Here is a 72,089-nt window from a genome sequence, read left to right as displayed (position 1 = left end):
TCCTGTTTACGAACTGTTTTCGATAAAATTGTGAGACATAGACCGAAATTTGTAAAACATAGAATTGATCCCTATAACTTGATATATTAGTTGTTTGCTTTAAATTATTCTAAAAAACGTTTTTACGAATTTTTAAAGTGTCGTATGTAGATCGAACGATTTTTAAAATCCCATTTTTGAAATAACGCTGTTTTAGCTAAATCATAAACTGATTTTGGTGTAAAATTATGTTTAGAATATTATAACCAAAGTAATAAGTTTTCGTTGGACCACCAGGTGACCGAGAAAACGTAAATGAAAATCGAAAATATCGAAGATTCAATTACTTGCTTATGAACTGCTTTCGAGATATTTGTGAGACATAGGTCGAAACTTATAAAAAATTAAATCGATTTTCAAACTTGCTTCATAGGTTTTTTGTTATAGAATTTTTGAAAAAATGATTTTAAGGATTTTTAAATTGTCGTACTTAGATCGAACTTCTTTGAAAATCCAAAATTAGAAAAAATTAAATTTTTGCAAAATGAAAAACTTATTTTGGTATGGAATTTCGTGTAGAATATTATAACTACTGTGATAAGTTTTGGTGGACCAACGGGTAACCGAGAAAACGCGAATGAAAATTGAAAAATTCGAAATTTAAAGTCCTTGGCTACGAACTGTTTTCGATTTAATTTTGAGAGATAGACCGAAAGTTGTAAAACATAGATTTGATCCCCATACAAGTTACATTATTTGTTTGCATTTGGTTGATCTTAAACACGGTATTAAGAATTTCTAAAACGTCGTATATACATCGAACATATTTGAAAATTAGAAATTTAAAAAAAACCAGGTTTTGGCTAAATGAAATACTGATTCTAATGACATTAATGAGTAGAATATTATAAGCAATGTGATAAATTTTCGTTTGATCAGCAGGTGACCGAGAAAACGCGAATGAAAATTCAAAAATGTCCAAAATTTAATTTCCTGTTTACGAACTGTTTTCGATAAAATTGTGAGACATAGACCGAAATTTGTAAAACATAGAATTGATCCCTATAACTTGATATATTAGTTGTTTGCTTTAAATTATTCTAAAAAACGTTTTTACGAATTTTTAAAGTGTCGTATGTAGATCGAACGATTTTTAAAATCCCATTTTTGAAATAACGCTGTTTTAGCTAAATCATAAACTGATTTTGGTGTAAAATTAATTTAAAATATTATAACCAAACTAATAAGTTTTCGTTGGACCACCAGGTGACCGAGAAAACGTAAATGAAAATCGAAAATATCGAAGATTCAATTACTTGCTTATGAACTGCTTTCGAGATATTTGTGAGACATAGGTCGAAACTTATAAAAAATTAAATCGATTTTCAAACTTGCTTCATAGGTTTTTTTTTATAGAATTTTTGAAAAAATGATTTTAAGGATTTTTAAATTGTCGTACTTAGATCGAACTTCTTTGAAAATCCAAAATTAGAAAAAATTAAATTTTTGCAAAATGAAAAACTTATTTTGGTATGGAATTTCGTGTAGAATATTATAACTACTGTGATAAGTTTTGGTGGACCAACGGGTAACCGAGAAAACGCGAATGAAAATTGAAAAATTCGAAATTTAAATTCCTTGGCTACGAACTGTTTTTGATTTAATTTTGAGAGATAGACCGAAAGTTGTAAAACATAGATTTGATCCCCATACAAGTTACATTATTTGTTTGCATTTGGTTGATCTTAAACACGGTATTAAGAATTTCTAAAACGTCGTATATACATCGTACATATTTGAAAATTAGAAATTTAAAAAAAACCAGGTTTTGGCTAAATGAAATACTGATTCTAATGACATTAATGAGTAGAATATTATAAGCAATGTGATAAATTTTCGTTTGATCAGCAGGTGACCGAGAAAACGCGAATGAAAATTCAAAAATGTCCAAAATTTAATTTCCTGTTTACGAACTGTTTTCGATAAAATTGTGAGACATAGACCGAAATTTGTAAAACATAGAATTGATCCCTATAACTTGATATATTAGTTGTTTGCTTTAAATTATTCTAAAAAACGTTTTTACGAATTTTTAAAGTGTCGTATGTAGATCGAACGATTTTTAAAATCCCATTTTTGAAATAACGCTGTTTTAGCTAAATGATAAACTGATTTTGGTGTAAAATTAATGTTAGAATATTATAACCAAAGTAATAAGTTTTCGTTGGACCACCAGGTGACCGAGAAAACGTAAATGAAAATCGAAAATATCGAAGATTCAATTACTTGCTTATGAACTGCTTTCGAGATATTTGTGAGACATAGGTCGAAACTTATAAAAAATTAAATCGATTTTCAAACTTGCTTCATAGGTTTTTTTTTATAGAATTTTTGAAAAAATGATTTTAAGGATTTTTAAATTGTCGTACTTAGATCGAACTTCTTTGAAAATCCAAAATTAGAAAAAATTAAATTTTTGCAAAATGAAAAACTTATTTTGGTATGGAATTTCGTGTAGAATATTATAACTACTGTGATAAGTTTTGGTGGACCAACGGGTAACCGAGAAAACGCGAATGAAAATTGAAAAATTCGAAATTTAAATTCCTTGGCTACGAACTGTTTTTGATTTAATTTTGAGAGATAGACCGAAAGTTGTAAAACATAGATTTGATCCCCATACAAGTTACATTATTTGTTTGCATTTGGTTGATCTTAAACACGGTATTAAGAATTTCTAAAACGTCGTATATACATCGTACATATTTGAAAATTAGAAATTTAAAAAAAACCAGGTTTTGGCTAAATGAAATACTGATTCTAATGACATTAATGAGTAGAATATTATAAGCAATGTGATAAATTTTCGTTTGATCAGCAGGTGACCGAGAAAACGCGAATGAAAATTCAAAAATGTCCAAAATTTAATTTCCTGTTTACGAACTGTTTTCGATAAAATTGTGAGACATAGACCGAAATTTGTAAAACATAGAATTGATCCCTATAACTTGATATATTAGTTGTTTGCTTTAAATTATTCTAAAAAACGTTTTTACGAATTTTTAAAGTGTCGTATGTAGATCGAACGATTTTTAAAATCCCATTTTTGAAATAACGCTGTTTTAGCTAAATGATAAACTGATTTTGGTGTAAAATTATGTTTAGAATATTATAACCAAAGTAATAAGTTTTCGTTGGACCACCAGGTGACCGAGAAAACGTAAATGAAAATCGAAAATATCGAAGATTCAATTACTTGCTTATGAACTGCTTTCGAGATATTTGTGAGACATAGGTCGAAACTTATAAAAAATTAAATCGATTTTCAAACTTGCTTCATAGGTTTTTTGTTATAGAATTTTTGAAAAAATGATTTTAAGGATTTTTAAATTGTCGTACTTAGATCGAACTTCTTTGAAAATCCAAAATTAGAAAAAATTAAATTTTTGCAAAATGAAAAACTTATTTTGGTATGGAATTTCGTGTAGAATATTATAACTACTGTGATAAGTTTTGGTGGACCAACGGGTAACCGAGAAAACGCGAATGAAAATTGAAAAATTCGAAATTTAAATTCCTTGGCTACGAACTGTTTTTGATTTAATTTTGAGAGATAGACCGAAAGTTGTAAAACATAGATTTGATCCCCATACAAGTTACATTATTTGTTTGCATTTGGTTGATCTTAAACACGGTATTAAGAATTTCTAAAACGTCGTATATACATCGTACATATTTGAAAATTAGAAATTTAAAAAAAACCAGGTTTTGGCTAAATGAAATACTGATTCTAATGACATTAATGAGTAGAATATTATAAGCAATGTGATAAATTTTCGTTTGATCAGCAGGTGACCGAGAAAACGCGAATGAAAATTCAAAAATGTCCAAAATTTAATTTCCTGTTTACGAACTGTTTTCGATAAAATTGTGAGACATAGACCGAAATTTGTAAAACATAGAATTGATCCCTATAACTTGATATATTAGTTGTTTGCTTTAAATTATTCTAAAAAACGTTTTTACGAATTTTTAAAGTGTCGTATGTAGATCGAACGATTTTTAAAATCCCATTTTTGAAATAACGCTGTTTTAGCTAAATGATAAACTGATTTTGGTGTAAAATTATGTTTAGAATATTATAACCAAAGTAATAAGTTTTCGTTGGACCACCAGGTGACCGAGAAAACGTAAATGAAAATCGAAAATTTCGAAGATTCAATTACTTGCTTATGAACTGCTTTCGAGATATTTGTGAGACATAGGTCGAAACTTATAAAAAATTAAATCGATTTTCAAACTTGCTTCATAGGTTTTTTGTTATAGAATTTTTGAAAAAATGATTTTAAGGATTTTTAAATTGTCGTACTTAGATCGAACTTCTTTGAAAATCCAAAATTAGAAAAAATTAAATTTTTGCAAAATGAAAAACTTATTTTGGTATGGAATTTCGTGTAGAATATTATAACTACTGTGATAAGTTTTGGTGGACCAACGGGTAACCGAGAAAACGCGAATGAAAATTGAAAAATTCGAAATTTAAATTCCTTGGCTACGAACTGTTTTTGATTTAATTTTGAGAGATAGACCGAAAGTTGTAAAACATAGATTTGATCCCCATACAAGTTACATTATTTGTTTGCATTTGGTTGATCTTAAACACGGTATTAAGAATTTCTAAAACGTCGTATATACATCGTACATATTTGAAAATTAGAAATTTAAAAAAAACCAGGTTTTGGCTAAATGAAATACTGATTCTAATGACATTAATGAGTAGAATATTATAAGCAATGTGATAAATTTTCGTTTGATCAGCAGGTGACCGAGAAAACGCGAATGAAAATTCAAAAATGTCCAAAATTTAATTTCCTGTTTACGAACTGTTTTCGATAAAATTGTGAGACATAGACCGAAATTTGTAAAACATAGAATTGATCCCTATAACTTGATATATTAGTTGTTTGCTTTAAATTATTCTAAAAAACGTTTTTACGAATTTTTAAAGTGTCGTATGTAGATCGAACGATTTTTAAAATCCCATTTTTGAAATAACGCTGTTTTAGCTAAATGATAAACTGATTTTGGTGTAAAATTATGTTTAGAATATTATAACCAAAGTAATAAGTTTTCGTTGGACCACCAGGTGACCGAGAAAACGTAAATGAAAATCGAAAATTTCGAAGATTCAATTACTTGCTTATGAACTGCTTTCGAGATATTTGTGAGACATAGGTCGAAACTTATAAAAAATTAAATCGATTTTCAAACTAGCTTCATAGGTTTTTTTTTATAGAATTTTTGAAAAAATGATTTTAAGGATTTTTAAATTGTACGTACTTAGATCGAACTTCTTTGAAAATCCAAAATTAGAAAAAATTAAATTTTTGCAAAATGAAAAACTTATTTTGGTATGGAATTTCGTGTAGAATATTATAACTACTGTGATAAGTTTTGGTGGACCAACGGGTAACCGAGAAAACGCGAATGAAAATTGAAAAATTCGAAATTTAAATTCCTTGGCTACGAACTGTTTTTGATTTAATTTTGAGAGATAGACCGAAAGTTGTAAAACATAGATTTGATCCCCATACAAGTTACATTATTTGTTTGCATTTGGTTGATCTTAAACACGGTATTAAGAATTTCTAAAACGTCGTATATACATCGTACATATTTGAAAATTAGAAATTTAAAAAAAACCAGGTTTTGGCTAAATGAAATACTGATTCTAATGACATTAATGAGTAGAATATTATAAGCAATGTGATAAATTTTCGTTTGATCAGCAGGTGACCGAGAAAACGCGAATGAAAATTCAAAAATGTCCAAAATTTAATTTCCTGTTTACGAACTGTTTTCGATAAAATTGTGAGACATAGACCGAAATTTGTAAAACATAGAATTGATCCCTATAACTTGATATATTAGTTGTTTGCTTTAAATTATTCTAAAAAACGTTTTTACGAATTTTTAAAGTGTCGTATGTAGATCGAACGATTTTTAAAATCCCATTTTTGAAATAACGCTGTTTTAGCTAAATGATAAACTGATTTTGGTGTAAAATTATGTTTAGAATATTATAACCAAAGTAATAAGTTTTCGTTGGACCACCAGGTGACCGAGAAAACGTAAATGAAAATCGAAAATTTCGAAGATTCAATTACTTGCTTATGAACTGCTTTCGAGATATTTGTGAGACATAGGTCGAAACTTATAAAAAATTAAATCGATTTTCAAACTTGCTTCATAGGTTTTTTGTTATAGAATTTTTGAAAAAATGATTTTAAGGATTTTTAAATTGTCGTACTTAGATCGAACTTCTTTGAAAATCCAAAATTAGAAAAAATTAAATTTTTGCAAAATGAAAAACTTATTTTGGTATGGAATTTCGTGTAGAATATTATAACTACTGTGATAAGTTTTGGTGGACCAACGGGTAACCGAGAAAACGCGAATGAAAATTGAAAAATTCGAAATTTAAATTCCTTGGCTACGAACTGTTTTTGATTTAATTTTGAGAGATAGACCGAAAGTTGTAAAACATAGATTTGATCCCCATACAAGTTACATTATTTGTTTGCATTTGGTTGATCTTAAACACGGTATTAAGAATTTCTAAAACGTCGTATATACATCGTACATATTTGAAAATTAGAAATTTAAAAAAAACCAGGTTTTGGCTAAATGAAATACTGATTCTAATGACATTAATGAGTAGAATATTATAAGCAATGTGATAAATTTTCGTTTGATCAGCAGGTGACCGAGAAAACGCGAATGAAAATTCAAAAATGTCCAAAATTTAATTTCCTGTTTACGAACTGTTTTCGATAAAATTGTGAGACATAGACCGAAATTTGTAAAACATAGAATTGATCCCTATAACTTGATATATTAGTTGTTTGCTTTAAATTATTCTAAAAAACGTTTTTACGAATTTTTAAAGTGTCGTATGTAGATCGAACGATTTTTAAAATCCCATTTTTGAAATAACGCTGTTTTAGCTAAATGATAAACTGATTTTGGTGTAAAATTATGTTTAGAATATTATAACCAAAGTAATAAGTTTTCGTTGGACCACCAGGTGACCGAGAAAACGTAAATGAAAATCGAAAATTTCGAAGATTCAATTACTTGCTTATGAACTGCTTTCGAGATATTTGTGAGACATAGGTCGAAACTTATAAAAAATTAAATCGATTTTCAAACTAGCTTCATAGGTTTTTTGTTATAGAATTTTTGAAAAAATGATTTTAAGGATTTTTAAATTGTCGTACTTAGATCGAACTTCTTTGAAAATCCAAAATTAGAAAAAATTAAATTTTTGCAAAATGAAAAACTTATTTTGGTATGGAATTTCGTGTAGAATATTATAACTACTGTGATAAGTTTTGGTGGACCAACGGGTAACCGAGAAAACGCGAATGAAAATTGAAAAATTCGAAATTTAAATTCCTTGGCTACGAACTGTTTTTGATTTAATTTTGAGAGATAGACCGAAAGTTGTAAAACATAGATTTGATCCCCATACAAGTTACATTATTTGTTTGCATTTGGTTGATCTTAAACACGGTATTAAGAATTTCTAAAACGTCGTATATACATCGTACATATTTGAAAATTAGAAATTTAAAAAAAACCAGGTTTTGGCTAAATGAAATACTGATTCTAATGACATTAATGAGTAGAATATTATAAGCAATGTGATAAATTTTCGTTTGATCAGCAGGTGACCGAGAAAACGCGAATGAAAATTCAAAAATGTCCAAAATTTAATTTCCTGTTTACGAACTGTTTTCGATAAAATTGTGAGACATAGACCGAAATTTGTAAAACATAGAATTGATCCCTATAACTTGATATATTAGTTGTTTGCTTTAAATTATTCTAAAAAACGTTTTTACGAATTTTTAAAGTGTCGTATGTAGATCGAACGATTTTTAAAATCCCATTTTTGAAATAACGCTGTTTTAGCTAAATGATAAACTGATTTTGGTGTAAAATTATGTTTAGAATATTATAACCAAAGTAATAAGTTTTCGTTGGACCACCAGGTGACCGAGAAAACGTAAATGAAAATCGAAAATTTCGAAGATTCAATTACTTGCTTATGAACTGCTTTCGAGATATTTGTGAGACATAGGTCGAAACTTATAAAAAATTAAATCGATTTTCAAACTAGCTTCATAGGTTTTTTTTATAGAATTTTTGAAAAAATGATTTTAAGGATTTTTAAATTGACGTACTTAGATCGAACTTCTTTGAAAATCCAAAATTAGAAAAAATTAAATTTTTGCAAAATGAAAAACTTATTTTGGTATGGAATTTCGTAGTAGAATATTATAACTACTGTGATAAGTTTTGGTGGACCAACGGGTAACCGAGAAAACGCGAATGAAAATTGAAAAATTCGAAATTTAAATTCCTTGGCTACGAACTGTTTTCGATTTAATTTTGAGAGATAGACCGAAAGTTGTAAAACATAGATTTGATCCCCATACAAGTTACATTATTTGTTTGCATTTGGTTGATCTTAAACACGGTATTAAGAATTTCTAAAACGTCGTATATACATCGTACATATTTGAAAATTAGAAATTTAAAAAAAACCAGGTTTTGGCTAAATGAAATACTGATTCTAATGACATTAATGAGTAGAATATTATAAGCAATGTGATAAATTTTCGTTTGATCAGCAGGTGACCGAGAAAACGCGAATGAAAATTCAAAAATGTCCAAAATTTAATTTCCTGTTTACGAACTGTTTTCGATAAAATTGTGAGACATAGACCGAAATTTGTAAAACATAGAATTGATCCCTATAACTTGATATATTAGTTGTTTGCTTTAAATTATTCTAAAAAACGTTTTTACGAATTTTTAAAGTGTCGTATGTAGATCGAACGATTTTTAAAATCCCATTTTTGAAATAACGCTGTTTTAGCTAAATGATAAACTGATTTTGGTGTAAAATTATGTTTAGAATATTATAACCAAAGTAATAAGTTTTCGTTGGACCACCAGGTGACCGAGAAAACGTAAATGAAAATCGAAAATTTCGAAGATTCAATTACTTGCTTATGAACTGCTTTCGAGATATTTGTGAGACATAGGTCGAAACTTATAAAAAATTAAATCGATTTTCAAACTAGCTTCATAGGTTTTTTGTTATAGAATTTTTGAAAAAATGATTTTAAGGATTTTTAAATTGTACGTACTTAGATCGAACTTCTTTGAAAATCCAAAATTAGAAAAAATTAAATTTTTGCAAAATGAAAAACTTATTTTGGTATGGAATTTCGTGTAGAATATTATAACTACTGTGATAAGTTTTGGTGGACCAACGGGTAACCGAGAAAACGCGAATGAAAATTGAAAAATTCGAAATTTAAATTCCTTGGCTACGAACTGTTTTTGATTTAATTTTGAGAGATAGACCGAAAGTTGTAAAACATAGATTTGATCCCCATACAAGTTACATTATTTGTTTGCATTTGGTTGATCTTAAACACGGTATTAAGAATTTCTAAAACGTCGTATATACATCGTACATATTTGAAAATTAGAAATTTAAAAAAAACCAGGTTTTGGCTAAATGAAATACTGATTCTAATGACATTAATGAGTAGAATATTATAAGCAATGTGATAAATTTTCGTTTGATCAGCAGGTGACCGAGAAAACGCGAATGAAAATTCAAAAATGTCCAAAATTTAATTTCCTGTTTACGAACTGTTTTCGATAAAATTGTGAGACATAGACCGAAATTTGTAAAACATAGAATTGATCCCTATAACTTGATATATTAGTTGTTTGCTTTAAATTATTCTAAAAAACGTTTTTACGAATTTTTAAAGTGTCGTATGTAGATCGAACGATTTTTAAAATCCCATTTTTGAAATAACGCTGTTTTAGCTAAATGATAAACTGATTTTGGTGTAAAATTATGTTTAGAATATTATAACCAAAGTAATAAGTTTTCGTTGGACCACCAGGTGACCGAGAAAACGTAAATGAAAATCGAAAATTTCGAAGATTCAATTACTTGCTTATGAACTGCTTTCGAGATATTTGTGAGACATAGGTCGAAACTTATAAAAAATTAAATCGATTTTCAAACTAGCTTCATAGGTTTTTTTTTATAGAATTTTTGAAAAAATGATTTTAAGGATTTTTAAATTGTCGTACTTAGATCGAACTTCTTTGAAAATCCAAAATTAGAAAAAATTAAATTTTTGCAAAATGAAAAACTTATTTTGGTATGGAATTTCGTGTAGAATATTATAACTACTGTGATAAGTTTTGGTGGACCAACGGGTAACCGAGAAAACGCGAATGAAAATTGAAAAATTCGAAATTTAAATTCCTTGGCTACGAACTGTTTTTGATTTAATTTTGAGAGATAGACCGAAAGTTGTAAAACATAGATTTGATCCCCATACAAGTTACATTATTTGTTTGCATTTGGTTGATCTTAAACACGGTATTAAGAATTTCTAAAACGTCGTATATACATCGTACATATTTGAAAATTAGAAATTTAAAAAAAACCAGGTTTTGGCTAAATGAAATACTGATTCTAATGACATTAATGAGTAGAATATTATAAGCAATGTGATAAATTTTCGTTTGATCAGCAGGTGACCGAGAAAACGCGAATGAAAATTCAAAAATGTCCAAAATTTAATTTCCTGTTTACGAACTGTTTTCGATAAAATTGTGAGACATAGACCGAAATTTGTAAAACATAGAATTGATCCCTATAACTTGATATATTAGTTGTTTGCTTTAAATTATTCTAAAAAACGTTTTTACGAATTTTTAAAGTGTCGTATGTAGATCGAACGATTTTTAAAATCCCATTTTTGAAATAACGCTGTTTTAGCTAAATGATAAACTGATTTTGGTGTAAAATTATGTTTAGAATATTATAACCAAAGTAATAAGTTTTCGTTGGACCACCAGGTGACCGAGAAAACGTAAATGAAAATCGAAAATTTCGAAGATTCAATTACTTGCTTATGAACTGCTTTCGAGATATTTGTGAGACATAGGTCGAAACTTATAAAAAATTAAATCGATTTTCAAACTAGCTTCATAGGTTTTTTTTTATAGAATTTTTGAAAAAATGATTTTAAGGATTTTTAAATTGTCGTACTTAGATCGAACTTCTTTGAAAATCCAAAATTAGAAAAAATTAAATTTTTGCAAAATGAAAAACTTATTTTGGTATGGAATTTCGTGTAGAATATTATAACTACTGTGATAAGTTTTGGTGGACCAACGGGTAACCGAGAAAACGCGAATGAAAATTGAAAAATTCGAAATTTAAATTCCTTGGCTACGAACTGTTTTTGATTTAATTTTGAGAGATAGACCGAAAGTTGTAAAACATAGATTTGATCCCCATACAAGTTACATTATTTGTTTGCATTTGGTTGATCTTAAACACGGTATTAAGAATTTCTAAAACGTCGTATATACATCGTACATATTTGAAAATTAGAAATTTAAAAAAAACCAGGTTTTGGCTAAATGAAATACTGATTCTAATGACATTAATGAGTAGAATATTATAAGCAATGTGATAAATTTTCGTTTGATCAGCAGGTGACCGAGAAAACGCGAATGAAAATTCAAAAATGTCCAAAATTTAATTTCCTGTTTACGAACTGTTTTCGATAAAATTGTGAGACATAGACCGAAATTTGTAAAACATAGAATTGATCCCTATAACTTGATATATTAGTTGTTTGCTTTAAATTATTCTAAAAAACGTTTTTACGAATTTTTAAAGTGTCGTATGTAGATCGAACGATTTTTAAAATCCCATTTTTGAAATAACGCTGTTTTAGCTAAATGATAAACTGATTTTGGTGTAAAATTATGTTTAGAATATTATAACCAAAGTAATAAGTTTTCGTTGGACCACCAGGTGACCGAGAAAACGTAAATGAAAATCGAAAATTTCGAAGATTCAATTACTTGCTTATGAACTGCTTTCGAGATATTTGTGAGACATAGGTCGAAACTTATAAAAAATTAAATCGATTTTCAAACTAGCTTCATAGGTTTTTTTTTATAGAATTTTTGAAAAAATGATTTTAAGGATTTTTAAATTGTCGTACTTAGATCGAACTTCTTTGAAAATCCAAAATTAGAAAAAATTAAATTTTTGCAAAATGAAAAACTTATTTTGGTATGGAATTTCGTGTAGAATATTATAACTACTGTGATAAGTTTTGGTGGACCAACGGGTAACCGAGAAAACGCGAATGAAAATTGAAAAATTCGAAATTTAAATTCCTTGGCTACGAACTGTTTTCGATTTAATTTTGAGAGATAGACCGAAAGTTGTAAAACATAGATTTGATCCCCATACAAGTTACATTATTTGTTTGCATTTGGTTGATCTTAAACACGGTATTAAGAATTTCTAAAACGTCGTATATACATCGTACATATTTGAAAATTAGAAATTTAAAAAAAACCAGGTTTTGGCTAAATGAAATACTGATTCTAATGACATTAATGAGTAGAATATTATAAGCAATGTGATAAATTTTCGTTTGATCAGCAGGTGACCGAGAAAACGCGAATGAAAATTCAAAAATGTCCAAAATTTAATTTCCTGTTTACGAACTGTTTTCGATAAAATTGTGAGACATAGACCGAAATTTGTAAAACATAGAATTGATCCCTATAACTTGATATATTAGTTGTTTGCTTTAAATTATTCTAAAAAACGTTTTTACGAATTTTTAAAGTGTCGTATGTAGATCGAACGATTTTTAAAATCCCATTTTTGAAATAACGCTGTTTTAGCTAAATGATAAACTGATTTTGGTGTAAAATTATGTTTAGAATATTATAACCAAAGTAATAAGTTTTCGTTGGACCACCAGGTGACCGAGAAAACGTAAATGAAAATCGAAAATTTCGAAGATTCAATTACTTGCTTATGAACTGCTTTCGAGATATTTGTGAGACATAGGTCGAAACTTATAAAAAATTAAATCGATTTTCAAACTAGCTTCATAGGTTTTTTTTTATAGAATTTTTGAAAAAATGATTTTAAGGATTTTTAAATTGTACGTACTTAGATCGAACTTCTTTGAAAATCCAAAATTAGAAAAAATTAAATTTTTGCAAAATGAAAAACTTATTTTGGTATGGAATTTCGTGTAGAATATTATAACTACTGTGATAAGTTTTGGTGGACCAACGGGTAACCGAGAAAACGCGAATGAAAATTGAAAAATTCGAAATTTAAATTCCTTGGCTACGAACTGTTTTCGATTTAATTTTGAGAGATAGACCGAAAGTTGTAAAACATAGATTTGATCCCCATACAAGTTACATTATTTGTTTGCATTTGGTTGATCTTAAACACGGTATTAAGAATTTCTAAAACGTCGTATATACATCGTACATATTTGAAAATTAGAAATTTAAAAAAAACCAGGTTTTGGCTAAATGAAATACTGATTCTAATGACATTAATGAGTAGAATATTATAAGCAATGTGATAAATTTTCGTTTGATCAGCAGGTGACCGAGAAAACGCGAATGAAAATTCAAAAATGTCCAAAATTTAATTTCCTGTTTACGAACTGTTTTCGATAAAATTGTGAGACATAGACCGAAATTTGTAAAACATAGAATTGATCCCTATAACTTGATATATTAGTTGTTTGCTTTAAATTATTCTAAAAAACGTTTTTACGAATTTTTAAAGTGTCGTATGTAGATCGAACGATTTTTAAAATCCCATTTTTGAAATAACGCTGTTTTAGCTAAATGATAAACTGATTTTGGTGTAAAATTATGTTTAGAATATTATAACCAAAGTAATAAGTTTTCGTTGGACCACCAGGTGACCGAGAAAACGTAAATGAAAATCGAAAATTTCGAAGATTCAATTACTTGCTTATGAACTGCTTTCGAGATATTTGTGAGACATAGGTCGAAACTTATAAAAAATTAAATCGATTTTCAAACTAGCTTCATAGGTTTTTTTTTATAGAATTTTTGAAAAAATGATTTTAAGGATTTTTAAATTGTCGTACTTAGATCGAACTTCTTTGAAAATCCAAAATTAGAAAAAATTAAATTTTTGCAAAATGAAAAACTTATTTTGGTATGGAATTTCGTGTAGAATATTATAACTACTGTGATAAGTTTTGGTGGACCAACGGGTAACCGAGAAAACGCGAATGAAAATTGAAAAATTCGAAATTTAAATTCCTTGGCTACGAACTGTTTTTGATTTAATTTTGAGAGATAGACCGAAAGTTGTAAAACATAGATTTGATCCCCATACAAGTTACATTATTTGTTTGCATTTGGTTGATCTTAAACACGGTATTAAGAATTTCTAAAACGTCGTATATACATCGTACATATTTGAAAATTAGAAATTTAAAAAAAACCAGGTTTTGGCTAAATGAAATACTGATTCTAATGACATTAATGAGTAGAATATTATAAGCAATGTGATAAATTTTCGTTTGATCAGCAGGTGACCGAGAAAACGCGAATGAAAATTCAAAAATGTCCAAAATTTAATTTCCTGTTTACGAACTGTTTTCGATAAAATTGTGAGACATAGACCGAAATTTGTAAAACATAGAATTGATCCCTATAACTTGATATATTAGTTGTTTGCTTTAAATTATTCTAAAAAACGTTTTTACGAATTTTTAAAGTGTCGTATGTAGATCGAACGATTTTTAAAATCCCATTTTTGAAATAACGCTGTTTTAGCTAAATGATAAACTGATTTTGGTGTAAAATTATGTTTAGAATATTATAACCAAAGTAATAAGTTTTCGTTGGACCACCAGGTGACCGAGAAAACGTAAATGAAAATCGAAAATTTCGAAGATTCAATTACTTGCTTATGAACTGCTTTCGAGATATTTGTGAGACATAGGTCGAAACTTATAAAAAATTAAATCGATTTTCAAACTAGCTTCATAGGTTTTTTGTTATAGAATTTTTGAAAAAATGATTTTAAGGATTTTTAAATTGTCGTACTTAGATCGAACTTCTTTGAAAATCCAAAATTAGAAAAAATTAAATTTTTGCAAAATGAAAAACTTATTTTGGTATGGAATTTCGTGTAGAATATTATAACTACTGTGATAAGTTTTGGTGGACCAACGGGTAACCGAGAAAACGCGAATGAAAATTGAAAAATTCGAAATTTAAATTCCTTGGCTACGAACTGTTTTTGATTTAATTTTGAGAGATAGACCGAAAGTTGTAAAACATAGATTTGATCCCCATACAAGTTACATTATTTGTTTGCATTTGGTTGATCTTAAACACGGTATTAAGAATTTCTAAAACGTCGTATATACATCGTACATATTTGAAAATTAGAAATTTAAAAAAAACCAGGTTTTGGCTAAATGAAATACTGATTCTAATGACATTAATGAGTAGAATATTATAAGCAATGTGATAAATTTTCGTTTGATCAGCAGGTGACCGAGAAAACGCGAATGAAAATTCAAAAATGTCCAAAATTTAATTTCCTGTTTACGAACTGTTTTCGATAAAATTGTGAGACATAGACCGAAATTTGTAAAACATAGAATTGATCCCTATAACTTGATATATTAGTTGTTTGCTTTAAATTATTCTAAAAAACGTTTTTACGAATTTTTAAAGTGTCGTATGTAGATCGAACGATTTTTAAAATCCCATTTTTGAAATAACGCTGTTTTAGCTAAATGATAAACTGATTTTGGTGTAAAATTATGTTTAGAATATTATAACCAAAGTAATAAGTTTTCGTTGGACCACCAGGTGACCGAGAAAACGTAAATGAAAATCGAAAATTTCGAAGATTCAATTACTTGCTTATGAACTGCTTTCGAGATATTTGTGAGACATAGGTCGAAACTTATAAAAAATTAAATCGATTTTCAAACTAGCTTCATAGGTTTTTTTTTATAGAATTTTTGAAAAAATGATTTTAAGGATTTTTAAATTGACGTACTTAGATCGAACTTCTTTGAAAATCCAAAATTAGAAAAAATTAAATTTTTGCAAAATGAAAAACTTATTTTGGTATCGAATTTCGTAGTAGAATATTATAACTACTGTGATAAGTTTTGGTGGACCAACGGGTAACCGAGAAAACGCGAATGAAAATTGAAAAATTCGAAATTTAAAGTCCTTGGCTACGAACTGTTTTCGATTTAATTTTGAGAGATAGACCGAAAGTTGTAAAACATAGATTTGATCCCCATACAAGTTACATTATTTGTTTGCATTTGGTTGATCTTAAACACGGTATTAAGAATTTCTAAAACGTCGTATATACATCGTACATATTTGAAAATTAGAAATTTAAAAAAAACCAGGTTTTGGCTAAATGAAATACTGATTCTAATGACATTAATGAGTAGAATATTATAAGCAATGTGATAAATTTTCGTTTGATCAGCAGGTGACCGAGAAAACGCGAATGAAAATTCAAAAATGTCCAAAATTTAATTTCCTGTTTACGAACTGTTTTCGATAAAATTGTGAGACATAGACCGAAATTTGTAAAACATAGAATTGATCCCTATAACTTGATATATTAGTTGTTTGCTTTAAATTATTCTAAAAAACGTTTTTACGAATTTTTAAAGTGTCGTATGTAGATCGAACGATTTTTAAAATCCCATTTTTGAAATAACGCTGTTTTAGCTAAATCATAAACTGATTTTGGTGTAAAATTATGTTTAGAATATTATAACCAAAGTAATAAGTTTTCGTTGGACCACCAGGTGACCGAGAAAACGTAAATGAAAATCGAAAATTTCGAAGATTCAATTACTTGCTTATGAACTGCTTTCGAGATATTTGTGAGACATAGGTCGAAACTTATAAAAAATTAAATCGATTTTCAAACTAGCTTCATAGGTTTTTTGTTATAGAATTTTTGAAAAAATGATTTTAAGGATTTTTAAATTGTCGTACTTAGATCGAACTTCTTTGAAAATCCAAAATTAGAAAAAATTAAATTTTTGCAAAATGAAAAACTTATTTTGGTATGGAATTTCGTGTAGAATATTATAACTACTGTGATAAGTTTTGGTGGACCAACGGGTAACCGAGAAAACGCGAATGAAAATTGAAAAATTCGAAATTTAAATTCCTTGGCTACGAACTGTTTTTGATTTAATTTTGAGAGATAGACCGAAAGTTGTAAAACATAGATTTGATCCCCATACAAGTTACATTATTTGTTTGCATTTGGTTGATCTTAAACACGGTATTAAGAATTTCTAAAACGTCGTATATACATCGTACATATTTGAAAATTAGAAATTTAAAAAAAACCAGGTTTTGGCTAAATGAAATACTGATTCTAATGACATTAATGAGTAGAATATTATAAGCAATGTGATAAATTTTCGTTTGATCAGCAGGTGACCGAGAAAACGCGAATGAAAATTCAAAAATGTCCAAAATTTAATTTCCTGTTTACGAACTGTTTTCGATAAAATTGTGAGACATAGACCGAAATTTGTAAAACATAGAATTGATCCCTATAACTTGATATATTAGTTGTTTGCTTTAAATTATTCTAAAAAACGTTTTTACGAATTTTTAAAGTGTCGTATGTAGATCGAACGATTTTTAAAATCCCATTTTTGAAATAACGCTGTTTTAGCTAAATGATAAACTGATTTTGGTGTAAAATTATGTTTAGAATATTATAACCAAAGTAATAAGTTTTCGTTGGACCACCAGGTGACCGAGAAAACGTAAATGAAAATCGAAAATTTCGAAGATTCAATTACTTGCTTATGAACTGCTTTCGAGATATTTGTGAGACATAGGTCGAAACTTATAAAAAATTAAATCGATTTTCAAACTAGCTTCATAGGTTTTTTTTTATAGAATTTTTGAAAAAATGATTTTAAGGATTTTTAAATTGTACGTACTTAGATCGAACTTCTTTGAAAATCCAAAATTAGAAAAAATTAAATTTTTGCAAAATGAAAAACTTATTTTGGTATGGAATTTCGTGTAGAATATTATAACTACTGTGATAAGTTTTGGTGGACCAACGGGTAACCGAGAAAACGCGAATGAAAATTGAAAAATTCGAAATTTAAATTCCTTGGCTACGAACTGTTTTTGATTTAATTTTGAGAGATAGACCGAAAGTTGTAAAACATAGATTTGATCCCCATACAAGTTACATTATTTGTTTGCATTTGGTTGATCTTAAACACGGTATTAAGAATTTCTAAAACGTCGTATATACATCGTACATATTTGAAAATTAGAAATTTAAAAAAAACCAGGTTTTGGCTAAATGAAATACTGATTCTAATGACATTAATGAGTAGAATATTATAAGCAATGTGATAAATTTTCGTTTGATCAGCAGGTGACCGAGAAAACGCGAATGAAAATTCAAAAATGTCCAAAATTTAATTTCCTGTTTACGAACTGTTTTCGATAAAATTGTGAGACATAGACCGAAATTTGTAAAACATAGAATTGATCCCTATAACTTGATATATTAGTTGTTTGCTTTAAATTATTCTAAAAAACGTTTTTACGAATTTTTAAAGTGTCGTATGTAGATCGAACGATTTTTAAAATCCCATTTTTGAAATAACGCTGTTTTAGCTAAATGATAAACTGATTTTGGTGTAAAATTATGTTTAGAATATTATAACCAAAGTAATAAGTTTTCGTTGGACCACCAGGTGACCGAGAAAACGTAAATGAAAATCGAAAATTTCGAAGATTCAATTACTTGCTTATGAACTGCTTTCGAGATATTTGTGAGACATAGGTCGAAACTTATAAAAAATTAAATCGATTTTCAAACTAGCTTCATAGGTTTTTTTTTATAGAATTTTTGAAAAAATGATTTTAAGGATTTTTAAATTGTACGTACTTAGATCGAACTTCTTTGAAAATCCAAAATTAGAAAAAATTAAATTTTTGCAAAATGAAAAACTTATTTTGGTATGGAATTTCGTAGTAGAATATTATAACTACTGTGATAAGTTTTGGTGGACCAACGGGTAACCGAGAAAACGCGAATGAAAATTGAAAAATTCGAAATTTAAATTCCTTGGCTACGAACTGTTTTCGATTTAATTTTGAGAGATAGACCGAAAGTTGTAAAACATAGATTTGATCCCCATACAAGTTACATTATTTGTTTGCATTTGGTTGATCTTAAACACGGTATTAAGAATTTCTAAAACGTCGTATATACATCGTACATATTTGAAAATTAGAAATTTAAAAAAACCAGGTTTTGGCTAAATGAAATACTGATTCTAATGACATTAATGAGTAGAATATTATAAGCAATGTGATAAATTTTCGTTTGATCAGCAGGTGACCGAGAAAACGCGAATGAAAATTCAAAAATGTCCAAAATTTAATTTCCTGTTTACGAACTGTTTTCGATAAAATTGTGAGACATAGACCGAAATTTGTAAAACATAGAATTGATCCCTATAACTTGATATATTAGTTGTTTGCTTTAAATTATTCTAAAAAACGTTTTTACGAATTTTTAAAGTGTCGTATGTAGATCGAACGATTTTTAAAATCCCATTTTTGAAATAACGCTGTTTTAGCTAAATGATAAACTGATTTTGGTGTAAAATTATGTTTAGAATATTATAACCAAAGTAATAAGTTTTCGTTGGACCACCAGGTGACCGAGAAAACGTAAATGAAAATCGAAAATTTCGAAGATTCAATTACTTGCTTATGAACTGCTTTCGAGATATTTGTGAGACATAGGTCGAAACTTATAAAAAATTAAATCGATTTTCAAACTAGCTTCATAGGTTTTTTTTTATAGAATTTTTGAAAAAATGATTTTAAGGATTTTTAAATTGTCGTACTTAGATCGAACTTCTTTGAAAATCCAAAATTAGAAAAAATTAAATTTTTGCAAAATGAAAAACTTATTTTGGTATGGAATTTCGTGTAGAATATTATAACTACTGTGATAAGTTTTGGTGGACCAACGGGTAACCGAGAAAACGCGAATGAAAATTGAAAAATTCGAAATTTAAATTCCTTGGCTACGAACTGTTTTTGATTTAATTTTGAGAGATAGACCGAAAGTTGTAAAACATAGATTTGATCCCCATACAAGTTACATTATTTGTTTGCATTTGGTTGATCTTAAACACGGTATTAAGAATTTCTAAAACGTCGTATATACATCGTACATATTTGAAAATTAGAAATTTAAAAAAAACCAGGTTTTGGCTAAATGAAATACTGATTCTAATGACATTAATGAGTAGAATATTATAAGCAATGTGATAAATTTTCGTTTGATCAGCAGGTGACCGAGAAAACGCGAATGAAAATTCAAAAATGTCCAAAATTTAATTTCCTGTTTACGAACTGTTTTCGATAAAATTGTGAGACATAGACCGAAATTTGTAAAACATAGAATTGATCCCTATAACTTGATATATTAGTTGTTTGCTTTAAATTATTCTAAAAAACGTTTTTACGAATTTTTAAAGTGTCGTATGTAGATCGAACGATTTTTAAAATCCCATTTTTGAAATAACGCTGTTTTAGCTAAATGATAAACTGATTTTGGTGTAAAATTATGTTTAGAATATTATAACCAAAGTAATAAGTTTTCGTTGGACCACCAGGTGACCGAGAAAACGTAAATGAAAATCGAAAATTTCGAAGATTCAATTACTTGCTTATGAACTGCTTTCGAGATATTTGTGAGACATAGGTCGAAACTTATAAAAAATTAAATCGATTTTCAAACTAGCTTCATAGGTTTTTTGTTATAGAATTTTTGAAAAAATGATTTTAAGGATTTTTAAATTGTCGTACTTAGATCGAACTTCTTTGAAAATCCAAAATTAGAAAAAATTAAATTTTTGCAAAATGAAAAACTTATTTTGGTATGGAATTTCGTGTAGAATATTATAACTACTGTGATAAGTTTTGGTGGACCAACGGGTAACCGAGAAAACGCGAATGAAAATTGAAAAATTCGAAATTTAAATTCCTTGGCTACGAACTGTTTTTGATTTAATTTTGAGAGATAGACCGAAAGTTGTAAAACATAGATTTGATCCCCATACAAGTTACATTATTTGTTTGCATTTGGTTGATCTTAAACACGGTATTAAGAATTTCTAAAACGTCGTATATACATCGTACATATTTGAAAATTAGAAATTTAAAAAAAACCAGGTTTTGGCTAAATGAAATACTGATTCTAATGACATTAATGAGTAGAATATTATAAGCAATGTGATAAATTTTCGTTTGATCAGCAGGTGACCGAGAAAACGCGAATGAAAATTCAAAAATGTCCAAAATTTAATTTCCTGTTTACGAACTGTTTTCGATAAAATTGTGAGACATAGACCGAAATTTGTAAAACATAGAATTGATCCCTATAACTTGATATATTAGTTGTTTGCTTTAAATTATTCTAAAAAACGTTTTTACGAATTTTTAAAGTGTCGTATGTAGATCGAACGATTTTTAAAATCCCATTTTTGAAATAACGCTGTTTTAGCTAAATGATAAACTGATTTTGGTGTAAAATTATGTTTAGAATATTATAACCAAAGTAATAAGTTTTCGTTGGACCACCAGGTGACCGAGAAAACGTAAATGAAAATCGAAAATTTCGAAGATTCAATTACTTGCTTATGAACTGCTTTCGAGATATTTGTGAGACATAGGTCGAAACTTATAAAAAATTAAATCGATTTTCAAACTAGCTTCATAGGTTTTTTTTTATAGAATTTTTGAAAAAATGATTTTAAGGATTTTTAAATTGACGTACTTAGATCGAACTTCTTTGAAAATCCAAAATTAGAAAAAATTAAATTTTTGCAAAATGAAAAACTTCTTTTGGTATCGAATTTCGAGTAGAATATTATAACCACTGTGATAAGTTTTGGTGGACCAACGGGTAACCGAAAAAACGCGAATGAAAATTGAAAAATTCGAAATTTAAAGTCCTTGGCTACGAACTGTTTTCGATTTAATTTTGAGAGATAGACCGAAAGTTGTAAAACAAAGATTTGATCCCCATACAAGTTACATTATTTGTTTGCATTTGGTTGATCTTAAACACGGTATTAAGAATTTCTAAAACGTCGTATATACATCGTACATATTTGAAAATTAGAAATTTAAAAAAAACCAGGTTTTGGCTAAATGAAATACTGATTCTAATGACATTAATGAGTAGAATATTATAAGCAATGTGATAAATTTTCGTTTGATCAGCAGGTGACCGAGAAAACGCGAATGAAAATTCAAAAATGTCCAAAATTTAATTTCCTGTTTACGAACTGTTTTCGATAAAATTGTGAGACATAGACCGAAATTTGTAAAACATAGAATTGATCCCTATAACTTGATATATTAGTTGTTTGCTTTAAATTATTCTAAAAAACGTTTTTACGAATTTTTAAAGTGTCGTATGTAGATCGAACGATTTTTAAAATCCCATTTTTGAAATAACGCTGTTTTAGCTAAATGATAAACTGATTTTGGTGTAAAATTATGTTTAGAATATTATAACCAAAGTAATAAGTTTTCGTTGGACCACCAGGTGACCGAGAAAACGTAAATGAAAATCGAAAATTTCGAAGATTCAATTACTTGCTTATGAACTGCTTTCGAGATATTTGTGAGACATAGGTCGAAACTTATAAAAAATTAAATCGATTTTCAAACTAGCTTCATAGGTTTTTTGTTATAGAATTTTTGAAAAAATGATTTTAAGGATTTTTAAATTGTCGTACTTAGATCGAACTTCTTTGAAAATCCAAAATTAGAAAAAATTAAATTTTTGCAAAATGAAAAACTTATTTTGGTATGGAATTTCGTGTAGAATATTATAACTACTGTGATAAGTTTTGGTGGACCAACGGGTAACCGAGAAAACGCGAATGAAAATTGAAAAATTCGAAATTTAAATTCCTTGGCTACGAACTGTTTTCGATTTAATTTTGAGAGATAGACCGAAAGTTGTAAAACATAGATTTGATCCCCATACAAGTTACATTATTTGTTTGCATTTGGTTGATCTTAAACACGGTATTAAGAATTTCTAAAACGTCGTATATACATCGTACATATTTGAAAATTAGAAATTTAAAAAAAACCAGGTTTTGGCTAAATGAAATACTGATTCTAATGACATTAATGAGTAGAATATTATAAGCAATGTGATAAATTTTCGTTTGATCAGCAGGTGACCGAGAAAACGCGAATGAAAATTCAAAAATGTCCAAAATTTAATTTCCTGTTTACGAACTGTTTTCGATAAAATTGTGAGACATAGACCGAAATTTGTAAAACATAGAATTGATCCCTATAACTTGATATATTAGTTGTTTGCTTTAAATTATTCTAAAAAACGTTTTTACGAATTTTTAAAGTGTCGTATGTAGATCGAACGATTTTTAAAATCCCATTTTTGAAATAACGCTGTTTTAGCTAAATGATAAACTGATTTTGGTGTAAAATTATGTTTAGAATATTATAACCAAAGTAATAAGTTTTCGTTGGACCACCAGGTGACCGAGAAAACGTAAATGAAAATCGAAAATTTCGAAGATTCAATTACTTGCTTATGAACTGCTTTCGAGATATTTGTGAGACATAGGTCGAAACTTATAAAAAATTAAATCGATTTTCAAACTAGCTTCATAGGTTTTTTGTTATAGAATTTTTGAAAAAATGATTTTAAGGATTTTTAAATTGTCGTACTTAGATCGAACTTCTTTGAAAATCCAAAATTAGAAAAAATTAAATTTTTGCAAAATGAAAAACTTATTTTGGTATGGAATTTCGTGTAGAATATTATAACTACTGTGATAAGTTTTGGTGGACCAACGGGTAACCGAGAAAACGCGAATGAAAATTGAAAAATTCGAAATTTAAATTCCTTGGCTACGAACTGTTTTTGATTTAATTTTGAGAGATAGACCGAAAGTTGTAAAACATAGATTTGATCCCCATACAAGTTACATTATTTGTTTGCATTTGGTTGATCTTAAACACGGTATTAAGAATTTCTAAAACGTCGTATATACATCGTACATATTTGAAAATTAGAAATTTAAAAAAAACCAGGTTTTGGCTAAATGAAATACTGATTCTAATGACATTAATGAGTAGAATATTATAAGCAATGTGATAAATTTTCGTTTGATCAGCAGGTGACCGAGAAAACGCGAATGAAAATTCAAAAATGTCCAAAATTTAATTTCCTGTTTACGAACTGTTTTCGATAAAATTGTGAGACATAGACCGAAATTTGTAAAACATAGAATTGATCCCTATAACTTGATATATTAGTTGTTTGCTTTAAATTATTCTAAAAAACGTTTTTACGAATTTTTAAAGTGTCGTATGTAGATCGAACGATTTTTAAAATCCCATTTTTGAAATAACGCTGTTTTAGCTAAATGATAAACTGATTTTGGTGTAAAATTATGTTTAGAATATTATAACCAAAGTAATAAGTTTTCGTTGGACCACCAGGTGACCGAGAAAACGTAAATGAAAATCGAAAATTTCGAAGATTCAATTACTTGCTTATGAACTGCTTTCGAGATATTTGTGAGACATAGGTCGAAACTTATAAAAAATTAAATCGATTTTCAAACTAGCTTCATAGGTTTTTTGTTATAGAATTTTTGAAAAAATGATTTTAAGGATTTTTAAATTGTACGTACTTAGATCGAACTTCTTTGAAAATCCAAAATTAGAAAAAATTAAATTTTTGCAAAATGAAAAACTTATTTTGGTATGGAATTTCGTGTAGAATATTATAACCACTGTGATAAGTTTTGGTGGACCAACGGGTAACCGAGAAAACGCGAATGAAAATTGAAAAATTCGAAATTTAAAGTCCTTGGCTACGAACTGTTTTCGATTTAATTTTGAGAGATAGACCGAAAGTTGTAAAACATAGATTTGATCCCCATACAAGTTACATTATTTGTTTGCATTTGGTTGATCTTAAACACGGTATTAAGAATTTCTAAAACGTCGTATATACATCGTACATATTTGAAAATTAGAAATTTAAAAAAAACCAGGTTTTGGCTAAATGAAATACTGATTCTAATGACATTAATGAGTAGAATATTATAAGCAATGTGATAAATTTTCGTTTGATCAGCAGGTGACCGAGAAAACGCGAATGAAAATTCAAAAATGTCCAAAATTTAATTTCCTGTTTACGAACTGTTTTCGATAAAATTGTGAGACATAGACCGAAATTTGTAAAACATAGAATTGATCCCTATAACTTGATATATTAGTTGTTTGCTTTAAATTATTCTAAAAAACGTTTTTACGAATTTTTAAAGTGTCGTATGTAGATCGAACGATTTTTAAAATCCCATTTTTGAAATAACGCTGTTTTAGCTAAATCATAAACTGATTTTGGTGTAAAATTATGTTTAGAATATTATAACCAAAGTAATAAGTTTTCGTTGGACCACCAGGTGACCGAGAAAACGTAAATGAAAATCGAAAATTTCGAAGATTCAATTACTTGCTTATGAACTGCTTTCGAGATATTTGTGAGACATAGGTCGAAACTTATAAAAAATTAAATCGATTTTCAAACTAGCTTCATAGGTTTTTTGTTATAGAATTTTTGAAAAAATGATTTTAAGGATTTTTAAATTGTCGTACTTAGATCGAACTTCTTTGAAAATCCAAAATTAGAAAAAATTAAATTTTTGCAAAATGAAAAACTTATTTTGGTATGGAATTTCGTGTAGAATATTATAACTACTGTGATAAGTTTTGGTGGACCAACGGGTAACCGAGAAAACGCGAATGAAAATTGAAAAATTCGAAATTTAAATTCCTTGGCTACGAACTGTTTTCGATTTAATTTTGAGAGATAGACCGAAAGTTGTAAAACATAGATTTGATCCCCATACAAGTTACATTATTTGTTTGCATTTGGTTGATCTTAAACACGGTATTAAGAATTTCTAAAACGTCGTATATACATCGTACATATTTGAAAATTAGAAATTTAAAAAAAACCAGGTTTTGGCTAAATGAAATACTGATTCTAATGACATTAATGAGTAGAATATTATAAGCAATGTGATAAATTTTCGTTTGATCAGCAGGTGACCGAGAAAACGCGAATGAAAATTCAAAAATGTCCAAAATTTAATTTCCTGTTTACGAACTGTTTTCGATAAAATTGTGAGACATAGACCGAAATTTGTAAAACATAGAATTGATCCCTATAACTTGATATATTAGTTGTTTGCTTTAAATTATTCTAAAAAACGTTTTTACGAATTTTTAAAGTGTCGTATGTAGATCGAACGATTTTTAAAATCCCATTTTTGAAATAACGCTGTTTTAGCTAAATCATAAACTGATTTTGGTGTAAAATTATGTTTAGAATATTATAACCAAAGTAATAAGTTTTCGTTGGACCACCAGGTGACCGAGAAAACGTAAATGAAAATCGAAAATTTCGAAGATTCAATTACTTGCTTATGAACTGCTTTCGAGATATTTGTGAGACATAGGTCGAAACTTATAAAAAATTAAATCGATTTTCAAACTAGCTTCATAGGTTTTTTGTTATAGAATTTTTGAAAAAATGATTTTAAGGATTTTTAAATTGTCGTACTTAGATCGAACTTCTTTGAAAATCCAAAATTAGAAAAAATTAAATTTTTGCAAAATGAAAAACTTATTTTGGTATGGAATTTCGTGTAGAATATTATAACTACTGTGATAAGTTTTGGTGGACCAACGGGTAACCGAGAAAACGCGAATGAAAATTGAAAAATTCGAAATTTAAAGTCCTTGGCTACGAACTGTTTTCGATTTAATTTTGAGAGATAGACCGAAAGTTGTAAAACATAGATTTGATCCCCATACAAGTTACATTATTTGTTTGCATTTGGTTGATCTTAAACACGGTATTAAGAATTTCTAAAACGTCGTATATACATCGTACATATTTGAAAATTAGAAATTTAAAAAAAACCAGGTTTTGGCTAAATGAAATACTGATTCTAATGACATTAATGAGTAGAATATTATAAGCAATGTGATAAATTTTCGTTTGATCAGCAGGTGACCGAGAAAACGCGAATGAAAATTCAAAAATGTCCAAAATTTAATTTCCTGTTTACGAACTGTTTTCGATAAAATTGTGAGACATAGACCGAAATTTGTAAAACATAGAATTGATCCCTATAACTTGATATATTAGTTGTTTGCTTTAAATTATTCTAAAAAACGTTTTTACGAATTTTTAAAGTGTCGTATGTAGATCGAACGATTTTTAAAATCCCATTTTTGAAATAACGCTGTTTTAGCTAAATGATAAACTGATTTTGGTGTAAAATTATGTTTAGAATATTATAACCAAAGTAATAAGTTTTCGTTGGACCACCAGGTGACCGAGAAAACGTAAATGAAAATCGAAAATTTCGAAGATTCAATTACTTGCTTATGAACTGCTTTCGAGATATTTGTGAGACATAGGTCGAAACTTATAAAAAATTAAATCGATTTTCAAACTAGCTTCATAGGTTTTTTTTTATAGAATTTTTGAAAAAATGATTTTAAGGATTTTTAAATTGACGTACTTAGATCGAACTTCTTTGAAAATCCAAAATTAGAAAAAATTAAATTTTGCAAAATGAAAAACTTATTTTGGTATCGAATTTCGAGTAGAATATTATAACCACTGTGATAAGTTTTGGTGGACCAACGGGTAACCGAAAAAACGCGAATGAAAATTGAAAAATTCGAAATTTAAAGTCCTTGGCTACGAACTGTTTTCGATTTAATTTTGAGAGATAGACCGAAAGTTGTAAAACATAGATTTGATCCCCATACAAGTTACATTATTTGTTTGCATTTGGTGATCTTAAACACGGTATTAAGAATTTCTAAAACGTCGTATATACATCGTACATATTTGAAAATTAGAAATTTAAAAAAAACCAGGTTTGGCTAAATGAAATACTGATTCTAATGACATTAATGAGTAGAATATTATAAGCAATGTGATAAATTTTCGTTTGATCAGCAGGTGACCGAGGAAAACGCGAATGAAAATTCAAAAATGTCCAAAATTTAATTTCCTGTTTACGAACTGTTTTCGATAAAATTGTGAGACATAGACCAAAATTTGTAAAACATAGAATTGATCCCTATAACTTGATATATTAGTTGTTTGCATTAAATTATTCTAAAAAAACGTTTTTACGAATTTTTAAAGTGTCGTATGTAGATCGAACGATTTTTAAAATCCCATTTTTGAAATAACGCTGTTTTAGCTAAATGATAAACTGATTTTGGTGTAAAATTATGTTTAGAATATTATAACCAAAGTAATAAGTTTTCGTTGGACCACCAGGTGACCGAGAAAACGTAAATGAAAATCGAAAATTTCGAAGATTCAATTACTTGCTTATGAACTGCTTTCGAGATATTTGTGAGACATAGGTCGAAACTTATAAAAATTAAATCGATTTTCAAACTAGCTTCATAGTATTTTTTTTTATAGAATTTTTGAAAAAATGATTTTAAGGATTTTTAAATTGTCGTACTTAGATCGAACTTCTTTGAAAATCCAAAATTAGAAAAAATTAAATTTTTGCAAAACTGTAAAAACTTATTTTGGTATTAAATTTCAGGACAGAATATTATAAGAACTGTGATAAGTTTTGGTGGACCAACGGAAAAGGTTTTAATACCTACTTATAAAAAAAATTTATGACTTATGAGTAAAGTTTTATAGTCAATTGTGATCTTTTTTTTGTTTATATTTTCAAAAATATTAGTGATCATAATATATTCATATGCTTAATTAATATAGCCAGTTTGTCGGATTTTTTTTTGTCTATAGAAGCAGTCTCTATAGGCAAATTTTATACAATTTAATTATTTTTGAAATATAGAATATTGGTAGATTCTTCTAATATTCTATCTCTATGATATAATTTATTTTATTAATTATTTTATCTTACAGTACACCTCAAATAGTGACATTGAGCGCATTATGTATTTTATTATATTGTCATGCAGACTTGAAGGTGTTTTGTATAGGCAACCCTACTGCACTTTCAAAATGTTCAATATCATTCCTCACAAACCATTGCATATTATATAAAAATTATCTACTCATTTATGACTTTGTTACAGTATAACTGTCCAAATTCTAAATTGTTCATAAATTTTTGTGTTCAAACTCAATTTATTATTAGTTATTACGTTATCCAAAACTCCAAAACTAAATCCTTTAATACTGGCCCCTTGAGATAAAATGTTCAAAGACCGACACAAATTCGTCCCTAGATGCGTCTTCCAATTAGTAAAAGTTTTTCAACTCAATTATTTAGACGGTAAATGGTGATTTAAATGTGCAGTTTAAAAAAAAAAATTAGCAGGAAATTTGGTTTTAGCAATTTCTTAATTTTAAAATTGAAATTAAAAATTCTTTAGAACAGAAATTTGATCTGGAGGTGTCAATGCGTTGAGCCTCGAAGATTTCGAAACGAAACAACCAATATTAAAAATGTTAGTATTTCAATTTGAATCTCAAAATCTATAGATGAATATCATAACAACATATTATATCATGTGTTGAAATAACGAGTTGTAAAATTCAAAGTTTTAGAAAAGTTATGTTATGCAATATAAAACTTTTTGAAATATTTATTTTATTTACTTACTGCAAGTTTGCATATATAATTATGTCTTTCAGTAATAAAAGTTTAACATCACCTTAAACGGTATGATAATACTGAACCTTCTACATTTAAATTATCAAAAGCAACAAAAAAACTATGAAAAATTACGACTTGGTACAATTTGTACGAAATATATTCACAAATAGCAAACGTCAAAGTCATATAATATTCTATGTAAATAAAACAACTATATTACTTATTATACGTAGGTACAAGTTACAAAAGGTAGACTTTAAACATCTTTGCAATAGCGTAAATATACTTAATTTCGCAGTGTGTTCCATCATTATCTATGAGTAGTACTATTATTATGTATAAAGTTATAAGTCACGGGAATCCCTCTTCTCCGAGACTAGATAAAAATATAATTCAAAAACTTTCATGCTAATCTCAATACATCTGATGGCGCACGGTTCTACAACCTGGGAAAAAAAAAAACGAAAAATCGGCGTTTAATACCACGTCTACCCCAAGATCTCCTTCTATCACAATCAAGCGAAGACGAAGATCGATTTTAAATTACCACTAATAAATAAATATTAACTAACATTAGCATGTATATCACTATATCACTAACTAAAAATATTAGTAATTGTAATATGTTATTTGTAATTGAACACGTTAGTAAACTTGTAATAGCATGATAAAATGCTGAAACATTTTAATTTTAATAAATAAATAAATAAAAAAAAAAAAGTTATAAGTACTGTATATTTGCATAAATATTTGTTTCCCTCAAATATATTTTTGAAAAACCTTAGTGGTCGTTCGACGTGTTTGAAACTCAAGATTCTGGTATTTTGGATGATGCTGATCAAAAGCGGTATCTGTCGTGGACACCGTAAATGCCGTTTTTACCCCACATTGGGGTCTTGGAATTCCGAAATTTGAATTTTTTAGTCGAGTGTTACTCGGCCGGGTTTCGATGTATGGGGCATAGTTACTTCACGGAAATTTCTGTTTAAAGTCGTTTTCCATAAAGTCCTTCGGTGGTAGCAGTGTCCTATGGCTCCTTGTGCCCCTCCCCCCATGGATATTTTAAAAAATGTTTAATATTTGTTCCACGTTTCTGAAGTTCACAAGTTCAGTTTTTCGTAGGTCTGTGATCAAAATGGGCGTCCCGTGGTGACACTGTAGAATTCATTTTTACCCCTATTTTTGGCGTCGGAAATTAGGATTTTGCAGTTTTTGGACTTTGTCGCCACGAAACAATTAATTTTTGGGTGGTTAGAGCGATTTTTTTCTACGCATCGTTTAGACGTTTTTGTAAAAATTCGAACGCTACCAAAACCAAAGGAATCGGACGTTTTGTTGCGAAGTTACGATTATATTTTTATTTTTGGCACTTAGATTTTACGTATTTTTCGAATTTTTTGAATTTGAGTTTTTGTTTAAACTTTTCGAAATTTGAGTGCTGACTCATAAATGCCACGACGAGTTTGAAAGGTTAATAAAGGTTAAAAAATCGAATGGATTGTTTTTTCGTACACGCATAATTTTCTGTATGGTACCTATAACACCGTTTAACGATTTAACGAAGTATCTTTTTGAACTTTGTTTTTTTACACGTTTTATGTTTGTTAAGGTTTCAACGTTAAGCAATTACGCCAACAGCATAAAAAATAGTTTTTCATCAAATCATATAGAGAATACATCTATTTAATGTTTATAGTGTTTATATCCCTCGTTTAGCGTTAAGAATTTAATATGTACCTAAGCGATTTCGTTGTTTATACGAGATACGACCATCATTTTTAAAATGTACGACGCAGTCAGTAGATTACTTCTGATCACTTCAGACTCAAATCTGCTCGAATACAACATTTCATTTATTATTTATTAGTTTTAATTATATGTGTATATTTAATATGCAATATATTAGTATGATTGGTAGTAATTTGTTTTGAATTTCACAATATAACTTCGGTAATATTTATAGGAGATAAAGATTTAAATTTTATGGACATCGAACATAAAAAATAAATTATTATGATTTATTTACATTGTTAAGTATTCAAATAATGAATCGTTATATGTGTAAGATATATAACATATAAGACCGTTCACTTAAGTTCAATTAGTTAACCAGTGGACTGTACAGTCCGGAGAATATTAATGCATAATAAATGCTTACCTGCAATTATCTAAACACTTAAATAATACATACATCTATAGTTTAATGTTATTACTTTTTGACTTTTGTCTTACTAGTTACTATGTATCTATATTAAGACTCATGATATTTATACAACTGCCTGCTTAATTTACAAAGTACAAAATATTATTGGAAATTTATTTCATAATATTATGCTCAGTTAATCAGTTTTGAAATTGTATTTGTTTCTGAAAATATTATAATATTAAACATTTTTGAATTCGGCGGCCAGAGCTAAAATCTAATAAGTTGAATATTCTAATCCGAATTGATATGATGTTTTTCATCCATGATTGTGGTTTAGTGATATAAAACATTGTTTATCTATTGATATAATCGTTTGTATTTACTGTCTGATTTATGTTTCATATCTTTTTGCAGTTTTATATTCGTATTTGTATTTAAATTTCAACTTTAAATTGTTTTCAAGTATTTTGAAATAGGAATGAAGTTTGTCTGTTAGTTTTTGTTTGATTATTTCCATTTCTGAATTAATCACCGTTGTCCACTTACTAGTTGTCATAAACAGACTTTCGATCTCTTTATGGTGTGTAGTATTGACATTTTATCCTCCAACCATTATAAATATTTAACCGACAATTTTTTTTTAGATGGCAGTACAGCAGATCACTCAAGGACTGCTAAGACATGAATTAACGTTTTAAACACTTGACAAAGTTACAACATCCTACGTTGAAAATGGACTAGACGATACTGATAATAATAATGGTTTTATGCAAAGTACGAGTAATGGGTATAGAATATAATTTAGATTCAATTAATAGTAGTGTTACTAAAAGTCATGTAACCTTGACCATTAGATTAAGTAATGATGCTTATTTACCATTATTAACTTTCATATTTTTCAGATTGCAGTGCAACAGATCACTCAACGGTTGCTGAGCATGAATTAACATTTTTAGCGCTTGGAATAGTTTCAACATCCTATGTTTAATATGGATTAGAAGGTATTAATATTAATAATGGTGTTTTGCACGGTACGTGTAATGTTAAATGAATGTAATTGATAGCAACATAATAGAAGTGTAACAAAAAGTTAATGTTATGAAACCCTTACCATTAGATTAAGTAAATGATTCTTATTTAGCATTATTAACTTCCATGTATTTGATTGATGCTGATACTTCATAAACATTATAAAACATGCTTTTATATGATAATTTTGACTCGTATTTTAAATTCATATTATTAACTGCGTATAAAACTCTGTATTCTAATGTTGTACTCCATCAATTTCACATTATAACTGACTACATTTTTTCAGATTGCAGTACAGCAGATCTTTCAAGCCATGATGAAACATGAATTATCGTTTTTAGCACTTGGGAAAATTTGGACATAACATGTTGAAATTTGACTAGACAATACTGATAATAATAATAATAATAATGGTATTTTGCATGGTACGTTTAATAATAACTGTATGTAATTGATAGCAACTTAATATTAGTGACACAAAAAGTTAGTATCATGAAACCAAGACCAATAAATTAAGTGAATAATTCTTATTTAGCATTATTAACTTCCATGTATTTCATTGATGCTGATACTTCATAAACATTATAAAACATGCTTTTATATGATAATTTTGACTCGTGTTATAAATTCATATTTTCAACTGCTAATGAAACACTCAATTCTAAATTAATTTACATGAAACCAAGACCATTGAATTAAGTAAATGATTCTTATTTAGCATTATTAACTTCCATGTATTTCATTGTTGATGATACTACATAAACATTATAAAACTTGGTTTTATATGATAATTTTAATGAGAATTATAAATTCCTATTTTTAACTTTTTATAGAAAAGTCAATTCTCAAGTTAGTATTTTGAATCATTGACCACTAGAAAGAGAATATGTTTCTTATTTAGCATTAATTACTTTCATACATTTCATTAAAGCCAATACTTCATAAATACTATAAAAAAAGTTTTTATATGGTAAATTTGACGTATTTTACAAATTCATTTTTTTAATTGCTTATAAAATATTCAATTCTCATGTTAATATATTGAAACCTTAACCACTAGATAGAGAATATGTTTCTTATTTAGCATTAATTACTTTCATACATTTCATTTAAGCCAATACTTCATAAACACTATAAAACATGATTTTATATGATAATTTTAATGAGAATAAATAAATTCCCATTTTTAACTTTTTATAGAAAAGTCAATTCTCAAGTTAGTATTGTGAAACCTTGACCACTAGATGAAGAATATGTTTCTTATTCAGCATTAATTACTTTCATTCATTTCATTTAAGCCGATACCTCATAAACGCTATAAAACATGTTTTCATATAATAATTTTGACGTATAATACAAATTCAAATTTTTTATGGCTTATAAAACACTCAATTCTCAATTTAGTATCTTGAAACCTTGACCACTAGAAAGAGAAATTGGATCTGATTTAGCATTAATTACTTTCATACATTACATTTAAGCCAATACTTCATAATCACTATAAAACATGTTTTTATATGGTAAATTTGGCGTAGTTTACAAATTCATTTTTTTAATTGCTTATAAATAACTCAATTCTCATGTTAGTACCTTGAAACCTTGACCACTAGAAAGGGAATATGTTTCCTATTTAGCATTAATTACTCTCATACATTTCATTTAAGCCAATACTTCATAAACACTATAAAACATGTTTTTAAATGATAATTTTGACTCGTGTTTTAAATTCATATTTTAAACTGCTTATGAAACACTCATTTCTCAATTAATTCTCCACCAATCTTACAAATTTAACTGACTACATTTTTTTCAGATTGCAGTGCAGCAGTTCACCCAGGGTTTGCTGAGACAGGAATTTGCATTCATACCACTTTGGGAAAGTATCAACATCTTATTTTGAAAATAATCTAGAAGACATTGATAATAATATTGGATTTATACAATGTTTCTGTAATGGTTATTGAATATAATTGATAATTAATTAATAGTTGTGAAACAATTGTGACTTGTTAAATATCTGAATAATAGATTATTAAACAACTATTAGCTTGTAATTTTCATTCTTATTATTTACCTATTCTATAAAGATCTTTTATTTTTACTTTGTATAAATCATAATTTTTACAAAATTTACAAATCCCTATTTTTAACTATTTTTAAAACACTGAAATATCAAGTCAATGTAAATACTGACAGAGCGCGGGAGCGTCGCTGTACTGAGGTTGACTGGCGACCTGCCAGGAGATAAAACTAGTTGGTTGTGTGCCGTTCATCGGTTTACTTTGTGCCGTAAGGGGTCGGTATATTTACTTAAGTTTGGCCTGAATTAATTGAAAATTCAATATGATATAGACGAATTGTTCAAATTTGCGTCTGAAGTTAACACAAGTAACTGTCTTGAACCCCGACTACTACCTTAAGAAAATGATTCTAATTTACCATTTTTCAATTTCATATTACCCGATATTTATCCTACATAAAAACTATAAAACATGATTATTTAAATACATTTTGACGAATGGTACAAATTTGTAATTTTTTCATATTGAAAATAAGCTATTCTCAGTTATTTTACAATTGTATTTTTTTGTTACACTTATTTTACATTTAAATTCTAAAAGGCATTCTAATAGATTTGTATGACTTATCATAATTATTACTTATTATCATTTGTTAAATGATTAAAGTTCATATCTTTGTACAGTTTAGTGGACCAACGGGTAACCGAGAAAACGCGAATGAAAATTCAAAAATGTCCAAAATTTAATTTCCTGTTTACGAACTGTTTTCGATAAAATTGTGAGACATAGACCAAAATTTGTAAAACATAGAATTGATCCCTATAACTTGATATATTAGTTGTTTGCTTTAAATTATTCTAAAAAACGTGTTTACGAATTTTTAAAGTGTCGTATGTAGATCGAACGATTTTTAAAATCCCATTTTTGAAATAACGCTGTTTTAGCTAAATCATAAACTGATTTTGGTGTAAAATTATGTTTAGAATATTATAACCAAAGTAATAAGTTTTCGTTGGACCACCAGGTGACCGAGAAAACGTAAATGAAAATCGAAAATTTCGAAGATTCAATTACTTGCTTATGAACTGCTTTCGAGATGTTTGTGAGACATAGGTCGAAACTTATAAAAATTAAATCGATTTTCAAACTAGCTTCATAGGTTTTTTTTTATAGAATTTTTGAAAAAATGATTTTAAGGATTTTTAAATTGTCGTACTTAGATCGAACTTCTTTGAAAATCCAAAATTAGAAAAAATTAAATTCTCATGTTAATATCTTGAAACCTTAACCACTAAATAGAGAATATGTATCTAATTTAGCATTAATTACTTTCATACATTACATTTAAACCAATACTTCATAAACACTATAAACATGCTTTTAAATGACAATTTTGACTCGTGTTATAAATTCATATTTTAAACTGTTATGAAAAACTCAATTCTCATTTAATTCTCCACTAATTTTACATATTTAACTGACTACATTTTTTTCAGATTGCAGTGCAGCAGTTCACCCAAGGCTTCCTGAGACAGGAATTTGCATTCATACCACTTTGGGAAAGTATCAACATCTTATTTTGAAAATAAACTAGGAGATATTGATAATAATATTGGATTTATGCAATGTGTGTGTAATGGTTATTGAATATAATTTGTTGCAACTTAATATTAGTGAAACAAAAAATTAGTATCATGAAACCAAGACCAATAAATTAAGTGAATAATTCTTATTTAGCATTCTTAATTCCTTGTATTTCATTGATGCTGATACTTCATAAACATTATAAAACATGCTTTTATATGATAATTTTAATGAGAATTAAAAATTCCTATTTTTAACTTTTTATAGAAAAGTCAATTCTCAAGTTAGTATCTTGAAACCTTAACCACTATATAGAGAATATGTTTCTTATTTAGCATTAATTACTTTCATACATTTCAATTAAGCCAATACTTTATAAACACTATAAAACATGTTTTTATATGGTAAATTTGACGTATTTTACAAATTCATTTTTTTATGGCTTATAAAATACTCAATTCTCAATTAAGTATCTTGAAACTTTGACCACTAGAAAGAAAAAATGGATCTGATTTAGCATTAATTATTTTCATACATTACATTTAAGCCAATGTTTCATAAACTCTATAAAACATGATTTTATATGATAATTTTGACGTATATTACAAATTCAAATTTTGTATGGTTTATGAAACACTCGATTCTCAATTTAGTATCTTGAAACCTTAATCACTATATAGAGAATATGTTTCTTATTTAGCATTAATTACTTTCATACATTTCATTTAAGCCAATATATTATAAACACTATAAAACATGCTTTTATATGATAATTTTTACTCGTATTTTAAATTCATATTTTTAACAGCGTATAAAACTCTGTATTCTAATGTTGTTCTCCACCAATTTCACATTTTAAGTGACTACATTTTTTCTGATTGCAGTATAGCAGATCTTTCAAGGCTCGCTGAAATCTGAATTAACATTTTTACCACATTGAAAAGTTTCAACATCCTACATTTATATTGGACTAGAAGATTCCGATAAATCTAATAATTTTATGCAATTCACTTTTATTATTTTATGGTTAAATTCATTTTTATTAGAAATAAAATGCATTTTAAAGGCCTATAAATGTATAAAATGTAATAATATATTCTAAAATTTTTATATGCCCACAAATATTTTTCAATTATAAATCATTAGTCATCTTTGTTTATATATTTGATTTCAATCAAATATGAACTTGACATGTGTATAAAAAATAATTATCTTTTTATATATCTAGATTTTAAGATTTTAATCTTATGAACTACAACTATGTATAAAAAATCATGTGTAACATTTTCAAAACTTAAAAATACAGGACAGACAACTTTTAACAAGAAAAGAGTTAGTGTTTTTTTTTGTGATTTTGATAAATATCAAAATAAAGGTTTTTAATACCTACTTATAAAAAAAATTTATGACTTATGAGTAAAGTTTTATAGTCAATTGTGATCTTTTTTTTTGTTTATATTTTCAAAAATATTAGTGATCATAATATATTCATATGCTTAATTAATATAGCCAGTTTGTCGGATTTTTTTTTGTCTATAGAAGCAGTCTCTATAGGCAAATTTTATACAATTTAATTATTTTTGAAATATAGAATATTGGTAGATTCTTCTAATATTCTATCTCTATGATATAATTTATTTTATTAATTATTTTATCTTACAGTACACCTCAAATAGTGACATTGAGCGCATTATGTATTTTATTATATTGTCATGCAGACTTGAAGGTGTTTTGTATAGGCAACCCTACTGCACTTTCAAAATGTTCAATATCATTCCTCACAAACCATTGCATATTATATAAAAATTATCTACTCATTTATGACTTTGTTACAGTGTAACTGTCCAAATTCTAAATTGTTCATAAATTTTTGTGTTAAAACTCAATTTATTATTAGTTATTACGTTATCCAAAACTCCAAAACTAAATCCTTTAATACTGGCCCCTTTAGATAAAATGTTCAAAGACCGACACAAATTCGTCCCTAGATGCGTCTTCCAATTAGTAAAAGTTTTTCAACTCAATTATTTAGACGGTAAATGGTGATTTAAATGTGCAGTTTAAAAAAAAAATTGGCAGGAAATTTGGTTTTAGCAATTTCTTAATTTTAAAATTGAAATTCAAAATTCTTTAGAACAGAAATTTGATCTGGAGGTGTCAATGCGTTGAGCCTCGAAGATTTCGAAACGAAACAACCAATATTAAAAATGTTAGTATTTCAATTTGAATCTCAAAATCTATAGATGAATATCATAACAACAGATTATATCATGTGTTGAAATAACGAGTTGTAAAATGCAAAGTTTTAGAAAAGTTATGTTATACAATATAAAACTTTTTTAAATATTTATTTTATTTACTTACTGCAAGTTTGCATATATAATTATGTGTTTCAGTAATAAAAGTTTAACATCACCCTAAACGGTATGATAATACTGAACCTTCTACATTTAAATTACCAAAAGCAACAAAAAAACTATGAAAAATTACGACTTGGTACAATTTGTACGAAATATATTCACAAATTGCAAACGTCAAAGTCATATAATATTCTATGTAAATAAAACAACTATATTACTTATTATACGTAGGTACAAGTTACAAAAGGTAGACTTTAAACATCTTTGCAATAGCGTAAATATACTTAATTTCGCAGTGTGTTTCATCATTATCTATGAGTAGTACTATTATTATGTATAAAGTTATAAGTCACGGGAATCCCTCGTCTCCGAGACTGGATAAAAATATAATTCAAAAACTTTCATGCTAATCTCAATACATCTGATGGCGCATGGTTCTACAACCTGAGAAAAAAAAAACAAAAAATCGGCGTTTAAAACCACGTCTACCCCAAGATCTCCTTCTATCACAATCAAGCGAAGACGAAGATCGATTTTAAATTACCACTAATAAATAAATATTAACTAACATTAGCATGTATATCACTATATCACTAACTAAAAATATTAGTAATTGTAATTTGTTATTTGTAATTGAACACGTTAGTAAACTTGAAATAGCATGATAAAATGCTGAAACATTTTAATTTTAATAAATAAATAAATAAATAAAAAAAAAAAAGTTACAAGTACTGTATATTTGCATAAATATTTGTTTCCCTCAAATATATTTTTGAAAAACCTTAGTGGTCGTTCGACGTGTTTGAAACTCAAGATTCTGGTATTTTGGATGATGCTGATCAAAAGCGGTATCTGTCGTGGACACCGTAAATGCCGTTTTTACCCCACATTGGGGTCTTGGAATTCCGAAATTTGAATTTTTTAGTCGAGTGTTACTCGGCCGGGTTTCGATGTATGGGGCATAGTTACTTCACGGAAATTTCTGTTTAAAGTCGTTTTCCATAAAGTCCTTCGGTGGTAGCAGTGTCCTATGGCTCCTTGTGCCCCTCCTCCCATGGATATTTTAAAAAATGTTTAATATTTGTTCCACGTTTCTGAAGTTCACAAGTTCAGTTTTTCGTAGGTCTGTGATCAAAATCGGCGTCCCGTGGTGACACTGTAGAATTCATTTTTACCCCTATTTTTGGCGTCGGAAATTAGGATTTTGCAGTTTTTGGACTTTGTCGCCACGAAACAATTAATTTTTGGGTGGTTAGAGCGATTTTTTTCTACGCATCGTTTAGACGTTTTTGTAAAAATTCGAACGCTACCAAAACCAAAGGAATCGGACGTTTTGTTGCGAAGTTACGATTATATTTTTATTTTTGGCACTTAGATTTTACGTATTTTTCGAATTTTTTGAATTTGAGTTTTTGTTTAATCTTTTCGAAATTTGAGTGCTGACTCATAAATGCTACGACGAGTTTGAAAGGTTAATAAAGGTTAAAAAATCGAATGGATTGTTTTTTCGTACACGCATAATTTTCTGTATGGTACCTATAACACCGTATAACGATTTAACGAAGTATCTTTTTGAACTTTGTTTTTTTACACGTTTTATGTTTGTTAAGGTTTCAACGTTTAGCAATTACGCCAACAGCATAAAAAATAGTTTTTCATCAAATCATATAGAGAATACATCTATTTAATGTTTATAGTGTTTATATCCCTCGTTTAGCGTTAAGAATTTAATATGTACCTAAGCGATTTCGTTGTTTATACGAGATACGACCATCATTTTTAAAATGTACGACGCAGTCAGTAGATTACTTCTGATCACTTCAGACTCAAATCTGCTCGAATACAACATTTCATTTATTATTTATTAGTTTTAATTATATGTGTATATTTAATATGCAATATATTAGTATGATTGGTAGTAATTTGTTTTGAATTTCACAATATAACTTCGGTAATATTTATAGGAGATAAAGATTTAAATTTTATGGACATCGAACATAAAAATAAATTATTATGATTTATTTACATTGTTAAGTATTCAAATAATGAATCGTTATATGTATAAGATATATAACATATAAGACCGTTTACTTAAGTTCAATTAGTTAACCAGTGGACTGTACAGTCCGGAGAATATTACTGCATAATAAATGCTTACCTGCAACTATCTAAACACTTAAATAATACATACATCTATAGTTTAATGTTATTACTTTTTGACTTTTGTCTTACTAGTTACTATGTATCTATATTAAGACTCATGATATTTATACAACTGCCTGCTTAATTTACAAAGTACAAAATATTATTGGAAATTTATTTCATTATATTATGCTCAGTTAATCAGTTTTGAAATTGTATTTGTTTCTGAAAATATTATAATATTAAACATTTTTGAATTCGGCGGCCAGAGATAAAATCTAATAAGTTGAATATTCTAATCCGAATTGATCTGATGTTTTTCATCCATGATTGTGGTTTAGTGATATAAAACATTGTTTATCTATTGATATAATCGTTTGTATTTACTGTCTGATTTATGTTTCATATCTTTTTGCAGTTTTGTATTCGTATTTGTATTTAAATTTAAACTTTAAATTGTTTTCAAGTATTTTGAAATAGGAATGAAGTTTGTCTGTTAGTTTTTGTTTGATTATTTCCATTTTTGAATTATTCACCGTTGTCCACGTACTAGTTGTCATAAACAGACTTTCGATCTCTTTATGGTGTGTAGTAGTGACATTTTATCCTCCAACCATTATACATATTTAACCGACAATTTTTTTTTAGATGGCTGTACAGCAGATCACTCAAGGATTGCTAAGACATGAATTAACGTTTTAAACACTTGACAAAGTTACAACATCCTACGTTGAAAATGGACTAGACGATACTGATAATAATAATGGTTTTATGCAAAGTACGAGTAATGGGTATAGAATATAATTGTGATTCAATTAATAGTAGTGTTACTGAAGGTCATGTAACCTTGACCATTAGATTAAGTAATGATGCTTATTTACCATTATTAACTTTCATATTTTTCAGATTGCAGTGCAACAGATCACTCAACGGTTGCTGAGCATGAATTAACATTTTTAGCGCTTGGAATAGTTTCAACATCCTATGTTTAATATGGATTAGAAGGTATTAATATTAATAATGGTGTTTTGCACGGTACGTGTAATGTTAAATGAATGTAATTGATAGCAACATAATAGAAGTGTAACAAAAAGTTAGTGTTATGAAACCCTTACCATTAGATTAAGTAAATGATTCTTATTTAGCATTATTAACTTCCATGTATTTGATTGATGCTGATACTTCATAAACATTATAAAACATGCTTTTATATGATAATTTTGACTCGTATTTTAAATTTATATTATTAACTGCGTATAAAACTCTGTATTCTAATGTTGTACTCCATCAATTTCACATTTTAACTGACTACATTTTTTCAGATTGCAGTACAGCAGATCTTTCAAGCCATGATGAAACATGAATTATCGTTTTTAGCACTTGGGAAAATTTGGACATCCCATGTTGAAATTTGACTAGACAATACTGATAATAATAACAATAATGGTATTTTGCATGGTACGTTTAATAATAACTGTATGTAATTGATAGCAACTTAATATTAGTGACACAAAAAGTTAGTATCATGAAACCAAGACCAATAAATTAAGTGAATAATTCTTATTTAGCATTCTTAATTCTTTGTATTTCATTGATGCTGATACTTCATAAACATTATAAAACATGCTATTATATGATAATTTTGACTCGTGTTATAAATTCATATTTTCAACTGCTAATGAAACACTCAATTCTCAATTAATTTACTGAACCAAGACCTTAATAATTATGATTCTATTTAGCATTACTTAATTTTTTTAGTAGTTACATCTATGCTTAGCTATTATTAAACATGTATTATAAACATGTTTCATATTTATTATGTTTATTTTCATATTTTATGATTGGTAGTAATTTGTTTTAAATTTTCACAATATAACTTCGGTAATATTATAGGAGATAAAGATTTAAATTTTATGGACATCGAACATAAAAAATAAATTATTATGATTTATTTACATTGTTAAGTATTCAAATAATGAATCGTTATATGTATAAGATATATAACATATAAGACCGTTTACTTAAGTTCAATTAGTTAACCATGGACTGTACAGTCCGGAGAATATTAATGCATAATAAATGCTTACCTGCAACTATCTAAACACTTAATAATACATACATCTATAGTTTAATGTTATTACTTTTTGACTTTTGTCTTACTAGTTACTATGTATCTATATTAAGACTCATGATATTTATACAAACTGCCTGCTTAATTTACAAAGTACAAAATATTATTGGAAATTTATTTCATTATATTATGCTCAGTTAATCAGTTTTGAAATTGTATTTGTTTCTGAAAATATTATAATATTAAACATTTTTGAATTCGGCGGCCAGAGATAAAATCTAATAAGTTGAATATTCTAATCCGAATTGATATGATGTTTTTTCATCCATGATTGTGGTTTAGTGATATAAAACATTGTTTATATCTATTGATATAATCGTTTGTATTTACTGTCTGATTTATGTTTCATATCTTTTTGCAGTTTTATATTCGTATTTGTATTTAAATTCAACTTTAAATTGTTTTCAAGTATTTTGAAATAGGAATGAAGTTTGTCTGTTAGTTTTTGTTTGATTATTTCCATTTCTGAATTATTCACCGTTGTCCACGTACTAGTTGTCATAACAGACTTTCGATGTCTTTATGGTGTGTAGTAGTGACATTTTATCCTCCAACCATTATACATATTTAACCGACAATTTTTTTTTAGATGGCTGTACAGCAGATCACTCAAGGATTGCGAAGACATGAATTAACGTTTTTAAACACTTGACAAAGTTACAACATCCTACGTTGAAAATGGACTAGACGATACTGATAATAATAATGGTTTTTATGCAAAGTACGAGTAATGGGTATAGAAATAATTGTGATTCAATTAATAGTAGTGTTACTGAAGGTCATGTAACCTTGACCATTAGATTAAGTAATGATGCTTATTTACCATTATTAACTTTCATATTTTTCAGATTGCAGTGCAACAGATCACTCAACGGTTGCTGAGCATGAATTAACATTTTTAGCGCTTGGAATAGTTTCAACATCCTATGTTTAATATGGATTAGAAGGTATTGATATTAATAATGGTGTTTTGCACGGTACGTGTAATGTTAAATTGAATGTAATTGATAGCAACATAATAGAAGTGTAACAAAAAGTTAGTGTTATGAAACCCTTACCATTAGATTAAGTAAATGATTCTTATTTAGCATTATTAACTTCCATGTATTTGATTGATGCTGATACTTCATAAACATTAAAAACATGCTTTTATATGATAATTTTGACTCGTATTTTTAAATTCATATTATTAACTGCTTATAAACTCTGTATTCTAATGTTGTACTCCATCAATTTCACATTTTAACTGACTACATTTTTTCAGATTGCAGTACAGCAGATCTTTCAAGCCATGATGAAACATGAATTACCGTTTTTAGCACTTGGGAAATTTGGACATCCCATGTTGAAATTTGACTAGACAATACTGATAATAATAATAATAATGGTATTTGCATGGTACGTTTAATAATAACTGTATGTAATTAATAGCAACTTAATATTAGTGACACAAAAAGTTAGTATCATGAAACCAAGACAAATAAATTAAGTGAATAATTCTTATTAGCATTCTTAACTCTAACTTCCTTGTATTTTTATTGATGCTGATACTTCATAAACACTATAAATGATTTTATATGATAATTTTAATGAGATTATAAATTCCTATTTTTAACTTTTTATAGAAAAGTCAATTCTAAAGTTAGTATTGTGAAACCTTGACCACTAGATAAGAATATGTTTCTTACTCAGCATTAATTACTTTCATTCATTTCATTTAAGCCGATACCTCATAAACACTATACAACATGTTTTTCATATAATAATTTTGACGTATAATACAATTCAAATTTTTTATGGCTTATAAAACACTCAATTCTCATTTATATCTTGAAACCTTAATCACTAATATAGAGAATATGTTTCTTATTTGGCATTAATTACTTTCATACATTTCATTTAAGCCAATACTTTATAAACACTATAAAACATGTTTTTTATATGGTAAATTTGAAGTATTTTACAAATTCATTTTTTAATTGCTTATAAATTACTAAATTCTCATGTTAATATCTTGTAACCTTAAACCACTAGATAGAGAATATGTTTCTTATTTAGCATTATTACATTCATACATTTATTTAAGCCAATGTTTCATTAACTCTATAACATGCTTTTATATGAATAATTTACTCGTATTTTAAATTCATATTTTTAACTGCTAATGAAACACTCAATTCTAAATTATTTCATGAACCAAGACCATTGAATTAAGTAAATGATTCTTATTTAGCATTATTAACTTCCATGTATTTTTGTTGATGCCGATACTTCATAAACACTATAAAACATGTTTTTATATGATAATTTTAACGTAAATTACAAATTCAAATTTTTTATGGCTTATAAAATACTCAATTCACATGTTAGTATCTTGAAACCTTGACCACTAGAAAGAGAAATTGGATCTAATTAAGCAATAATTACTTTCATACATTTCATTTAAGCCAATACTTCATAAACACTATAAAACATGTTTTTATATGGTAAATTTGTCGTATTTTACAAATTCATTTTTTTAATTGCTTATAAATTACTCAATTCTCATGTTAGTACCTTGAAACCTTGACCACTAGAAAGAGAAATTGGATCTGATTTAGCATTAATTACTTTCATACATTACATTTAAGCCAATACTTCATAAACACTATAAACATGCTTTTAAATGACAATTTTGACTCGTGTTATAAATTCATATTTTAAACTGTTATGAAACACTAAATTCTCAATTAATTCTCCACTAATTTTACATATTTAACTGACTACATTTTTTTCAGATTTTAGTGCAGCAGTTCACCCAAGGCTTGCTGAGACAGGAATTTGCATTCATACCACTTTGGGAAAGTATCAACATCTTATTTTAAAAATAAACTAGGAGATATTGATAATATTATTGGATTTATGCAATGTGTGTGTAATGGTTATTGAATATAATTTGTTGCAACTTAATATTAGTGAAACAAATAATTAGTATCATGAAACCAAGACCAATGAATTAAGTAAATGGTTCTTATTTAGCATTATTAACTTCCTTGTATTTTTATTGATGCTGATACTTCATAAACACTATAAAACATGTTTTTATATGGTATATTTGATGTATTTTACAAATTAATTTTTTTAATTGCTTATAAAATACTCAATTCTCATGTTAGTATCTTGAAACCTTGACCACTAGAAAGAGAAATTGGATCTTATTTAGCATTAATTAGTTTCATACATTTCATTTAAGCCAATACTTCATAAACACTATAAAACATGTTTTTATATGGTAAATTTGGCGTATTTTACAAATTCATTTTTTTAATTGCTTATAAAATACTCAATTCTCATGTTAGTACCTTGAAACCTTGACCACTAGAAAGAGAAATTGGATCTGATTTAGCATTAATTACTTTCATACATTACATTTAAGCCAATACTTTATAAACACTATAAAACATGTTTTTATATGGTACATTTGACGTATATTAAAAATTCATTTTTTTAATTGCTTATAAAATACTCAATTCTCATGTTAGTACCTTGAAACCTTGACCACTAGAAAAGGAATATGTTTCCTATTTAGCATTGATTACTCTCATACATTTCATTTAAGCTAATACTTCATAAACACTATAAAACATGTTTTTAAATGATAATTTTGACTTGTGTTTTAAATTCATATTTTAAACTGTTATGAAACACTAAATTCTCAATTAATTCTCCACTAATTTTACATATTTAACTGACTACATTTTTTTCAGATTGCAGTGCAGCAGTTCACCCAAGGCTTGCTGAGACAGGAATTTGCATTCATACCACTTTGGGAAAGTATCAACATCTTATTTTAAAAATAAACTAGGAGATATTGATAATAATATTGGATTTATGCAATGTGTGTGTAATGGTTATTGAATATAATTGATAATAAAATAATAGTTGTGAAACAATTGTTATTTGTTATATATATGAATAAAAGATTGGTAAACACTTTTAGCTTGTAATTTTTATTCTTCTTTTTTACCTATGCTAAAAAAATCTTTTATTTAGACTATATATAAATGATAATTTTGATAAAAATTACAAATTCACATTTTCAACTGTTTATAGAAGAATTAATCATTAAGTCAATATTAACACCAACAGAGGGCGGGAGGTTCACCATACCTTGGTCGACGGCTGACCTGCCACATGAAGAATCTAGTTGGTTGTGTGCCGTTCACCGTTCCACTGCTCTCCGGAGTGGGGCGGTATATTTATTAGGCTTTTGACTGAATGTCTTGTACATTTACGAAAGAATATTTATAATATCAACGAATTGTTCATATTTTACGCCCGAAGTTAACACAAGTCAGTGTCCTGATCCTCGACCGATGCATTAAGAAAATGATTTAAATTTATCATTGAAAAATTATCATCAAATTCATATGGAAAAGGGGTATTTTTCATTTATTGCACAAGTGTATTCTTTTTTTAAAAGTACAAAACATTCTGTTAATTTGTACAATCTTTTATGGCTTATCATAATTATTATTTGTTATCATCTGTTTATGCTTAAATTTCGTATCTTTTTACAGTATTACATTCGTACTTGTGTTTAAGTTTCAACTGTAAATAGTTTTCAATTATTTTGTATTAAAAATGAAGGTTGTCTGTTAGTTTTTGTTTTGATTTTTTTCAATTTCTAAATTATCCAGTGTTGTCCACCCACGAGTTGTTATAGAATTATTTTCGTTCTCCTTATGGTGTGTAGTAGTGACAATTGTATTAAGTAAATGATTCTTTTTTAGCATTATTAACTTTCATGTATTTCATTGATGCTGATACTTCATAAAAACTATAAACATGCTTTTATGTGATAATTTTGACTCGTGTTATAAATTCATTTTTTAAACTGCTTATGAAACACTCAATTCTCAATTAATTCTCCACTAATTTTACATATTTAACTGACAACATTTTTTGCAGATTGCAGTGCAGCAGTTCATTCAAGGCTAGCTGAGACAGGAATTTGCATTTATACCACTTTGGAAAATATCAACATCTTATTTTGAAAATAAACTAGAAGATACTTATAATAACAATAATGGTCTTTTGCAAGGTACGTGTAATAATAACTGTATGTAATTGATAGCAACTTAATATTAGTGAAACAAAAAGTAAGTATCATGAAACCAAGACCAATGAATTAAGTAAATGATTCTTATTTAGCATTATTAACTTCCATGTATTTTTGTTGATGCCGATACTTCATAAACACTATAAAACATGTTTTTATATGATAATTTTAACGTAAATTACAAATTCAAATTTTTTATGGCTTATAAAATACTCAATTCGCATGTTAGTATCTTGAAACCTTGACCACTAGAAAGAGAAATTGGATCTTATTTAGCATTAATTAGTTTCATACATTTCATTTAAGCCAATACTTCATAAACACTATAAAACATGTTTTTATATGGTAAATTTGGCGTATTTTACAAATTCATTTTTTTAATTGCTTATAAAATACTCAATTCTCATGTTAGTACCTTGAAACCTTGACCACTAGAAAGAGAAATTGGATCTGATTTAGCATTAATTACTTTCATACATTACATTTAAGCCAATACTTCATAAACACTATAAAACATGTTTTTATATGGTAAATTTGTCGTATTTTACAAATTCATTTTTTTAATTGCTTATAAATTACTCAATTCTTATGTTAGTACCTTGAAACCTTGACCACTAGAAAGAGAAATTGGATCTAATTAATCATTAATTACTTTCATACATTTCATTTAAGCCAATACTTCATAAACTCTATAAAACTTGTTTTTATATAATAATTTTGGAGTATATTACAAATTCAAATTTTTTTTGTGGCTTATGAAACACTCAATTCTCAATTAATTGACATGAAACCAACACCATTGAATTAAGTAAATGATTCTTATTTAGCATTATTAACTTCTATGTATTTCATTAATGCTGATACTTCATAAACATTAAAAAAAAGGGTTTTATATGATAATTTTGACTCGTGTTTTAAATTCATATTTTAAACTGCTTATGAAACACTCATTTCTCAATTAATTCTCCACCAATCTTACAAATTTAACTGACTACATTTTTTTCAGATTGCAGTGCAGCAGTTCACTCAAGGCTTGCTGAGACAGGAATTTGCATTCATACCACTTTGGGAAAGTATCAACATCTTATTTTGAAAATAATCTAGAAGACATTGATAATAATATTGGATTTATACAATGTTTCTGTAATGGTTATTGAATATAATTGATAATAAATTAATAGTTGTGAAACAATTTGACTTGTTAAATATCTGAATAATAGATTATTAAACAACTATTAGCTTGTAATTTTCATTCTTATTATTTACCTATTCTATAAGATTTTTATTTTTACTTTGTATAAATCATAATTTTTAGAAAATTTACAAATCCCTATATTTAACTATTTTTAAAACACTGAAATATCAAGTCAATGTATATACTGACAGAGCGCGGGAGTGTCGCTGTACTAAGGTTGACTGGCAACCTGCCAGGAGATAAAACTAGTTGGTTGTGTGCCGTTCATCGGTTTACTTTGTGAAGTAAGGGGTCGGTATATTTACTTAAGTTTGGCCTGAATTAATTGAAAATTCAATTTAGATATTTTATGATATAGACGAATTGTTCATATTTACGTCTGAAGTTAACACAAGTAACTGTCTTGAACCCTGACTACTACCTTAAGAAAATGATACTAATTTACCATTTTACACTTTCATATGACCCGATATTTATCCTCCATAAAAACTATAAAACATTTTGATTATTTAAATACATTTTGCCGAATGGTACAAATTCGTAATTTTTTCATATTGAAAATAAGCTATTCTCAGTTATTTTACAATTGTATTTTTTTGTTACACTTATTTTACATTTAAATTCTAAAAGTCATTCTTATAGATTTGTATGACTTATCATAATTATTACTTATTATCATTTGTTAAATGATTAAAGTTCATATCTTTGTACAGTTTAGTGGACCAACGGGTAACCGAGAAAACGCGAATGAAAATTGAAAAATTAAAAATTTAAATTCCTTGGTTACGAACTGTTTTCCCTGACCGAGAAAACCTAAATGAAAATCGAAAACTTCTAAGATTCAATTACATGCTTATGAACTGCTTTCGAGATATTTGTACGAGATGGATCGAAACTTATAAAAAATTAAATCGATTTTCAAACTAGCTTCATAGGTTTTTTGTTATAGAATTTTTGAAAACATGATTTTAAGGATTTTTAAAATGTCGTACATAGATCGAACTTCTTTGAAAATCCAAAATTTGAAAAAATTAATTTTTTGCAAAATAAAAAACTTATTTTGGTATAGAATTTCGTGTAGAATATTATAACCACTGTGATAAGTTATGGTAGACCAACGGGAAATTAAGAAAACGCAAATGAAAATTGAAAAATTAAAAATTTAAATTCCTTGTTTACGAATTGTTTTCGATAAAATTGTGAGACATAGATCGAAATTTGTAAAACATAGAATCGATTCCTATAACTTGATATATTAGTTGTTTGCTTTAAATTTTTCTAAAAAACGTTATTAAGAATTTATAAAGTTTCGTATGCAGATCGAACGATTTTTAAATTCCCATTTTTGAAAGAACGATGTTTTAGCTAAATCAAATACTGATTTTTGGTGTAAAATTATGTTTAGAATATTATAACCAAAGTAATAAGTTTTCGTTGGACCACCAGGTGACCGAGAAAACCTAAATGAAAATCGAAAATTTCGAAGATTCAATTACTTGCTTATGAACTGCTTTCGAGATATTTGTGAGAGATGGGTCGAAACTTATAAAAAATTAAATCGATTTTCAAACTACCTTCATAGGTTTTTTGTTATAGAATTTTTGAAAAAATGATTTTTAGGTTTTTTAAATTGTCGTACTTAGATTGAACTTCTTTGAAAATCCAAAATTTGAAAAAATTAAATATTTGCAAAATGAAAGACTTATTTTGGTATAGAATTTCGTGTAGAATATTATAACCACTGTGATAAGTTTTGGTAGACCATCGGGTAATTAAGAAAACGCGAATGAAAATTGAAAAATTAAAAATTTAAATTCCTTGGTTACGGACTGTTTTCGATAAAATTGTGAGACATAGATCGAAATTTGTAAAACATAGAATCGATTCCTATAACTTGATATATTAATTGTTTGCTTTAAATTTTTCTAAAAAACGTTATTAAGAATTTTTAATGTGTCGTATGTAGATCGAACGATTTTGAAAATCCCATTTTTAAAAATATCGATGTGTTAGCTAAATCAAATACTGATTTTTGGTGTAAAATTATGTTTAGAATATTATAACCAAAGTAATAAGTTTTCGTTGGACCACCAGGTGACCGTGAAAACCTAAATGAAAATCGAAAATTTCGAAGATTCAATTACTTGCTTATGAACTGCTTTCGAGATATTTGTGAGAGATGGGTCGAAACTTATAAAAAATTAAATCGATTTTCAAACTACCTTCATAGGTTTTTTGTTATAGAATTTTTGAAAAAATGGTTTTAAGGATTTTTAAATTGACGTACTTAGATCGAACTTCTTTGAAAATCCAAAATTTGAAAAAATTAAATTTTTGCAAAATGAAAGACTTAATTTGGTATAGAATTTCGTGTAGAATATTATAACCACTGTGATAAGTTTTGGTAGACCAACGGGAAATTAAAAAAACGCGAATGAAAATTGAAATTTCGATATTTAAATTCCTTGGTTACGAATTGTTTTTGATTAAATGTTGAGAGATAGGCCTAAAGTTGTAAAACATAGATTTGATCCCCATACATGTTACATTTTTTGTTTGCATTTGGTTGATCTAAAACACGGTATTAAGAATTTCTAAAACGTCGTATATAGATCGAACATATTTGAAAATTCAAAATTTATAAAAAAACCAGGTTTTGGCAAAATGAAATACTGATTCTAATGAGATTAATGAGTAGTATATTATAATCAATGTAATAAATTTCGTTTGATCAGCAGGTGACCGAGAAAACGCGAATGAAAATTGAAAAATTAAAAATTTAAATTCCTTGGTTACGAACTGTTTTCGATAAAATTGTGAGACATAGATCGAAATTTGTAAAACATAGAATCGATTCCTATAACTTGATATATTAGTTGTTTGCTTTAAATTTTTCTAAAAAACGTTATTAAGAATTTATAAAGTTTCGTATGCAGATCGAACGATTTTTAAATTCCCATTTTTGAAAGAACGATGTTTTAGCTAAATCAAATACTGATTTTTGGTGTAAAATTATGTTTAGAATATTATAACCAAAGTAATAAGTTTTCGTTGGACCACCAGGTGACCGAGAAAACCTAAATGAAAATCGAAAATTTCGAAGATTCAATTACTTGCTTATGAACTGCTTTCGAGATATTTGTGAGAGATGGGTCGAAACTTATAAAAAATTAAATCGATTTTCAAACTACCTTCATAGGTTTTTTGTTATAGAATTTTTGAAAAAATGGTTTTTTAGGATTTTTCAATTGTCGTACTTAGATCGAACTTCTTTGAAAATCCAAAATTTGAAAAAATTAAATTTTTGCAAAATGAAAGACTTAATTTGGTATAGAATTTCGTGTAGAATATTATAACCACTGTGATAAGTTTTGGTAGACCAACGGGAAATTAAAAAAACGCGAATGAAAATTGAAATTTCGATATTTAAATTCCTTGGTTACGAATTGTTTTCGATTAAATGTTGAGAGATAGGCCTAAAGTTGTAAAACATAGATTTGATCCCCATACATGTTACATTTTTTGTTTGCATTTGGTTGATCTAAAACACGGTATTAAGAATTTCTAAAACGTCGTATATAGATCGAACATATTTGAAAATTCAAAATTTATAAAAAAAACCAGGTTTTGGCAAAATGAAATACTGATTCTAATGAGATTAATGAGTAGTATATTATAATCAATGTAATAAATTTTCGTTTGATCAGCAGGTGACCGAGAAAACGCGAATGAAAATTGAAAAATTTAAAATTTAAATTCCTTGGTTACGAACTGTTTTCGATAAAATTGTGAGACATAGATCGAAATTTGTAAAACATAGAATCGATTCCTATAACTTGATATATTAGTTGTTTGCTTTAAATTTTTCTAAAAAACGTTATTAAGAATTTATAAAGTTTCGTATGCAGATCGAACGATTTTTAAATTCCCATTTTTGAAAGAACGATGTTTTAGCTAAATCAAATACTGATTTTGGTGTAAAATTATGTTTAGAATATTATAACCAAAGTAATAAGTTTTCGTTGGACCACCAGGTGACCGAGAAAACCTAAATGAAAATCGAAAATTTCGAAGATTCAATTACTTGCTTATGAACTGCTTTCGAGATATTTGTGAGAGATGGGTCGAAACTTATAAAAAATTAAATCGATTTTCAAACTACCTTCATAGGTTTTTTGTTATAGAATTTTTGAAAAAATGGTTTTTAGGATTTTTCAATTGTCGTACTTAGATCGAACTTCTTTGAAAATCCAAAATTTGAAAAAATTAAATTTTTGCAAAATGAAAGACTTAATTTGGTATAGAATTTCGTGTAGAATATTATAACCACTGTGATAAGTTTTGGTAGACCAACGGGAAATTAAAAAAACGCGAATGAAAATTGAAATTTCGATATTTAAATTCCTTGGTTACGAATTGTTTTCGATTAAATGTTGAGAGATAGGCCTAAAGTTGTAAAACATAGATTTGATCCCCATACATGTTACATTTTTTGTTTGCATTTGGTTGATCTAAAACACGGTATTAAGAATTTCTAAAACGTCGTATATAGATCGAACATATTTGAAAATTCAAAATTTATAAAAAAAACCAGGTTTTGGCAAAATGAAATACTGATTCTAATGAGATTAATGAGTAGTATATTATAATCAATGTAATAAATTTTCGTTTGATCAGCAGGTGACCGAGAAAACGCGAATGAAAATTGAAAAATTAAAATTTAAATTCCTTGGTTACGAACTGTTTTCGATAAAATTGTGAGACATAGATCGAAATTTGTAAAACATAGAATCGATTCCTATAACTTGATATATTAGTTGTTTGCTTTAAATTTTTCTAAAAAACGTTATTAAGAATTTATAAAGTTTCGTATGCAGATCGAACGATTTTTAAATTCCCATTTTTGAAAGAACGATGTTTTAGCTAAATCAAATACTGATTTTTGGTGTAAAATTATGTTTAGAATATTATAACCAAAGTAATAAGTTTTCGTTGGACCACCAGGTGACCGAGAAAACCTAAATGAAAATCGAAAATTTCGAAGATTCAATTACTTGCTTATGAACTGCTTTCGAGATATTTGTGAGAGATGGGTCGAAACTTATAAAAAATTAAATCGATTTTCAAACTACCTTCATAGGTTTTTTGTTATAGAATTTTTGAAAAAATGATTTTTAGGTTTTTTAAATTGTCGTACTTAGATCGAACTTCTTTGAAAATCCAAAATTTGAAAAAATTAAATATTTGCAAAATGAAAGACTTATTTTGGTATAGAATTTCGTGTAGAATATTATAACCACTGTGATAAGTTTTGGTAGACCAACAGGAAATTAAAAAAACGCGAATGAAAATTGAAATTTCGAAATTTAAATTCCTTGGTTATGAATTGTTTTCGATTAAATGTTGAGAGATAAGCTTAAAGTTGTAAAACATAGATTTGATCTCCATACAAGTTACATTTTTTGTTTGCATTTGGTTGATCTAAAACACGGTATTAAGAATGTCTAAAACGTCGTATATAGATTGAACATATTTGAAAATTCAAAATTTAAAAAAAACAGGTTTTGGCAAAATGAAATACTGATTCTAATGAGATTGATGAGTAGTATATTATAATCAATGTGATAAATTTTCGTTTGATCAGCAGGTGACAGAGAATTCGCGAATGAAAATCGATAATTTCGAAGATTCAATTCCTTGCTTATGAACTGCTTATTATTACTGTGGTTATAATATTCTATACATAATTTTACACCAAAATCAGTTTTTCATTTAGCTAAAACATCTGTAATATATAAATATTACAGTTATATTAATCCATAAATATATAAGGCAGATTTCCGATTGTAGGCTTAATTATATAATGTGTTACCAGACGCAATAAACGAATTAAAATAAATGTTACAATTACGAACTATACGAAGATAATAAAATAGTAATTGACTAAACTAATATAAGTACCATATACTATCATTCAATCATATCAACGCGATGAAACCGCAATTAAAGAATTAAAATAATTACCACGATAATCAAATTATACAAAGATACTGGAACTAACACTACGACAATTAAATTTAAAATAAAAATATCAATCACATAATTACGGGCAGACCAAACTATCTATATCAAAAATGCCGCAAATATACATTCAATAGATCATTGAAGAACGCATATAAAATCACAACGCCTTCACAGCATGAGCGCAGTGTAAAAATCTCATCAACATGACACACAAGCTTCAAGCAGAAACACCGCCAAAAGAACACGAAAAATACTGAAGACACGCGAGAACAGCACAAGATTCGATTCCGCGTACTGAGACCTATTTATTATAATTTTCGTAACGTTGCGTTGGTTCCCCGTTTTCTTAGTATAAACCTAGATTGGTATATTGGCTTTATTACTTAAAACTTAAAAACGTTCATATAATTATTTATACTGCCTGACATCCAATAACATGTTAATACATTGTCCTATGATCCTAAATCCTAATTTTAATATCTATCCAACCCTTTCTAAATATCTTACAACATTAATATACCAATATAGGTTATACTCGAGCCCAGTATCTATCTTAATAAAGTAAATCGGATCGTATATAATAGTGCTTATCGAATCACAACACCGAGATATCTACACACATCCGTCGACGAAAAGGTAAGTGGAAATTTAACATATATATACATAAAATTAAATAGGTAGCTTCATGTCGACCCAATAATATAAATAGTAGCAGAATAAAATAATGCAGATAGGGTATTTAATTTCAATTATTTAACAACCAACTGCATTTAATTTCAAATCATACACAAACTTATTTCCTTTTTATCTCTATTACTTGTTATCATTTCATTACTTTACCAATCCACCAATACATTTATATCCCCACATCATAGCCCCATCTCTCTCTCACTTATTTATTGTCTATCTCGTTTTATTTTTTCTACTACAAATGGCGCCCAACAGGTAGCATTATTATTACGATTGCAATTTTACATTCTATAAATATTTTACACACACAAATATACAATTAATTTCACAAACAATAAATTTTCCATCAAATAAATACAATACAAAAATTTCAAAAATCTAAACATTATTCTAAAACTAAACACAATATTACCTTTAAAACAATGCATTAAGATAATAATCTTCACAATAAAACTCGATACAAAAAATTAATTTTTCAAACAAATACACACAAATAATCAACCAAATAACCAAAATTCTCGCATTTCGAACAGAAATTAGCGACTATAGGCTTATAAAATATTTTCAATATTTTATTTTAAAACTTACAACACGTTGTTACATACTTACACCAACTTTTGAATCACTTTTATTAGAAATTATACAAATCTTAGAATACTTTTGCGTATTACTTCTCTCACAAACCAGCCTTTAACAATTCTAAACATATGGCCACACACGAAAATAATAATCAATTACCAAACGAAAACTTAATAGACGAAAATATTAATGAATTAACTCTATCATTAACATCCTGGGAAGACGTTGTCAAATTAAACCAGCATAAAATAATATTAGAACTTGAAAAAGAAAATTAAAAACAGTAGGAAAATTTAATCAAATGTCAAAGTTAGAATCAGTAATTAATAATTTTATTAATAATAACAATAATATTAACCAATCTACAAACCATGCCACACAAAATTATACAAATCGGCCAAATTATAACAGGAACAATAATTACGAATATCAAAATTACAACAAATCTAACTATCGCCCTAACTATAACAGATCAATTAATAATAATAATAATAATCACAATAATTACCCGCCAACTCCAAATAATAATTATAACAATTATAATAAATATCAGAACGATCATCGATCAACTCCCAATAATAATTACAATTATAATAATAATCGTAAAAATTACTCACCAAACCCGAATAATAATATCAATTATAATAATGGCTTTAATTATAATAATATCAATAAAAAAATTCAATGTGAACACTGCAACAATTATAATCACAATGGTTCCGAATGCAAATGGAAACTAATATGCACCACATGTAATAAAAGATACCACACAGCTGAAACTTGTTACTTTAATAAGACGAATCCCGATCAAAAAAACCAATAAATAGGTCAAATGCACAATCTGGAAAGTTGCATTACCCTTTACTTCCAGAAAACCAATTAAATAAATCTCCGACAATTAAAAACACAACAATAAACACAGATATCATAAATACCATAATTAAAAAAGATAGAAAAGCCAACGCATTATATATAATAGCCAATTTAAACAACGAGGATATCGAATTAACCATAGATTCGGGAGCTAACATAAATTGCATTCGACCAGACTTGATAGATAAAAGAACAATAATAAGTCCATCTAATAAATACCAATTATCAGGTCTAGATAAAACACCACTACAATTCATTGGGACTACGTCAATTAATCTTAAAATTGAAAACGTGACATTCCCAATATCTGTTTGCGTAATAAAAAACCTAAGCAGTACGATAATACTAGGGAACGAATTCTTAGAAATTAACAAAGCAAAAATCGATTACACTAAGAAATTAATAACCCTTGATAAAACTATTAAAACTAAAATAATGAACAGTAAATTTTCTCATATCGAAAATCATATCGATAACATAGAACATAATATAATTACACCATCACCCAACATAATTGAAGCTAATATAGACATAATAAACACCACACCGCAATATTCTATAGCGCACACAATCTCGGCTGACCTCCAACACAATACAGATTTATCTAACAGGCTTACCCAAAATACGGAAACATGTCCTACATACTTGAGGTTTTAGAATTAATACCAGGGGAAATAACTACCATTGATACAGAACATAGGTCTATACATTACCTAATATCGAAAGAAAAATATAACATACCTACATCTTATATAGACGTTTTTGACAATTTGTACAACCTAAAAAACTTCGCGATAAAAGAAAAATACAAATACATAGCATTATGCGTAGAAAATCTAACTCACAATGAACTTAAATGGGACATAATTAAAAACATGATATTTGAAATATTCAATGAAACAAAAATACAATTATTACTATGTCACACTCCCACCATATTAAAAACAATGTAGTAAAGTGAGAAATCAGACTATGCGCGCAATTTATGCGTTTACCTTTTCTTTATTAATTAAGACTCGTTATTTGCATATATTGCGCACACAACCACACACCTCAAGTTACTACCTTCTTATATGTATATATATCCACCTTCGTCGATATATATATATATATATATATATAAGGATTTAATTATATGGTAAATTGACTTACCTTAATTTGATTGGAGACCCGCTTGATATTAGATGGACGAAGGAAGAAGAAATGGACTTGATATTGAAACACTTTGGATTTATTTTTAATCAACAACACAACTTATATATTTGAAATATTTATTATTTAAAACGTAAAATATAATTTATTAAGTATGACTGCCACCAAGGGCGAACGCGGAGAGAGTGAGGCTCTGTAGATCTGGCCGGTGGTCAAAGGGTATCATCCGAGCACAGATTATAACGGTTCTTGTAAAAAAGGAGTAAGGACATAATTATAAAAGACCACAGATGTTTATTATAATATAAACATCCGTGTGACCGTATTATACAATGTTATAATATAATATATTATATTGAGGGACATAATGATGACACTCTTTTTGTATTAGCTAGCTGTGAAGAGTGGCTACCATTACAACAAAAAAACTAACATAATATCAAATATAAAAAACACATATAACACTATTGCCAACACAAATGATTCTATAAAAACCGACGATCCTCAAGTTAATAAAATTTTCTCTAAATATCAAATAGGGGAAAACGTAAAATCCAACGGAAATTGTGGATTATACGCGCTAACTAACGCAATTAATGATAACAAAGCAAAGAAAATAATCACTCTAGCTGACATATTAAACCTATTAGAATTATCAGAGTTACCTAATTACTGGTGGCACGATGACCAACTCAGTAGCATAGCTAATCACTTCGGTTTCGACACATACATATATTCTGATTATACAATCTAAATAATGGAACACACTGGTGTCCCGGCACATTGATAAAAAACAATAGCAAATCAAATAAAATACCCCAAAAGATTATTTACACAAACAATTATATTTCCTTAGAACAGATAAAAAACAGTATCAAATTAGAAACAAATATAAATAATAAAATAAAACATAATGAAAAGGTTCAAATAGTTAATACAATTATAACCGAAGATAGAGAAAAAATATACGATAAAGAAGGAACCCAAATTAAAATATCTAACAACTTAACGACCGATCAACATAATCAAACAATAAAATTACTAAAACGATTTATACATATATTTTCTACCGACACAATAAATATAAAACCAGCTAATGTACAACCATGTCAAATAAAAATAAAACCAAATTCAAAAGAACCAAAATTTCACCCGCCACATAGGGTTTCACCTTCACAAAGGCAAGAATTAAAAACACAACTAGATAAACTAATAACGGCTAATATAGTCAAACACACAAAATCTAACTTTGCTTCACCTGCATTTTAGTTAAAAAGAAAGAAAAAAATAATTATAGGCTTGTCGTTTCTTATAAAGATCTTAATAACACAATAGAATCAGACCGATACCCGTTACCCAGAACAACAGATTTATTCCGTAGTTTAGAAGGTTCCAAATACTTTACGACTTTGGACATGAATTCAGGTTTTTTCAAATTCCTGTGAGGGAACAGGACCAATACATGTTAGCCTTTACCACAGTACATGGACTAATGACTTTCACTAGACTACCACAAGGTTTCAAAAATTCAAGTGCAATATTTCAAAGAGAACTTAACAAAGCATTTCTGAATACTTATACAAATCAGTTATTATATTTATAGACGACCTAGCAACTTTCGGAAGCAACTTTGAGATAGCTTTAGACAACTTAAAAAATGTTTTCATAATAATTAGCCAATATGGATTTTCATTAAAAACAGCTAAATGTACAATATTTGCTGATAACATTGAGCTTTTAGGACACCAAATATCAAGTGATGGCATTAAACCCTTACCTAGAAACACGATGGCAATAACTAATTTTGAAAGACCTAAAACTACCAAACAAGTTCGAAGTTTTCTAGGATTAGCAAGTTACTATCGGAGACTAGTAAAAAACTTTTCGCACATAGCCAATCCATTATTTCAATTAACTAAACATGACAATAAAAAATCCATAACTTGGAATGATGATCACGAAGACGCATTCAATAAATTAAAAACAATTCTAACATCTGAACCAGTAATTACACATTTCTCCGATGACAAAGAAACATATCTAACCGTTGACGCTAGCATAATCGGTTTAGGAGCAGTACTAGAACAACCAGACGAAAACAACAAATTAAGACCAGTAGGTTACGCATCACGAAAAATATTAGACTCTGAAAATCATACTCGTCCACCACTTTAGAGCTTTTAGGTCTAGTTTTCGGCATAACTTACTTTAGAGAGTTTCTATGGGGACGAAAGTTCACAGTATTTTCCGATAATATAAGCTTACAATATTACAAAATTTAAAAATACCATCTGCCAGAATAGCTAGACTTACATTAAAAATATTAGATTTTTATTTCATAATAAAACACAAAGCTGTCAAAGAAAATAAAGTCGCCGATTGTTTATCTAGAGAAAACATAATGAATATAATAGACGCTGTAATTTTTGAACACCACACACATTCTAACGAATCTGAATTTATACATAATATAAGCATTGATAAACACACAGAAATAAACATAATTGAAGAACAAGAAAATGACAGCTTCTGTGCTGAGATAATAAAAGCATTAAATAATTTACCTACATCTAATAAATATAAAAGACTATCAAGGAGATACATAATAACAAACCAAATATTATATTTAAAAAGACATATTCCCAAACAAAATATAGACAACGCTATAGTTATTCCAAAAAGTTTAGTGACAAATATAATCACAGCCTACCACAACCCCCCTCTAGCAGAACATATGGGCATAACGAAAACAATAAAAGCAATTCAAATAAAATATTATTGGCCAACTTAATAAACGATGTAACAAACCTTGTTCAAATCTTGTCATCAATGCCAAATAAATAAAAAATCACAAGGTAAACCAGCAGGTTGTTTACAACCAATACCACTACCCAAATGCAAGCCATTAGATAGAATAACTATTGATTTCCTAGGACCATTACCCTCTAGCAATAACAAAAAATATATACTTGTATTCACATGTCAAAACACTAAATATGTCATTGCGAAAGCCACCAAATCATCTGATGCAAATACAGTAGTTCAATTTCTCATACATTATATTACACAATATGGTGTACCTAGATACATCACATCAGACAGAGGTCTACATTTTAAAAATAAAATAATGAGTGACGTATGCACAAATTTTGGTATAAAACAAATATTTTCATCTAGTTACGCACCTCAATCTCAAGGATTCACAGAAAGAATCAATGGGGTAATATGTCAAGCCATAAGACACTATATAAAAGACAATAACCAATCAAGGTGGTCCTTCTATTTACCATACATAATATTTAGCTATAATAATTCACCACAAACATCTACAAACTATAGCCCATATTATTTACTACACGGGTTCAATGCAATATAGGCATAGACACGCAAATAATTCCCGAAAACCTATCATATGACTTTAAAAAATCACTTGAAGAAATAAAACAAGTTAGAGAAAACATACCAGAGTACATAAAAAAAGCTCAAAATACACAAAAAATAAATCACGACAAATTACGCAAACTTACTACATATGAACCTAATCAACTCGTATTAGTAAAATTTCCTTTCCAAGAATCAAATAAAACTTCCAAATTAGCCCCCAAATATAGAGGGCCATATAAAATAATATCAAAGGTCAATGATGTCAACTACGTAATAGATCTTATATTAAATAACAAACTAACACAAGATGTTGTTCACATTAGACGATTGAACCATATTTCCAAAGGGACAACTTAGATTCAAGCGAGGAAAAGGAATCTATACACAGTGGTAACTAATTTAAAATAATATACAATATGTCAAAAATAATGCTACAACATTTATTATGAATATAATACTATCCATAATACCACATACTAAAGGGTTTATAGCATACGATTGCTCAAGCACCAAAATGAATATTACATCATTTAACACATTAAATGTTGATTATTGCACACCCCCAATGCCGAACAAAATAGAAAAAATCCCTATAATAAAATTATTACAAATAACAGAATCAAAACAAATACATTTTCAAGCATGCTATATTGTCGCTGACTACTTAATAACGAAATGTGCAGGCCTCGATGATGCACAAATTGTAAAACATGGATACTTCACTGAACTTATACAAGCAGGCGCAGCTCAAGGTGCAGATGCACACTCCAAACGATCATATACCTTTTATCAAGGTACAACTGCTAATAATATAAAAATAAATCAAACTATGTACTTTTCCGATGTCATCAGAGGCAGAGTAAACCATGATGGTGACTGCACTGGAGAAACTTTTAAAACAGACAAATATGAATGGAACAACGTATTAGTACAAGCAAAATACAAAATAGTATTATCGGAAGGAATGGCAATTGCTAATAGCAGAGATAACGTCATCATACTTCCCACAGGCACACGCCTAAGATTATCCGACTCATACGGCATTGATTCACACAAAGGCGAAATAATATGGACATTTAATAAACAAACAAACTGTGACACCAATAATTATGACACATTATATGAAGGCCCAGCTACATTAGTAACATCAAGAAAATCACTTAATTCAACCACGGAAATACAAACATTTCTAGTCGAATCAGATAAAATCACTTTTGCATCACAAAAACTAAACTCAGACTATGCATATCATATACCGGTGTTTCAAACGGAACATCCACGGTTGTTCATTTTAGCTGACCGAGAAAACATACCATTTTTTCACACAAAACCAATTTCTACATACAACACAGATCTCATGGCATATATAAATACAAAATTTGTCTATATACAAAATATTATAAAAGCATCTATAACTTCAATGTACATCAATCTAGTAACCAAACAATGTAATCTAGAAAGACAAATATTTATGCACAAACTATCATTAGCATCGTACAGCTTATCAGAATTCGCATACTCAATGGGTGAAGGACCTGGTTACACCGCTCTAAAATCAGGAGAAATAGTATACCTATTAAATGCAAACCTGTAGATGTTGAACTAGACAGAAGCCACAATGCATGTTTTCAAGAATTACCAGTACTATATAACAAACAAAAATTATTCATGGCACCAAAAACCCACACTCTACAAAAATATGGAACAGAAATCGATTGTACAATAATACTACCAACAGGATACCTCATGGAAGGAGAATGGATAAGCATGTCACCTAACTACAATGAACTAGGATCCGGGAAAATACCACAATTACTGAAACCACAAACAACCTGGACATGGTCATACAGAAACCCAGAGCACTTAATGAATGCTGGATTATACTCCAGTGATATGATTAATGCACTACAAAAACACTTACTATTTCCCCAAGAAGTCGACGCAGCACAAAGTAACATAGTAAGACAAACAATGGGTTACGATACACTCAATCAAGGGCTAAAATTAAAACCATATATTGATGGAGAACTCATAAGCCATTTAGTCGATGAAAAATTAAATAAACTGTGGGGTTGGTTTGTAGGATTTGGAAATTTCATATCCGGACTCTTAGGAATATTCACCGCATGGAAAATTTTAATGATATGTCTAAATACTACAATTAACATGTCAATATTATATCAAACATTCGGCTGCAGTTTTAAAGTACTAGCGGGTATATTTTCAAGCATGACACATTATTTTATGCATAAGTCACATTCAAAACAAAAATCAAACACACAAGGTGAAGAACCGACCAATGAACAAAATACCTTTTTATTAAATGCAATTACAGAACAACCCACACCACAATACGACAAGTATATCCATCCATTAACATTGAAACATCAAATAGAACATTATAAAAAACAAAAGTAGCTCTATAACTTGATAATAAATAAAACATATATTTAAAAAATTATTATAAAAATAAAATATTAAAATATCAACAATTATTATTAAAAACATCAAATTATATAGGTACTATAATATTTATAAAATAATTTAATCTATAAAGGGTTCTAAAATTAACATATTATGCATTATAATAATAATTGGTCATATACTTACATTAGAATATCGATATATTAATTAACCACTTATTACATTAATCTAACTTAATTTTATATATTTTATAACTATATATACTATCTATACAAGTGAATATAATATTAATGTAAAAAAATATATATATAAAAATTTTTAAAAATATTATACATAATATAACTAAACAATATTAACCCATACATTACATTAACTAGAATTAAGATTATTAAAAAAAAAAAAAAAAAGTCGAAGAATAACAAATAAGAGTCGACTATATTTTAATTTACAGAAATATATATGGCATAAAACAATTAATTATTTAATTTACATATGCATATTAACTACTAACTAAATTTGATTTTCAAAATTCATCAACAAAAATACTCCTAACTTCTATTCATTCTTCACTAAAAATCATCTCTCAAAGAAGAAAATGGCTACATCACGTCAAGTAAAAATCATTAATCCAACTTCTATCAAATATTCATTACATCACAAACAATTTCTATACCAACCAAATTCACAAATCCATCCAGAAAGAAACGAAAGCCACAACAATAACAACCAATACAGGACGGAAAAAAAGACAGTTAGAAAAATAAACTGGGTATGTAAAAATATACGTCAAAATAATCATATAAAACAAGTTTTATAGAGTTTATGAAGTATTGGCTTAATGAAATGTATGAAAGTAATTAATGCTAAATAAGAAACATATTCTCTATCTAGATGGTCAAGGTTTTAAGAGATTAACATGTGACTTGACTGTTCTATAAAAATTTAAAAATAGGAATTTATAATTCTCATTAAAATTATCATATAAAATCATTTTTTTAATTGCTTATAAAATAAACAATTCTCAAGTTAATACCTTGGAACCTTGACCACTAGATAGAGAAAATGGTTCTAATTTAGCATTTTTAACTTTCAAAAATTCATTTAAGCTGATACTTCATAACACTATAAACATGCTTTAAATGATAATTATGACTCGTGTTATAAATTCATATTTAAAATGTAGTCAGTTAAATTTGTAAGATTGGTGGAGAATTAATTGAGAAATGAGTGTTTTCATAAGCCATAAAAAATTTGAATTTGTAATATACTCCAAATTATCATATAAAAACAAGTTTTATAGAGTTTATGAAACATTGGCATAAATGAAATGTATGATAGTTATTTAAGCTAAATTAGAACCATTTTCTCAATCTAGTGGTCAAGGTTTCAAGATACTAACATGAGAATTGATTATTTTATAAGCAATTAAAAAAATGATTTGTAAAATACGTCAAATTTACCATATAAAAACATGTTTTATAGTGTTGATGAAGTATCAGTATCAACAAAAATACATGGAAGTTAATAATGCTAAATAAGAATCATTACTTAATTCATTGGTCTTGGTTTCATGATACTAATTTTTTGTTTCACTAGTATTAATTAGCTATCAATTATATTCAATACCATTACACACACATTGGCATAAATCCAATATTATTATCAATATCTTCTAGTTTATTTTCAAATAGATGTTGATACTTTACCAAAGTGGTATGAATGCAAATTCCTGTCTCAGCAAGCCTTGGTGAACTGCTGCACTGGCCATCTGAAAAAAATGTAGTTAGTTAAATATGTAAAATTAGTGGAGAATTAATTGAGAATTGAGTGTTTCATAAGCAGTTTAAAATATGAATTTATAACACGAGTCAAAATTATCATATAAAAGCATGTTTACAGTGTTTATGAAGTATCAGCATCAATGAAATACATGAAAGTTAATAATGCTAAAAAAGAATCATTTACTTAATGCAATTGTCACTACTACACACCATAAGGAGAACGAAAATAATTCTATAACAACTAGTGCGTGGACAACACTGGATAATTTAGAAATTGAAACAATCAAAACAAAAACTAACAGACAACCTTCATTTTTAATTTGGTTATTTATTTACATACTACTATTATTACTTACTGCGTATTATAGATGTGTGGTCTACATAATATATACTTTGAATTTGTCATCTTCCATTTTTAAAAAAATGAAACTTTAACAACAACCGAAAACACGTTTTTTTTTTTTTTTTATATATTATTACATAGCCAGAATAGGTTGACTGCGCCCATAACCTATTGATTTAAAAGTAAAAACCGTGTTTTAATAACTGCAATGTAAACTTTATTGTAAGACACTTTTATAATTAATAAGAAAAATTAGTTTCATGACAGCATGGTCTACACTCTACGTGACTGAGTAACGCAAAAAACATACATTTAAACATCATAATACAAAAGTAATAAAAAACCTTAACCTAGAATTAGATAATAACAAAAGGAATTGTGTCTAATTTCATAATTTAACTTAATAACTTAACAAGATTTGTTATCTTATGTTTAAACTTAATTGATGTATTAACAAGTCTATTAACTTAACTTTAAATTTAATTGAATCAAAACATATTTAACTTAACTTAGTTGGAGTTAACTTAACTTAGAGTTAATAAAAAATCATTAACTTACAGACCTTGGGTTTTTAATCCATAAAAATTATTTTTTTTATGTATTATAGATTTTTTATTAGTTTATAGGATTATTATTAAATTTGGAATTTTTTATTTAACTTTTCTAGATTTATTCAGTTTTTTTATTCTAATTAGATAAAAATCAATATTTGATAAATTATTCTTAATTGAATAAATAAAAAAAATGATTCTATATTAAATAAAACAATCTAATAACTGGAATAAAACACAACCATGAAATGGGAATCTTATTTGGTTAAAAAAAGTCTAGTTGAGAATAAAAATCTTTATTGTAATTATAAAAAAATGTAATTTGAATAAAAATATTCATAAGAACAAAAAATTAGTAGCAATTTTTCTTAAGTGGTTTGAAGTTTCTGGGTTAAAGTGGGGGGGGGGGCAACTTCGCAAACATATGAATCTCAGGTCGAAAATCGCAATATTTGGGTACGGGGTAGGGCTAGAGACATGCGTCAGTTGCAAAAAAGTTTTTTACCAACGAAAAAACTTTGCCGTGATTAGTCGACGACTAACTTACAAAACATTGTTATTTGGCTGCTAAATGTTGATATGAACATTTTCAACACTTATATTATAAGAACAGCATTTATACTTGTGCGGTCTTTCCTTACAAATTTTCAATCTTTTTTAAATGAACTTAAAAACTTTAAACAAAATTTCTATGATTTTTTTAATTTAAAAATAGTCTAAATATATTTAAAATGTGATTGTAAATGAAAAATAATTATTGAAGTATTAGTAGAATGTTAAAAATTTCTAGAGCAAAAAATTTTGAAAATTGTACTTCAATTGCTCATGAATGGACTTTTTTTAAATTCCAATTTAAGACTCATTAAAGTGAATCTTTTATTCAATTTTCAAACATTAGTTTTGTTTTACATAACAATAACAGTTGACTACATATAAAACTATAAAATAATTTAGATACAATCATGAATTTTATAAATATTGTAAACAATTCAAATCTAAAGTTGGGTATTTTTTTCAATCATATAAAAAAAAAATTGATATTGCCAAAAATTGTATTTGCATAAAAATGCTATTTTTTTCTTATTATTTTGAAAAATAGTTTTCAAAATTGTGAGCGCCAATATATTATTACTTATATTAAAATTATTATTATAAATTTTTATAATACTAAACTATGCTTGAATCTAACTTGAAACTAAAAAAAAACGTGTTAATGGTTAGCCTGGCAATAGGTTTCTATTGTGGGTTGTCATCATGAAGGTTGGAAAACACTGATTTCCAACATTTTTTCCTAGTTATGTTTGTGTTTTATTGATTCAATAGTTTTTATAATGTTCATTATGAAAAAAACTTCAATAAAATTAGTATACAATATTAAATCATCAAATCCTAAGAACATAAATAATTAGAAAACAAATGGTGGTGTTGAAGATTGACTATTGACAAAAGTAATTGTAGTCATAGCTCATAGGAACCTTTTTACTACTCTCAGTATAATATTTACAGATTTACAAAACACAGATAATTATGCATTTGTATGTTTATATTACAGTAATATGACTATATCTATATTACTCTTGTAGTTTAGTTTATATGAATTTTTTAAATAGTTTTATCATCGGAACGGTTACAAATATAATAATGTGCTAAGACAACTGTTTGTTAAGAATGGATTTAACTGCCTCGTTCAATCATAATATTATAAACATACAATAAAAGTTAAATTTGAAATTTATGCAAAATGAGTATTAATAGCTTTTATATATATTTTGTATGCATGACTATATCTAACAACTATTTATGTTATAGACAAGTTCTGAAAACTTAAAATATTTTTACATACAATATTGAATTTTTGAAACATAGTAAACGTATATAAATTATATTTTAGTAAATTATTTTCTTCAATATGCAAGTTAATATAAAATTTTATATGAAAAATAAACAATTAATACTAAGTGAAAACTTGAAATACAATTTCACTTATGTATCAATTTGAAGTACGAATATTATTACCAAAAAAGAGTTAGTTTATTTATTTTCCGATTGCTTGAAAAGTTTTATTTTGTATTTAAGCAAGGCGCATAGTCGGTTATTGAAATTGAATTATTTATTTTATAAAAAAAAGTTAATTAACATAATAAAATCATATCTAAATTAAAGAGAATTGATACAGTTTTAAGAATAATATACTGTGTGGATTGTTTTTTTTAATAAAAATTATACATAATAATAATAATAATAATATTAAGTTTCTTATATGTTCTTTGAATTTAACTTATTTAGAATTGAATCAAAATTAATTTACTATACAATGAATAGCAAAATTTCCATTTTCAAATTATAGTTTTAAATTATTTACAAAATGAAAAAAAAAATATGAGTTATAAATGAAATAAAATTATTACAATTATAAATCTATTAAATGTATGATGATAACATTTATGCCTACAGAAAAACATAATACATGTACATTATAAGTTATAATTAATAAATTAAATTGTAATTACAATAAAAAATTTGTCATGTTCACAAAAATAGAATTATAATATGAAAGGGTTTTAATGTAAAGAAACAAATGAATACTAAACATTTAATTCAAAGATAATTAAACTGTTCACTCAAATAAACTCTAACTGTTCTCGAAAAGGGAACCTTAATTACCCTAGTTTTAGCATCTGGCATCATTGTATCTAACAATTTCTCTAGAACAGGAACTGAAAGTAAATGAACGTCATCTGATATGTCTTTATTCTTGTCCTTTTCGGGAGCAGGCTCTTCTGGTCGCTGTCTGGGTTTTCTTGTCCTTAATATAGGTATGTAGTTGGTCTTTTCTTTGGTATGGGATAATTCTAAATTATTACCAATACTATGCTGGATTTGTTGATATTGAGTTATATATAAGTCAGTAACACGGAGTAATTCAAGAGTCAATCCCCAAACCAAGTGTGTTAATGTCTTGGAGAGTTTCTCGAGGCAATCAATCAAGTGGCAGTTGGTAGTTGCAGACTAAAATATAAAGACAATCATATTGAATATAAATAAATAGATATTATAAAATAATATAATGCATATTAAGTATACATACTTTGCTCATGTAAGCAGGAATAATCAGTAAAGCTTTAATACCAACACATTTTTCCAATTCATCTTCAACACAATTACTGAATTCTATGTTAACCAATTCCAGAATAGTGAGCTTTTCAAGACCCCTAATAGCAGTAAAAACGTCTTGTGCATAACTTTCCCATTTACCGTGACAATTTTCCAATCTTAACGATTTCAAATTGACAAATCTTTTTAGTGACACAGCAAAATCTTTTGATAAGAAATTGCAATCACCAATTTCCAAAAACTCTATGTTGTCAGTTATAGTACCCAAACTCTGACAGATGTCTTTTGGAAATGAATTTATAGAGGTTAATGACTAAATAATAAAAAACATAATAAATATTATAACTGTTTTTCCATAAATATTAAGTTATTTAATAAACTTACAAATTTATTTAAATTTATTAAATTTTCAAATGATGGTAATGATGTTAATTTAATTCCAGTCAAACCTTTTAGTCTTAATTCAGTGAGCTTTGTCATTTGGCCTAAATCATTTAAGTTTAGGACCATAAAAACATGGGGATTTTTTGCCTCTTTTGTTACATTTGGATTTCTAAAAATAAAATCAATTATTAAAATTATTATAGAAAAAACTGGATATTATTTCTTTATTACTTTATTGAAGTTGCATTGAGAACTTCAAGTTGAGGTAATGAGTGAATAATATCTTCAACTACATGGGTAGGACATCTATACAATTCAATAAATTTTAACTTCTGTGCTCTTTTCATTGCTTTGGAAAAAAGCAACCAAAATTTTTTTATTTCATCAACTTTTACAGGTATCAACATTTGTCTTGTATCTAACATATCAGTTCTTTGTTGATTAATAGAGTCTACAAACCTTTCCCAGTCATAGACCATAGAATTTTTTAAACGACAATTTTGCCACTAAAAATAATTGAATAAATTAGCAAAAATATATTGTGAATAATTTAAAGTTTATACTTACTAATGACTTGTTCATTGCAATTTTATTCCAGGTGGTACATACTCTAGAAGCGGATAAAAGCTCATGTGTATTTAAATATTTAAAAACGTGTCCCAATGCTTTAACCATGTAGTTTAATGTTTGCATGGATGCAAAAGGAGTTGAAATTTCTTTAAATGAACCATTCATTTCAGAATTCCTGTAAAATTTGAAAAAATTCATTATATAGATAATAATTTTATTGATCTAATTATATAAAAGCATTCTTAAATATTTAATTATTTATTTATTAATATGAAACGAGATAAGCCTAATACAAAAATTGATATTAAACTTAAAACCTGACAGTATAAAATACAAATTTAAATACATATCATTGTGAACATTACATAAATCACTGGTTTGGCCCCCCAATAGAAACGATGGATCCTTGTTCACTAATCTCATCATGCATGGTCTAGGACTGTTTTGCAAATAATTCACAGAACAAAAAGGAATATGAAAAGGGAAGATACAGTGTGAATTAAAAATTGGGATCCTAAAATTGACCTTTTTAAAAGAACTGGCTAGTCAATTCGACCATCAATAAGTTTTCCCAATAATGATAAGTTTATATCAACTCTCCTAGCAGCCAGCGTGATCAAGCCAAAGTACTGGGTTGTAGCTATGAGGAGGACAATCAATTGATAACCGGAAAGATACACACTTCAGAAACTTGTGTTGGACTCTTTCAAGTTGATAGCTGTCATTCATAGTTGTAATCACCAGATTTACAGTCCCATACTCAAGTAGAAAATAAACAAATG

At 27.5% G+C, this 72,089-nt stretch overlaps 1 protein-coding gene and 2 long non-coding RNA genes across 5 annotated transcripts; 2 read left to right on the top strand and 1 right to left on the bottom strand.

Moving 5' to 3' along the window:
• Positions 1–32,583: 32,583 nt before the first annotated feature.
• On the top strand, positions 32,584–42,466 carry LOC113558684. Of its 2 annotated transcripts, XR_003405681.2 has the most exons (4): positions 32,584–32,643; positions 32,772–32,870; positions 33,188–33,326; positions 42,331–42,452. It is a non-coding gene; the product is annotated as an uncharacterized LOC113558684 (long non-coding RNA). The 2 variants fall into 2 exon arrangements; XR_003405682.1 differs by lacking the exons at positions 32,584–32,643; positions 32,772–32,870; positions 33,188–33,326 and adding exons at positions 41,727–41,786; positions 41,915–42,013 and having other exon boundaries at positions 42,331–42,466.
• Positions 42,467–43,856: 1,390 nt separating this feature from the next.
• LOC113558685 lies at positions 43,857–46,946 on the top strand. Of its 2 annotated transcripts, none has more exons than XR_003405684.1 (3): positions 43,857–43,876; positions 43,991–44,089; positions 44,407–44,454. It is a non-coding gene; the product is annotated as an uncharacterized LOC113558685 (long non-coding RNA). The 2 variants fall into 2 exon arrangements; XR_003405683.1 differs by lacking the exon at positions 44,407–44,454 and adding an exon at positions 46,889–46,946 and having other exon boundaries at positions 43,860–43,876.
• A 22,803-nt stretch (positions 46,947–69,749) lies between these two features.
• On the bottom strand, positions 69,750–71,438 carry LOC113558606. Its single transcript, XM_026964099.1, has 5 exons — positions 71,305–71,438; positions 70,969–71,243; positions 70,738–70,906; positions 70,328–70,666; positions 69,750–70,248 (listed from the first exon to the last, which is right to left on the bottom strand). The coding sequence occupies exons 1-5, from the start codon at positions 71,428–71,430 to the stop codon at positions 69,838–69,840; spliced, it is 1,320 nt and encodes a 439-aa protein (XP_026819900.1). The 5' UTR covers positions 71,431–71,438; the 3' UTR covers positions 69,750–69,837.
• Positions 71,439–72,089: the final 651 nt, after the last annotated feature.

Source organism: Rhopalosiphum maidis, chromosome 3, assembly GCF_003676215.2.
Source record: "Rhopalosiphum maidis isolate BTI-1 chromosome 3, ASM367621v3, whole genome shotgun sequence".
NCBI classification, from domain to species: domain Eukaryota; kingdom Metazoa; phylum Arthropoda; class Insecta; order Hemiptera; family Aphididae; genus Rhopalosiphum; species Rhopalosiphum maidis.
The sequence above is the reverse complement of the archived record's forward strand: the minus strand, read 5'-3'. Positions and strand labels throughout refer to the sequence as shown.

Bases quoted from the DNA above. Each gene is read 5' to 3' on its own strand.
- LOC113558606 (XM_026964099.1), bottom strand. From the start codon at position 71,430: ATGCAAACATTAAACTACATGGTTAAAGCATTGGGACACGTTTTTAAA. The intron at 70,907-70,968 runs GTAATAAAGAAA...TTTTATTTTTAG, and splicing joins CTCAATGCAACTTCAATAAA to AAATCCAAATGTAACAAAAG. The intron at 70,249-70,327 runs GTATGTATACTT...TTTATATTTTAG, and splicing joins TTCCTGCTTACATGAGCAAA to TCTGCAACTACCAACTGCCA.